This window comes from Primulina tabacum, chromosome 18 (genome assembly GCF_025594145.1).
Source record: "Primulina tabacum isolate GXHZ01 chromosome 18, ASM2559414v2, whole genome shotgun sequence".
In the NCBI taxonomy this organism is placed as follows: Eukaryota; Viridiplantae; Streptophyta; class Magnoliopsida; order Lamiales; family Gesneriaceae; genus Primulina; species Primulina tabacum.
Genome location: NC_134567.1, coordinates 20868973 through 20941061, shown reverse-complemented (window position 1 = coordinate 20941061; position 72089 = coordinate 20868973). Strand labels below are relative to the sequence as shown.

General features: G+C 36.0%; 3 protein-coding genes across 3 annotated transcripts; 2 read left to right on the top strand and 1 right to left on the bottom strand.

Annotated features, from left to right (window-relative positions):
- The first annotated feature begins 12168 nt into the window (after positions 1-12168).
- Positions 12169-15681, top strand: LOC142532878 (4-coumarate--CoA ligase 2-like). The gene is made up of 4 exons (XM_075639404.1): positions 12169-13477; positions 14676-14874; positions 14997-15210; positions 15308-15681. Exons 1-4 carry the CDS (start codon positions 12395-12397, stop codon positions 15522-15524), a joined length of 1713 nt encoding a protein of 570 aa, XP_075495519.1. The 5' UTR covers positions 12169-12394; the 3' UTR covers positions 15525-15681.
- A 3071-nt stretch (positions 15682-18752) lies between these two features.
- LOC142532877 (uncharacterized) lies at positions 18753-24631 on the top strand. The gene is made up of 8 exons (XM_075639403.1): positions 18753-19211; positions 19637-19732; positions 20323-20433; positions 20504-20813; positions 21246-21336; positions 22417-22750; positions 23262-23410; positions 23938-24631. The coding sequence occupies exons 1-8, from the start codon at positions 18912-18914 to the stop codon at positions 24437-24439; spliced, it is 1893 nt and encodes a 630-aa protein (XP_075495518.1). The 5' UTR covers positions 18753-18911; the 3' UTR covers positions 24440-24631.
- An 87-nt stretch (positions 24632-24718) lies between these two features.
- Positions 24719-27036, bottom strand: LOC142532879 (NADH dehydrogenase [ubiquinone] iron-sulfur protein 6, mitochondrial). The gene is made up of 3 exons (XM_075639405.1): positions 26815-27036; positions 25386-25470; positions 24719-25100 (listed from the first exon to the last, which is right to left on the bottom strand). The coding sequence occupies exons 1-3, from the start codon at positions 26953-26955 to the stop codon at positions 24991-24993; spliced, it is 336 nt and encodes a 111-aa protein (XP_075495520.1). The 5' UTR covers positions 26956-27036; the 3' UTR covers positions 24719-24990.
- Positions 27037-72089: the final 45053 nt, after the last annotated feature.

Here is a 72089-nt window from a genome sequence, read left to right as displayed (position 1 = left end):
CCTTGGAGCCTGTACTGAAATAACTGATAAAATTTTCTGTTGAGATTATGTGTTTTACGCCTGTGGCCCCTGCACTAAGCTGAACTGATCGGTAACTGGCTACGGGGAGGCTGAAACTGAACTGAGCTGGCCGGTCACTGGCGACCGGGTGGTACCATACTGAACTGATCGGTCACTGACGACCGTATAAAATAACACTTCCACATAGTGAATGAACCACAAGCCATATCGCATAAATCTCAAAAATAATCATTTCTGTTTTAATGCACGTAAAATAATTAACTGGCATAATGAACATGTCCCGTAATTTTACCAACTGGATTGGATTGGATCGTCCCCAGGCTCGCTGCAACCTAACTGTGCTATGAAAATATGCAATAGCTTAAACTTGACCAACTATGCAATTTACGTTCAAAAGATGCGACTATGACGCCTAATGACTTCGTATTTAGTCATGACTCCGAACCAACCTGAACCGACACCGAACCGACGTATAGTCATGATTAAAATACGCTGAAAAATCATAAATAATGCTCCAAAATGATAGGGTCGAAATCTAGGTGGAATGGAGGCCAAAACACGAAACGCTCTTTCGAGAGTCAATTTGGCACATCGCACCGTAAATTCTCGTACGACCTCAAAAATGATCCGAATGACGAACGGTCGAAAGCATGACCTTCCTAACTCAATGAGCATTGTCCAGTCCAAGGTCATGGGCTAAAAGCCAACCAAGAACTCGAACGAGCCACCGAACCGACACAGCAACTTGTTGTAATTTTCCAGCAACTGTACAATCGTGTAACTTGTGTTGTTTTTCGAGACTACCGGCCATTGGGGCGTGAAACACTGACCAGACACTCTTACCAACATCCCAAGGAATGATTCGAACCATGGCTAAGGGCCTTAGGCCAGCCACAATCCGCATCACACCATAACTCAACCGAAACTCCAACCGAGAACCAACGTGCATGCGTGTGTAGTGTTTTACTTAGATCAATGTCTTGCGTCGTTCCAATGGCCATTTGATTGATCATGGCGCGATCTAGACATATAGGGGCATGGTATGAACCGTGGCTAAGGGCCATAGGCCAACCAAGATCCATACCAAGCAACCAAAAACCGAAACCATATGCTGAACCAATGAAGAAGCCGAATGGGGAAAGGGGCTGTTCTTGTTGATTTGATTAAAACCGATGCACCATGGACCAAGCCACCAAAAGGGAGACTTAGTCACGTCTTAGACATGCTATGGGAGTGATCTAACCATGGCTAAGAGCCCTTAGGGCAGCCAAGATCAGATTAAACCCTCATGACAGGAAACTGAAATTTTCGAACTCAAAAAGGGACACAAATGGTGTTGCTGTCATTTCTTTTGCTTTCCAGCGAGCATGGGGTGAAACCGATGGACAAATGTTGTTCTAATTCATCCTATTACATGTATATAAGTCGCCTTGGGAGCCTGGAGTCGAACCAATCACCTGAAACTCACAAACCAAGAAAAACGTGAAGCTTGCCAAGGAAAATCGAAAATTCTGCATGTGTTGTTTCAAAATGTTTTGACATGTATCTCGGTTTTTGCTTGATAAAACATGATCATATACTGAAAAATAATTGATAATATGACTTGATTGAGGTTTGAAAGAAATCTAGACATGCCTGGTTTCGTTTCGAAAGAACAAGAATGAACGACGACGACGCGGCACGGAGGAGGTGGAGCGCTTCTCTTGTTTTCTTTACTCTCGATTTTCCTCCCTTGCTTCCTACTGAATTCCCACGGTTTTTCTACTGAAATATTCTCTGAATTTCGTGAATGAGGGAGGGGGAATGATGGTTAGGAGAGTGAGGGGGAGATCCAATAATAAAGGGGTTCAATGTATGACCAAGTCTCCCTCTTTTTTTTTGAATTTTGAATGGTTGTTTGATATCAAGTCTATGTTGGGTGTTTCTAGAATGGTGATGGCCGATTTTTACATGCTAGACTAGGATAGGATAATGCTAATTAGATCATTAAATGGTGCTAGAAAGATCAAAGAATTATCTTCCTAATTAAATACAAGAAAGGGTCAAAAGGTTGATGAGTTGGCAATTAAATTGTCTTAGCAACAATGGGGGCCGAAAATTGCAATAAAATGAAGGGGAAATATTGTTATCTAGTCAACTAATAATCCTTGAAAGCCTACTAATCCTTTAAATAATTTAGTGAGCTAACCCCTTAATTAAGTAACTTAATGAGTTCATTTCTTAATCACCTCAAATAATTAAATTAAATCCTCAAACCTCCCTTTCTAACTTAAATGAACTTAGTTGCTAGCTAAATTAATTCTGGAAATATTTCTCGAATCTTAAACTCTATCTCAAAACTCCAACTCCAGTCCGGCCTCACTGAAATAACTGAAATGCTAAAAATCAAACTACTGAACTGAAATAATGAATAATTAACTTCAAATAAATGCATTTAAAATAATCATGCAATGAAGTCAATTAAATTTAAAAAATCTAGAATTATGCATGGCTTATACGTAAACTGATTTACGGGTTTCTACATTGGCTCTCTAGGGGTAAATAAATCAGGGTAGGCTCAAAAAGAACGGCACTGATGATGCGGAAAAAAAACGGTTTGAACCTAATGCCATTTACTTGTTTATGCACCTAATCCATCACAAGGTATCAACAAAGACATGTATAACAATGCAAGTTCTAGAAAAATCAACAATGTATGACTAACACACAATCAAGAAAAAGAATGGAGCATGATATGATGATTGCTCATAGGCCCAAAGCTCACAAAAAAAATGGTATGTGTGTTAGACCCCATACACTTATCATTTCAACACATCATCCAGAGCAACTACCCATAAATGTAGCAGTAAGAATGCAAATCAGTTGCACCCAAAGAAAACATCAGTTTTTTGTTTTTTCATAGACTCGCATCAGAGGCATTCAAGATTCAAATGAGAGAGATAACGGATAAACACTAAATGCTTTATGGATCAAACAAATTCACTCTACCATACACATTTTTTTTTCATAATTTTTTTCGAATAAATATGCAAAAAAATAGAAAAAATAGAAATTGAAACTAGAAATAAGGATATGTACCCCCTCCCACACCTATATGTGGCAATGTCCTAATGACACATAAATTAAATGCACAACGTAGACAGTAAAACGCAAAAGAAGTTAGAAAACTCCCCTGAAAATTGTTGGGCATCGTGGAGCAAAGCTTTCTATTGCTGTGGCGGTGTTGACGAAGCATGCGACAGAAGATGTGAAAGGGGGTGAGAACAAATAGGGTTAGATAAAACAAACAAAAATTATGTTTTTTTTTTCTCAAAATCAGAAGATGTTTTCTCACAAGGCTTGATCACGCCTTGCAGAAAACATCTACTGCGTGTAAGACATTTTTTTTTCAGAAGATATTTTCGTACAAGGCGTGATCACGCCTTGTCAAAAGACATCTACTGTGTTGGGAAATTTTTTTTTTTTTTTTTGTGCAAAAGTGATATTCTTGTAAGGCGTGGTCACGCCTTATTAGAAGACATCTTCTGGACAAAGGTAATAACAATTGTACTATGTGAAAAAAATAAAAATAAAAGAAATTAAAAATAAAAAAAAATTGGGTTGCCTCCCAAAAGCGCTTGATTTTTAGTCGTCGGCTTGACCCTCCAAAGCACTCATTCAAAGAGTGGCTGACGCCCAAAGTACGTGTCATATGACACCATATATGGGTCTTGGTTCCATGTGCCCTCAAGTTTGGCTTGATGTATGCAATGTAAACTCGTCTCCTCAACAAAACGTGACTTTAAATAATAGGCATGAGATGAGAGTATCATCGTTGGCTCTTGAAGAACAAAATCTGTTGAAATCTGGCAATGGAGAAAGACAAGGATCTCCTAGATGTATGTATGATAATATTATCGACGAGCTCGAATTGATAGTCTGAGGAGCTTGTTCATCTCTCAACTTCATTGGTGCCTCATCTTCGTGTGATATTTCTTCCAAAACTTCTTCAGACTGAGGCTCAAAGTTTCCCCATTCAATGCCACGCGCTTGTTTACCATGTCATTCAATCGACCTATGATTATTTCAAGACTATATCCCCCATCTTCTTGATGCTCGAAAGGTTGGTCTGTAAAATCAGATTGGCGAATTTGTGGAATGTATTGGTGGCTCCAACTCTGCAGCGAAGGATCCCAATACTGATGGTAGTCAAAGTCGGCCATATCTTTTAACAAATATATCACACTCTCTTCACGTCGACTAAGTAATGGATTACCAGTTGTTAGTGCTCCATTAAATACCCATCTTCATGTAACTGCATCCAAACCTTTTAAGAAAAATTCGAATAAGAACATAGTTAGAAAATCATGATTCCTGAATGTTGTTGTTAAATAATTGAATCTCTCTCATGCTGCATAGAATGCTCTTCGTTTTGTTGGGCAAAACTTGTGAATACTTGGCGATGAAACATCTCGAAGTATTTCACAACAAAAAATTCTCAAATTCTTCTTTTCTTGATGAATAACCTGTACAAGAAGAATGTGACATAAAAAAAAATAATAATAGCAAAACTCGAAAAAAACTAACCTTGCACCGTTCCCCGGTAACGGCGCCAAAATTTGGTGTGTTGTCGTTGTGCCACCAAACTTAAATTCCTACTCTTTAAATAAAACTGGTGTAATGGTGAGCATGGTCGAATTCACAGGGAACGGGGGATAATTCCTTCGAATAAAATGTAAATAAAGGGGGGATTTTGGATATGAATTAAATAAAATATTAAAACTAAAATTAGAAAGCAATAAAAAATAATAAATCTAAACGGGAATTAAATTACTAAACTGATTCAAGGGAATTTTCACTATTCAATCGTGTCACTGTTCATCGGCTAACATATTATTATTCATGCATTTACAAGTAATTAACCTTAGAATTATAGGGATAACCGCTAAATCCTTGTGTTTTTCTAATTTAATTGACCAAACCCAGCATCCAGTCAAAACTTATCAATAATTAACTGGGCACGATAGCGTTCCATATTAATTAAAAATAGCATTTTTGTTTTGTGAAAACAGTTAATCCTAAATCTAACAACCGAGATAGCTGCAATTGATAGATTGAGTTTCGTTGATTTATTTAGATTAAATATGCTATGATAGCACAACACACCTAATCTATTGCTACTCATGTACCAATCGTTCATGACAATTACGGATCACTGAATTCATGGATAGCAGTAGAAAATTATATATCGAATTAAATTGTCAGATTAATCAACACACAACTTTCATATAAATAAATCATAAATCAACAAATACTTGAACAAAACAAGAATATTAAATTAAATCACAAAAGCCTCACAGTGATAAATTGAAATAGTAAAAATATCCCCTGAATAGAAATAAAACTTAGCCTTGCGCCCTTTTTTTCTTCTCTTGTGCGTGAGTTGTGGAGGAAGAAATTGGAGAGAATTCTCTTTGTTGCCGCCTCCTCTTCTCGTTAGATTGGTGTAAGGAAATTGTGAGTTGAATAAAAAAAATCTGCAGCCTCCTTTCTTACGTGAATAGTGTAGGTCATCAAAAAAATAAAAGATTAATGGGCCCAAAAAAAATAAAAGACTAATAACCTAAAATAAAACATAATCCCTAAAAATTAAAATATACTTAGAAAATATCCTCCAATAATATAGAGTTTTTTATGGAAAAAACTCTATATTGTATTTATTCCTTGATATAATAATTCCTTATCTCACTAGGCAGCCAAGGAAACGTCACAAGGCGTGGTCACGCCTTATCCAAAAACCATTTCTGAATTTTTTCTGTTTAAGTTTTCCACTAAGATCATATCGGCAACTTTAATTGTGATATAAAATCATCCTTTTTAGCCCAAATTTATCGCATGAACAGAAAACTTCATCCTACAATAAAATCACACAAAAATGTGTCAATTAAACACGTTGAAAGTGGTAACAATGAGAGATATGATAATAAAAATACAAACTATTAAGAGCCTATCAGATATACTGATTTTCACTTGTAATACTTAAATGAAATTTAAAATTTTTTGTATTTTTTTTTACTACAATCTAATAAATAAATTTTTTATTATTGTAACAAAAAATAATAATAATATTAGCTTAAATGTAATAATAATAACAAAATAAAATTTGTTTTAGTATTAATTTATTATTCGTTAAATAAATTTTTTGAAGATTATTATCATATAAATATTATATATTACTATTATTTAGTAAAGACAATATAATCATTTACAGTAATTATTATATTTACGTATTATGAATTATTATTTATTTTTTAAAAAATATAATCACATTTACCAATTCATCATCAGCATATACGTTTTATTTTTTACAGCCGAAAATTGCAAATAAATTTTGTTTAATATAAAATACGTACTTACATGTTGTTGATAAAAAATATAATATTTGTTAAATAATGATTTTTTGTTTGCAAGATGGCTGAAAATACGGATAATGTGTTGTATTTGCGGGGTAAACACATATCAAATAATATCAACGCTGAAAACATGGATGCCTTAATGTGTTGTATATTGTCATCCAAAGTCCTCCGTGTCCGCCTATGTCTAGCACGCATGGGTTTCTATGGTGTCATTCAGTGTGGTCCTATTAAAAATTATGATAATTATTTGCTTACGGCCATCGTTGAGAGATGGCTGTCGTGAGACACACACATTTCACCTTACAGTCGGCGAGGCAATAATCACCCTATAGGACGTTGCCCTTATTTGGGGGTTGAATATTGATGGCATGTCTATCACTGGTGTAGATACCGCGTACAACAAACATACTTTGACCACATATCAAATTTAGAGTATGCTTAGTCAGTCCATGGTTGATTTTTTTTCCAGCATCTTATCACTTCGTGCTCGCCGTTGAATGAAATAGTGCACGCATCGCTGTAAGGTCAGCTCCACTATTTCAGTTATTGGAAGACGTCTAACCCCTTTCAATACACCATTAATACACTCAGACATATCGTCGTCATTATCCCTCGTCTCCATCCACCATCACGAGCCAATGACCATTTTTCTTTTGGAATGTTTGACAAATACGTGAAAGCTGCTGCATTATTTGTTCTAATTGCCTCCATTGTCACATTAAATTTTGCTACTTGGTGTTGTATCCATGCTTCCCAACATAAGTCTTTCAAATAAATGTTTTTGAACTTACTGTTGAAATTAGAGCAAACAAGCCTCAAACAAAAGGATGAACACCACGAGGAGGCTTGAAGTCAGGGAGATCTTGCACTGCACTTGTCATACCTGCATGTCTATCAGATATAAGGCACACACCACTACACTCTCTGGTAACATGTCGTGCAACATTACTGAGGAACCAATGCCAATACTCATAATTTTCTTCATCAACGAGCGCAAATGCTAGCGGCAAAACCTGGTTACTGGCATCCAAAGTTACTGCTATGAGTAATTTGTGCTTATATTTGGTGTACATATGGGTACCATCTACGCTGATTATGTTGCGACAATGTCGAAAATCATCTATACATGGTTTGAAAGCCCAAAATACAAAGTTCAAAATTTTATGTGGATGGTCATACGGTCGAAGATGCTTCCATTCTACAATAGTTCCTGGATTGTACTTCGACAAAGCTCCCATATATTTAGGAAGCAAAGATACAGAGTTTTCCCATGTGCCATAGATTACCTCCACCGCGCATTTCAACTCTGCCATGCCTTAGCATACGATATATCATACCCATATTTTCCTTTAATACTTTCTTGCACATATTTGATCTCGTATGCAGGATCGCAACGCACAATTCCCAAAAGTGTACTGACTATCATGTTTACGTCAAGGTTGTGGTGATCTATACCGACTTGGGTAGACGTGCATGTGTGATCATCACCATATTTTGTGATCATGAAGTAGCCTAAACTTTTTTCATCGATGCTCGAAGTCCCCACCCACAGTTGCCACCTTCGGACCAGTTTTGCATTTGACCTTCCAAATTGTCGGAGAACTTTGGATAACAATATATTCGCGTCTCAAACCCGAACAGAAAAATCCTTCACTGAAGCTATTAAATCTTTTTTGCTCTTAAAAACCATTTTACACCGAGCTCTGGCCTTTCAGGATTGTAAAAGTTTGTTCGTGATGCAGAATGAATACCAAATGAATCTGGAATTTGTTCATCATAGACTTCATTGAAAAATTGGGGAATTTCACGTAAATGTTGCTCCGGTGCAATAGGAATGTTCTCTGTCAATGTTGCTCCAGACATTAACACACGCGCCGATGTCCCTTCATTTGCATTGTCAACGTAATGATCATCTTCTCCGTCACTTGATGTAGCATACAAATCATCATCGCTATTCATGACTATGATGCGAACTGTCCCCAAATAAATCATCTTGCTCAGGCATGTGTTCTGTAATTGGGACGGGAATATTTGCATCCACAGTAGAACTATCAAAATGTCTAACATTTGTGGTATTTTCTTCATCACCCCATGAATTTAAATCCAATTGATGTGCTCTACTAGAACCCCATGCAACATCAACTCTTGATGGAATCGTGATATGATTATCCCAACCCCCTGAAGTAAAATCCAATTCTCGTGTTCTATTCATCCCCCATGCATAGTCTTCTTCAGTGTGAGCCGTGATATGGTGATCCCAAGGACCAGTGTCGATCCCAGAATATGTCTGAATTGACTGTTCATCGACGTGATACATAGAAGGTCCCGCTTCATTTAAACCTACTGTTCCCAAACCTTGCGTTATTACCGGCATGACTGCATCAAAATCGTAATCACTTACGTTCTGTAACACTGGCGATGAATCAACATACAAGTACATGCAATCCAGTGTCGGCAACTCAAACATAAATTGTAGACTATCATCATATGTGATATAGACATGATCTTCAAGTAACGAGACAACAAGCTATAACAATATTTTGTTTACAATTTGATTCAGAATTTTGATGGGTCGATCTCCAGTTTGCGATGCACATAATTCACCAGTTGGGAAAATGTAGTAGACCGAGGGATTTTAATGGGTCTGGTCGCGGGAATACTATATCCAACCATACCATCTTCAATAATGATATAGCCACCTACGTAGAGTAAGGCCTTCACAGTATCTATGTCTGCACCGAAAACAAAGACAATGTATAGAATCATAAAAAAATTCCATTACGAGTTTCTTACACATATATTAAAAATATATTTTATATTGGATTAATTTTAAAGAATCACTTACAAAATTATTATTATTATTATTAAAATTTATATTGTCAAATCAATTTAATTAAAAATTACATTTAATAATACCAATGTATGTTTTTATAATAATTTTTTTTATGACTTATATTAAAAAATTAAAATTTTAAACATGTGTAATTATAATTTTTACATATATTTTCTTATATTAACAATTAAGAGTATCAATACACAACTAAGAGTATCAATACACAGGTTTAACAATTCAAAATATATCATAAAATAAATATTATTATTATTATTATTATTATTATTATTATTATTTAATACATGTATTATCTAGGCGTGCAACTTTGAAATAATTATAGCGAGACCTTTGTATTATTATTTTTTTTTTAAAAAAAAAGGTAAATGGTAGGCGTGACTTTGCATTGTGTACAAGGCCAGCCAGTAGGTTGCAGATTCACATGAAAACAAATTTTTCATTAATAACTTTTTTTTTCCAAATATCAAAGCGTCGTCAGCCTAAAAGACACTAAACAGTGAAAAAACCCTTAAAATTAACCTATTCTCATATTTAAATAATATAATTACATTTAAAATACAAACTTTGAAATTTTTTTAGTATTCCTATTAGTAATTTTATACTATGATTAATATTCAAAATAAAAAATATAACAAAATTATACTTAATAGTATAATGCAACCGAACAGAATTATAATTACATTAACACAATCTAATTAATACAATTAAAGTATAAAAAGTATTGAAATTACCTTATCAAATGTAGTTGTACGGAATTTGTAATTGAAGCAACGAACGATGTTTAATATCTGCACTAAATTACAAACATTATCAAATATATTTTAAAAAAAACAATATTGAAAGAAAAAATAAGGATTCGATTGAGACTCGGCACAATTCTACCAAATTCTGATACTAAGCACAATTCTCCAAAATCAAATTCTGAATTACTGATACTCGGCGCAATTCTCTCGAATTCTGAACAAATAAAGCCATGAATCGTTGTGCTTGAATAAGAAGAAATGCGGAAGATGAATTCTCGGTAATGAATAAGAAGAAATATTGAAATGTTCGAAAAAAAAGCTCGGTGTTTGTGTTCGAAAGGCTCGGGAAAGTTTAAATAGATGGAAGTCACGGATTATAAGAATCCGTGACCAACTGGCACGGATTCTAAGAATCCGTGACTCACTTTTTCTTTTTTTCCTTTTTTAAATGTTGAATACGTAAAAAAATTCTGCTGATTGTTATATTTTTGCATATTAAAAGTATAATAATCTGCGACAGTGTGTCACGGATTCTTAAAATAACCCCGTAGTTTGTAAGTGTGGAAGTTAATTATGTATATAAACAATTAATTATTCAAAATATCAAACTACGATGTGATATTACTATTGGAATGAATGATATTTTAGGAAATAAAAATATATAGTAGAAATAAAGGTGTTATTAGCGATGACAGCATGATGGAGGGGTAGGTTTGTCATTATCGTCTTTATCTCCGAATTTCATCTTCATCTCTATACCCCTCTCTAACTTGAAAAAATCGAGGATCGCCATCTTTGTTTAGATTTTTCTCTCGGGAAAATTGACATCTTTAGACGCTATCAAAATAAAATTTTAGTATTTTGTAACATTATTAGATAGATACAAGTTTATTGAATAAAAAATGTTGGAAAAATATGAAGATATTTCCTTCACCAAGTATATTATGAGAAAATAATATTTCAACGAAAGAGATAAAGTAAATTGCAAAAGAACTTTCTTCATTAAAACTTGGAAGTAGATTAAGTGAGTATGTTTTAAAATAACAATACTAATAAATTACTTCTGAAATCAAAAACTCCACTCGTCAAACAGGCTGGAGGGGTCGGTTTGCCTGATGGTGAACCTAACCTCAAAATAGTTGAGAATCCTTGGATATATTCGATAGAGAGAGAAACTCCACATGTTTTACTCATAATCATAACTAACCGTCTAAGAAGAACAAAAAATTTCTTCTTAAATGTCACTTTTTTAAGACAATCAATGCAATATTATTCCCTTGTTCTCTATACTCTGTGTCTCCTCAATCAAATTTCTTGTGAATCTCGATATCCATGAGTGAACTAACCTAGTTGGTTCCATGCCGGTAATATACCTACCAAACAAGTTGAACTTGTCATATTATGTCATTGGTACAATAATTTAATGATATATTTATATGATTTTTCACGTGTTTCAATATATAAATTCATTTGAAAAACTATACGAGACTCATCTTTTAGTACCGATCAATTTTTAAGAATACGATCAATAAAATTTCAAGTATATTTATGTATTGAATCATTTTTCAAAAAACATTATAATATGAGTAGGTCTCTTGTGAGACAATGTCACGAATCTTTACATGTGTTTATCTATGTGTTTTTATTAAATGGCTAAAATGGAAAAATCAGATCGAATTGTAAATTTTGTTTTACATGATTCAATTTAAATGTTTTTTTTTTCTCGACTTTTATTTTAGTTTCGCTGATTCCGGGTTGTCTGATTGGTTTTCGCTTTCTGAAATAAGAAAGCCATGGAAGTCGAACTATGCAGTATATGTTAAAATAGCCAATAGGGTAACTAATCCTAAAGATTTTCCTTGGAAGAGTTGATTGATTGAGAAATATGTGTATTCTGATACGATCTTACAAATCTTTATTTGTGAAACATGTCAATCATACCTATATTTACAATAAAAAGTAATACTCTTAGTATAAAAAATAATATTTTTTATGGATGATCCAAATAAAATATATGTATCACAAAATACGATCCGTGACATTGTCATACACAAATTTTTTACAATATAATGCATATGAGATGGATGTGACCAAAAGAAAGTTTGGTGAGGGATACAATGGTAATCTTCTCTCATAATATTTTCATTATGGATCGCTTCCACAGGTCAAACCTACTCCCCTGGTAGTCTTTCCTCCTCCACTCCTCCCACCTAACTCAGCGTCTCCATTGATCCCATCGGTATTTATTCAACAAATTATTACTCTAAACTCTGCAACTAATTCAGACCAACCCTCTTTTCTTTTCTTTTTCCTTACAGTAACACTTGTACTCATCGTATCAATTCGGAAAAAAGTGCCAAGAAAAGCTTGAATAACCACAGCGCATGCCGTCAATGGCTTCTGTTCAAACCCAGAATCCAGAGATCCCTTCTGATCTTGTTTCATCCCAGAAACAATCGGCATCGGATCAACAAGACCATATTTTCGTATCCAAACTGCCACCGATCCCGATTCCCAATCACATTCCTCTTCACAGTTTCTGTTTCCAAAATCTCTCGCAGAAATCCGACAGGACCTGTCTCTTAGTCGGAAACACCGGAAGAAGCTACACCTACACCGAGGTTCATCTCATCTGCCGGAGAACCGCCGCCGGTCTGTCCAAAATTGGGGTCAAGAAAGGCGATGTCATAATGCTGCTGCTCCAGAACTGCGCCGAGTTCGCGTTCTGTTTCATGGGTGCTTCGATGATCGGCGGGGTTACTACTACAGCTAATCCTTTTCTCACCAGGGCTGAGATTTTCAAGCAATTCAACGCATCGAATTCGAAGTTGATCGTCACGCAGTCGCTGTACGTGGACAAGCTCCGCGATCCAGTCGATAGTGGTAATGATTCCCCGAAGCTCGGCCGGGATTTCGCTGTAGTCACCATCGACGATCCTCCAGAGGGTTGCTTGCCTTTCTCTGTATTATGTGAAGCAGACGAAAACGATGTTCCGGATGTGGAAATAGACCCGGACGACGCCGTCGCGCTGCCGTTCTCCTCCGGCACCACCGGGCTACCCAAGGGCGTGATTCTAACCCACAAGAGTTTGATCACCAGCATAGCTCAGCAAGTGGACGGCGAGAACCCCAATTGGCATGTCAAAGAAGACGACGTGGTCCTCTGCGTTCTGCCATTGTTTCACATATTCGCATTGAATGCGGCGCTGCTGTGTTCGTTGAGGGTGGGCGCCGGGATCCTGATGGTGCAGAAATTCGAGATGGGTTTGCTTCTGCAGCTCATACAGAGGCACCGAGTGTCGGTCGCGGCGGTGGTGCCGCCGCTTGTGCTTGCCCTAGCTAAGAATCCGGTGGTGGATAATTTCGACCTGACCTCGATTCGGCTGGTGCAGTCCGGGGCTGCGCCGCTTGGGAAGGATCTGGAGGAAGCGCTTCTCCGACGTTTGCCGCAGGCGGTTTTCGGACAGGTACGTCACGCTACTAACTCAACAACCACCGCAACTAAATTTCATGTTATTCGAGTGGGGATATATAATTAATTTATATTCTTTATCAAAATATAAAATTCATCTAGATTATTTTTAATATGATTTTTCGATTGAAACTCTGGTTTTTAGTAATAACTTTTAGAGTCATTTAAATTATGTTAGTATTTGGATAGATAGATTTGAAAAACCATTTATTTAAATTATGTTAATGTTTGGATTGATCGATTTAAAAAATTCACATATAAATTGATCTCGGATGTCTTCATGTTGCGTTGCACGACTTGTCACTAAAGTTTAGAAATGTCATGTTTTTCACAAAAGTTAATCTTATCTAAGAACAGGGAAAATGGTCCACCCAAATTTCCCATTTTTGTTTTAAAAATGGAGAAACACTACATTTTTAGTTGGTTTGATTTACATCTTTTATTATCAGCATTACATAAATCCTTTTCATGGCCTGATCTTTTTTTCCCAAATATCTTTTTCTGTATGAAATAAATAAATTAGTACTTTTTTTTTTTAAATCATTTTTTATATCGATACGAAGCGTGGACCATTTAAATAATTCATTATCACTAATTGTTGATGAAGATAATGATAAGAATAACAATAGTAATTCGAGCCGTGTCCGAGTAGTATTTTTCGAGGATAAATTTGGAATCCACTTTAATTTTTTTAACAAAATTTTAAAATAATGAAGGGGGAATTCGAAATACCCCAAAAATTAAATTCATCCAAAAATGTATACTTAAGGATGTATTTCAACGACTTGCTGTTGTTGAATAAACGAGTAAAATAAAAATTTGAATTTATGGGAAGGATATGCTCGTGTATGGATTCATTTAATTGGTCATGATTATTGGTGGAAGTTGCAACCAACTTTTTTGTTATTTGTCAAACTTAATTAAAAGTCTAATTAATTGTTTACATATGTATTTTTATAAAACGGTTGGTCCGATCTATATCAAAAATATATTTTCAATGTTTGGTCCGTCACCTAAATTTCAAGCTTCTTTGTTGACCGTCAATAAACATATTATATACGGTGTCACCGATAAAATACAAAATATATACTATTTTATTCAATATTATACATATTTCGAGAGAAGATTTTAAGGTGTCTTTATTATATAATAATATTGAATTTAAATAAATTGTTCAATAATTTGAGTTATAGGGGTACGGTATGACCGAGGCTGGTCCGGTGCTATGTTTATCCCCATTGTTTGCAAAGCAACCATTTCCAACTAAATCTGGCTCGTGTGGCAACGTAGTTCGGAATGCCGAGCTTAAGGTGGTCAGCCCCGAAACCGGCCATTCCCTCCCCCGCAATCAACCCGGTGAAATATGCATCCGCGGATCGCAGATCATGAAAGGTATACCATCTGCTTGTTTATATAATTGTAGGATCGAGTGTTATATCCGTGGGGTTAAACCATGCCAATCAAGCTAGTTTATGCATGTATGCATATCACTTGTTTGTTTATTTAAATTGTAGGGTACTTGAATGATGCTGAGGCAACAGCCAGAACCATTGACGTAGATGGTTGGCTTCATACCGGGGACATAGGCTACGTAGACGAAGACGACGATGTTTTCATCATAGACAGACTCAAAGAACTCATTAAATTCAAAGGCTTCCAAGTGCCACCCGCTGAGCTCGAGTCTCTTCTCCTTAGCCACCCCAACATCACCGATGCTGCCGTCGTACCGTAAGTACATTAACATAATATATATATATATATATATAGTCATGATAGTGACTTACTACAGAGTTGGTTTATACATAAAAATGATTTGGATTCACAGGCAAAACGATGAAGCAGCTGGTGAAGTTCCAGTGGCATTTGTTGTTGCGGCAAGTGAGTGCCAAGTGACGGAAGAAGAAGTGAAAGAATTCGTCGCGAAACAGGTGGTTTTCTACAAGAGGTTGCATAAAGTGCACTTTGTAAATGCGATTCCCAAGTCTCCTGCGGGCAAAATTTTGAGAAAAGAGCTCAGGGCCAAGCTGCACAATGCATCATGAATTGTTTGTGTTTGTTTACCAAGATTATTTTACGAATAAAAAGGAGTTAATTACGATTAATATCTAGTAAATTTGTTGAGGACTAATTGTATGAAACTGAAATGATCAGATACAACATGCCTCGATCAACAATTAATTATTTCATTTGTGGACGTAAGTATTTATTTTCTCTGTAAATTATTTTTTGGTCGAAGAGAGTAATTTTAGAGCTTCTTTACTTTTGAAAAAAAATATATATAGTTCCCATGATTCGAGCTTGGGCTGTATGCTCCTTTGGTAAGTTCACCATTCCCCTTTGTAATAGGTCCCACGATCGAGACCTCCCCTCCCCTACCCTACCCTAGAATAGGAAATAAAATAATAAAAAAAAAAGGATTTGATTCGTTTCTTGCACATTAATAAGAAATTGGATGGAAAAAGAGGACTTTGCCACTTGGTCCAAATGTTTAGTAGTTCAGTTTCTACATTCCTGGCTACTCTTCTTCCATGTCTACGTGATATGAGATTGATCATCTAGATTCGAGTTGGGTGGGAGTGGTAACGTGGACGTCTTTGTCTATGTCGACTATTTGCTATTGGGATATCAGTGTTTAGATATTTTCGAAATCATCATCTATGATTACAATTATGATAATAAATTAAAATACAAAGGATAATTTAATTTTTCAATTCTAATTATCGTAAAATTTGAGAGAAAAATGTGAGATGATACGAATATTTTGAGTCTCATTATTTTACCAAACAATGCAAATGTGATCCAAAAATTTTCATCAAATAATACGGTAACTGATACTCATTATAAATATAGGGCTCGATTTCGATAGTTGATAGTAGCTCAAATCACAAAGGAGACCGATAGAAGGGGGCCGAAAAGGTGTTCCGGCGTAGTCCCTCCCGGCGTAGCCCCTCCGTTGCTATGAATCAATAATGAATGCCTAACTAGACTTTTAAACTTGGTATTTATAGGTGAATACATGAGATCCATCATGAGACTTCTATCTTGGCTAGGGATGAGCCGGGGGTCCAAAATCCGGTTTGGACCTTATCTTGATGGCCCAGTCATGGAGTATCACCAGTATCCCCTCCCAAATCGAACTGAACCGCAAATTCAAAGTTCAATTAATTGCGCTGCCCTTGGCTTACTAAATGTGACCGTGCATTCTTCCCCCTCCCATAGACATGCTTCCTCCTCGCATCGCCTCGCCTACTCCACAGCCTCACCTCCTCCTCGCGGCCAGCCTCTCGCCCTTGCCCTTGCCCTCGCCCTTCGCCCACCTCGCCAACAGCCCCTCCCTCGCAGCCTCGCACCCACGCCCTCGTAGCCTCACCCCTTGCCTCGGCCATGCCTGCCCCTACTTGTTCGACACCACATCCAATCTCGCAACTCCTCCCTCGCCCACTGCGCGCCTCGTCTCTCGCCCATCTCGCCCTCCCGCTCTCTTGTCTTGCACTCCCGCTCTCCAACCTCGCCCACAACCTCACCTCTCGCCTCGCCCTTCTGCTTCTCCTCCCTCCAATCCGCACCTCGCCCTCGCCTTCAGTCCACTCTCGTCCGAGACCACGCGTAGCCTGCCTTGCCTCGCCTCGCCTCGCCTCCGCTCACAACCTCCCCCTTGACCTAGCACCCTCGCCTTAGCCTTGCCCCTCGCTCCAACACACCACAACCTCACCTCCTCGCCCCTCTCTCAGTGCTTCGCCTTCTCCCTCGTAGCCTCTCCCTCTCCCTCGCCTAGCCTCTGCCAGCCCCTCGTCCTCGCCTTGCCTTCACCCATCTCTCTCTCGTCTTCAAGGTCCTTTACTAGGATTTAGGTAGGAGAAACGAGTACTTCACTCACCCTCGCAAAGTCTTCGTCTCTTGTTTCTTCATAACGAACAGGCTTGAGTAACTCTTATGGTACCTATTGCTGCTAACAAATCGATGCAAGAAAGCTCTAGAAAAACCCTCAAAATAATGTATGGAGTTGGGTTACAACTTATTAAACCACTGTCGGGCTGATCTCATCAACGTGCCCAGAAACACCCTGCACCTAACGCCATCCAAATACCGATGCAACAGAGCCTGCATTTCAAATCTCCTCAAGTGTTCTTCTGGGTCAGTACTGCAGTCGTACTCTTCCACTGCTTGATTATCGAAAACTTGGGGGAAGCCCTTCTTCTAAAATGGCGAGGGAAAAATGACTCTCTCTCATGGGCGCTGGATGCTCTGTTTCCCAACTGTTGCCTAAACATTATTATCTCCTTCCACATCTCTTCCTATCTCAATTCTTCACTAGGGAGGGGCTGCATCTCTTCAACCCCGCTATGGTGTCCCTCAGCATTCTCCTCTTATTCCTGGTGAAGAGCTTGTTCTTCGGCAAATATAGATGCTTGGTTCTTGTTCATGGATTTGTCTTCTGTCCTGTTAATGAATTGACCTAACTGTTCCAGGGTCAAGTTCCACACACTCTCATTGGGATGAGGTTGCTCAAGTCTCGTCTCAGGACGAGGTTGTTCGGGTCTCGTCTGAGGACGTGACGATATTGAGTTAGTTCTTCTGCTCCCTCTCCGGCCTACCATCTCTACGTCTCAGCTCAAGTTTCCCACAGATGGCACCAAGTGATACTCACTAGAAATACATGGTTCGGTTCCAGTAGGTGATAGTAGCCCGAATACAAACCTCGAATTTAATATATGCCTGAAATCATAAAGGAGACCATTAGAATGAGACAGGGAAGGTGTCCCGGCGAAACTCCTCCGACACTCAAGTCGGGTATTGAGAATAAAATGAGAGATCAGCTAAGGACGCTGTTAGAAATCAATATATTGAATATTTAATTAGACTCTCAAACATGATATTTATAGGAGAATACATGAGATCCATCCATAGGCCTTCAACTTTGGTTAGGGATGGGCCGGGGATCCAAAATCCGATTTGAACCTGATTTTGATGGGCCCATTCATGAGGTATCGGTAACAAATTCGAGAGTTGAGACCGCTGCTCTCGTGAGAAAATATATCCTTGGATTGTCTGTTACAAAACAATGAACTTGGAAGATAGGGCACAAATTGAATAGGAGTTGCAGACATTAGCGATTGGATAAATGAAACGTAACTAATTGGGGGGAAAACAAGAATCTTATTTGGGCCCAAAAATAAAACGTACAAAACCCAGAACATCCATTTTGGCCCATCACATAAATAATAATAATAATAATAATAATAATAATAATAAAAAAAAGTGAAAACCTCAACAAACCCTACATAAACCCTCCTCCGAATTCTTCTTCCTCTTTCTTCTCCCTCAAGCCAACATTGTTGGCCTTCCAATTCTCGTGTTTTTGAATTGTTAAACCCTATAATCTGTATCACTATCTGTCAATTGGGGTTTACTTGATTTACATTGCTAATATGGCTAAGAGTGGTGCCTCCGGGGCTTTAGCGGCCTTAGCTTATGCAGCTTTTGGTGCACAACATTCTTATGCCGATGGACCCTTCAAATTTTCACCATTTGATAGCTCTTCTTCAGCTGCTCCCAAGGCTCCTGAACCAGTTAATTCGCCAACTCAGTCGCCTGCTCCTGCTCCGGCCGATGCTCCGCGGGTTCGGAATGATAATCCGAGGACGACCTCAGCGGGGTTCGACCCTGAGGCATTGGAGAGGGGTGCTAAGGCTTTGAGAGAGTTTAATAGCTCTCCCCATGCTAAGAAGGTTTGGATTTTGGGGGACTGTTATTGATTATGGTATTGTAATGACCCATTTCGGGACACATGCTGATTTTTTTTTGTCTTTTCGATCTGTTTTTACTCGATCTGTAGTAGCTGTGTTGAAACTTACGTTTTTGTTGTTTTTCAATGACCTTCATTTTCATGCGGGAGAAAGTTTGCGGAGAGATTTAAGCTTGAGATGTTTTTTGTTGGGCTTTTTTCCATTCTGCCTATTTTGATCTGTGTAGGTACGTTTTGGACAATATGGATGGTTAGACCAAGAAAGTTTACGTCTTGGTGGTGTTGGATAATCATATATGAATGAATTTTATGACATTATTTCAAGTAATATATTGTGTTGTCGTATGTATCCAAGTATCTGCACGAGACTGGTTGGAATTTTCTGTAGCTAAAATATTATTGGTGCAGGCTTTTGAAGTGATGAAAAAGCAGGAAGAAACAAGGCAGCAGGAATTGAATGTAAAAGCGACAGAATTTAAGGCATTGCAAGCTCAAGCTGAAACTGTAAGATGGAGTTTCTTCTTAAAGAGTACAGTATCTTGCAGTCTAAATACAGCTATTTCTGTCAACATTGTTATAAGTTGTATGTTTTTGGTGAGAATCATCGTGTTACATCTGTGGATTGATTGGAATAAATTTTTTCCTGGCTATTTTATTCTCACCTTTAATCCAAGAATGTGGTATCTCACTCATTTATTTAGACGTCTTAGATTCTAAGTTGCAGTCCCATAATTTATGGACCAAACAACTGAATTCAATCGTATGCATTATGAGAATTTGAAATGAGACTTTTCTTGGTATTGAAACCTTAAACAGTTATGTTTTGAAGTTCCTGTTGACTGTAGTTGTAGCGTGCTTCCTCTGGTATCTTGAAGCATTTGGTTTGTGGTGTTAGTTTCTCATTTTTGTTCAGAAAATCATTTTAATGCTTAAAACAGTTGTTGAGTTGGGACAGGGCGTGGTATGTTGTATCAATAACATGTGCTATTAGGATAAAGATTGATGATTGTATGGAAAGTGACATTTTTATTAGATTCTTAGAAAAAATAATGTAAATCTATGCTTGAAAATCAACAAGTTTCTTGTTACTGTAGGAGAGACAAAAGGTGGTATATGAAGAACAGAAAAAGCTGGCTCAGCAACAAGCACAAATTAAATCCCAGATGGCTCGTTATGAGGATGAATTGGCAAGAAAAAGGATGCAGGTATGTAATCCTTTGGTGCATATTAAATGTAGCAATGATATTTCCAGTGAATAAAGTACCTAGTTGGCAGGCAGAAAATGAACATCAAAGAGCAAGAAATCAAGAGCTTGTTAAAATGCAAGAGGAATCAGCTATGAGGCAAGAAGCGGCTAGACGAGCTACTGAGGAGCAAATTCAAGCACAACGCCGTCAGACTGAAAGAGAGAAAGCTGAAATAGAGCGTGAGACTATCAAGGTGAGGGCTTTGGCAGAGGCGGAGGGAAGAGCCCATGAAGCAAAGCTTGCAGAAGATGTTAATAGAAGAATTTTAGTTGATCGTGCAAATGCAGAGCGAGAGAAATGGGTCGCTGCTATTAATACGACTTTTGATCACATTGGAGGTTTTCTTTTTCTAATGATAGTTTAATGTTGAAATTCAACATATTTTGTTGCATTGGTGTATGTAAAAGCTGACTGTGATTTCCAATATGACATCCTGATACTCTGCTGGTGTGTGTTTTCTTGCAGATATGCATTATATGTAATTTTATAAATTGTCTGTGTTGAAAGTATTCAAATTTATCCTTCTGAATTTATCCAATAACCCATATCTTTCTTTCAAATTATAGACTTGGGGTTTAGTTGATAGCTTATTTTAATATACCGTTGCTTGCCCATCAAATGGATATAGGCAATGTTCGATTGTTTTGTTTAGCTCTTAACTGAATATTTAAATAGAGGATGGTGGCTTAATCTCTCAACCATGGCTCTCGCACCTTCATTTAAATTCTTGGCTCCACCTAGTCGCCTTCTGACTTATCCATCTAATGCAGGTGGTTTGAGAGCAATTCTAACCGACCAAAATAAGCTGGTTGTTGCTGTAGGAGGCATAACAGCTCTTGCTGCAGGTGTATACACTACTAGGTACAGTTTCATTTTTGGCAAGTTTATTAATTTTTTACATGTTAATATTCCATTTTCTAAATCATGCGTGATGGATATTATACTCAATCTGATACCGTAGAATCAGGCATTTTCACAACAATTTAATATATTAGTGTGCTGTCAACCATTGTCAGATCTCAATGACCGTAGAGTTCAGTGTTTACAGTGGCTGGGGCGGGGCAAGTGAAATAGAATATAAACTGAGGCATAAACATGATTTTGAATAATTGGAATGGGTCAGACCAAAAGGCCATCAGTCAAACTTGAGACTTGAATTTTTTTAGATTTACAATTAGGGAAATGACCTCGGACCTCTCTCTTAAAAATAGAGGATGTGCTATTTCTGTGCATTCCCGGGAGGGTGTTGAACCATAATGGCTTTCATGTCATATGCAAAATTCGACATGTGGCTAATTGTTCTTTACTTTCAGATTTAAAAGTAAATGGGAAGTAGAAACAAATGATAAACATGGAGAGGATTTTACTTATTCTTGTTTTGTCGATACTGCAGAAGTTTTTTGGTAGAATTTTTGTGGTAAAAACTTCAAAAAAAACTTTTTTCTTTCAGTTGTGGTGATGGAAAACATTCTTGTGTAAGGCAACATTGAAAAGGTGTATTTAAAAGGCTGAAGTGTTAAATATCCAACGGAGTGATGGGAGAATGTTTTCCATGGGTATAGGATGCATCGGTATTCATCCATTTGCAATTTCATGTGCTATCTGTTTTTTTCGTCGCCTTTCATATCTATAATGTTTTTTCCTCTCACGCTTCAATTGCTTTAGGGGGCAACAAATTTGTTTATTGGGCACACATGATAATGTCTCAAGTTGTTTATTTGATGGGTTCCCTTTTAGCGTTTGACACTTTGATTTTTTATAGTCATATCTGAACTATGTGGCTATCGACCTTCATTAATATGAACATTGCCTTTTATATCATTGTGTGGTTATGTGTGTGCTGTTATTTGATCCACAAGTCTCTGATTTATCTCTCGTCATACCTAGTTATTTTGTGTACTTCTTTCAGCACTTGAAGCAAATTTACCTTTCCAATTTCAGAGAAGGTGCTAGGGTGATATGGAGTTATGTGGACCGAATATTAGGACAACCATCTCTCATCAGAGAATCTTCCAGAGGGAAATACCCATGGTCTGGCTTGTTTTCAAGTTCCATGAGAACCCTCTCTCGTGGTGCCACCGAAAGTTCTGGCTCCAAAAACGGAAATGGGTTTGGCGATGTTATTTTACACCCTTCTCTTCAGAAAAGGATTGAGCAGTTGGCGAATGCAACTGCAAATACAAAAGCTCATCAGGCTCCATTTAGAAACATGCTTTTTTATGGGCCACCAGGAACAGGGAAAACAATGGCTGCTAGGGAGCTCGCCCGTAAATCTGTATGAATCTAGCTCTTGCTCATCATGGAACTATTATTTCTGATTTGGAGTTAAATTTTTTTCTTTTATCCGTTTCTTCAGTAAGTAGCCAGCAAGATGTCCTTACTAACAGTAATCATACCTTTTCTCACAGTGGAATGATCTTGAATGGTTAAGGTGCTAGGACTTGACAGAAGAGCTGGTTATATAGGTGGTGGCTACTTTAGGTTCAACGGATAGGATGTTAAATTAGATAACTCTGTTCTCCTTCCCCTTCTTGATTGCTTCGCAGTTTTCACTGTCAATTGATGAGAAGCTTCTCCTTCCCAACGATTAGACATTAATATTTTTGGCAACACCTTGGCGTTCCCTTTGTAACTTCTTGAGTTTCAGCTTTTAAAGTAATGACCCTGAAAATCGAAAATAATCACATCAATATTAATCGTATGCTTGGAGTGGCTTTATTTTATGCTTACAGGGAATTTAATACATGATTCTCTAATATCATTTTATGACACATTATGTTTATTAGGGCCTTGACTATGCGTTGATGACTGGAGGAGATGTTGCTCCCCTGGGCTCTCAGGCTGTTACAAAGATCCACCAATTGTTTGACTGGTCCAAGAAGTCCAAAAAGGGTTTGTTACTTTTCATTGATGAAGCTGATGCATTTTTGTGCGAGTAAGTAAAATTACCTTGATTACACTTCCGTATCTTTCTAGCACCATGGATTGCTGATGTTGATGTTTTTGTGAGTCATTGCTGCGTCCCTAGGTGTTGAAATCAAGTAAGAGGAAATGACTGTTTTTGGTTCATTAGGATATGGTCATAAATTCAAGTTTTTATTACCTGATGGAGCGCATAGCACTTGAACGCCTCCGAGTATGCTTCTTTTTGGCAGTGTTAATGAAATTGTTTTCTTAAAAAATGGAGTGTACAGGCGGATATTGAGTTTTCTCTAAAATCAAATATGGATTTTCATCTCTGAAAAAACACACTTCCTTCGATCCATCCAAATTATATAGCGTCATAGATGGGGTGGGGAGGGGTGGTTGATGGCTTACTAAAGAAAACATGGCAAAGTATGAAATCCACATTGGTGTTTCTATTGTTTGCTTTCAAAACTTTGTAGCCAGTTTAGTGCGTACACTGTTGATGGAGATCTTATTTAAATAAAAATGGCATCTAACGGTAATATGTTAATTCAGGCGGAATAAAACATATATGAGTGAAGCTCAAAGAAGTGCCCTCAATGCACTCCTATTTCGAACTGGTGACCAGTCCAAGGATATAGTTCTTGCCCTTGCTACAAACCGACCTGGCGATCTTGATTCAGCTGTAGCGGACCGTATTGATGAAGTCTTAGAATTTCCTTTACCCGGTGAAGATGAGCGGTTCAAGCTGATTAAACTCTATCTTGACAAGTATATTGTGCAAGCTGGGGCAAGAAAACCTGGCTTATTCTCACATTTGTTTCAGAAACAGCAGCAGAAAATAGAGGTAAAGGGCGTGAATGACGATATTTTAAAGGAAGCAGCTGCAAAGACTCATGGATTTTCGGGTAGAGAGATAGCTAAGCTTATGGCCAGTGTTCAAGCGGCAGTGTATGGTAGTGATGACTGTGTATTGGATCCTAACCTGTTTCGCGAAGTTGTAGATTATAAAGTTGCAGAGCATCAACAGAGAAGGAAACTTGCGGCAAGTGAGTGAAAATGTTTGAGCGAATAATAAGTTTATTGATTGTTCTTTTGGGAGAAGTTCAAATGTGCTTTTGTAGGAAGATCTTCTAATTTTACATTTATGGCCCAGATTTTTTCTTTCTGGGGATGCGTAATTATTTTCCCTCTTGGAAGTGGGAGAACAATTTTGATCGATTGTGCTAGACCAAATAATTTCATATTATCTCTCTCTGTATTTTGTAACCCTAAATTATAAGTTGATAAATTGTAGCAACAGATACTCGTGGTTAACTTAACCCCCATATACCATTTGAGGAACTGGTCCCAGAAAGTATGATTCATTGCAAAGTAACATGATTGTATGGTTAGACAAAAAAAGGCAGCGACATCGTTACATGTGATCGAAAAAAAAAGCAGCGACATCGTTACATGTGATCGAATATTTGACATTATTCTTATTGTTGACCTTGAGAATGAGCATGGCAGCAAACAACACGCCGTAATACCATATCTTATCTGAATTGAATCTTGAGACCAACAGTATGATCCGTCCTAAAAACATGACAGGATATGAGCTATCATCTAGTGGTGATGGTCTTGCTGATAGCGCAGTCCACAATATTTGCACACGGTGGGCTCGTCCTTATCAAGGCAGATGAACTCAATTGGATGCCCAAGAGCTGGATTATCGTCTGCAACCAAAGGGGACGATGATATAAACAAAGTGAAAACAGACGCCACGACCAATAGGGTACCTCAAGATTCAAGGAATTGAATCTTGAGACCAACAGTATGATCCGTCCTAAAAACATGACAGGATATAAACAAAGTGAAAACAGACGCCAAAGGGGAACAATCTCTGTACTGGTGTTTATTGTAGTTGGTCGCAGAAGTGGATAATTACAAAGTTCTGCCATGGGGAAAAATGGTTTCAACTCAATGGGAACTTTGGGGGCCAAGATCTTGTTCAAACTAACCTCCTTCACATGCAACAATTCGGTCTTCTACTTTGATAGGTGGAACTTCGTTGATCAACTCCATCGGGGACTTCTTACTTGTGTCCTATATTAGTGGGAATGGAACAGTAATTAGGATAAGAACATACATGTGTCTCACTATGAGAAAGATACGACTGTTGAGCCTAGCCACAACAAAGTAAAACAAATAATAGTTGGTTTGGCAGATGGAAAAGTACCTACATCGAGTATAAACAGTACACGAGTCGAAGTAGCTCTTGAGACTTGGAAGATTATTTTAAACTTTAAAGATAATTTCATTTTGTGTTGCTATAATTTGACACTAAACAATTTTCATCTCAATAATTTGAAGTGAAACAAATACCGTTCTCTTAGGTTTCACCACTGACCAATAGGGTACCCTCAAGGAATGAATATCTAACACGTATAATCCTTGATGTTTGTCACCCATCAAAAACCATCGGTGGGAGTAATTGAAGGAAGAATTAGGTCCATTTGAGTACCAAAATCAGCTATATTATAACATTTAAGCTTTGGCCCTTGGTCGCAAATCTCAATTATATACTACTTTAAAATGAGAAGATTACAACTTTCAAAGTAAAAAAAAAAAAAATTATCAAGTTAATGAACATTTTCAAAATGATCTCAAATTCATATTAACAGAATATCTTTTCATGCTTTATGAAGTTAAGAATGCACAGTCAAACACCATTCCTGATGTTGAGAAAAAATATCAGGCATTGGACACCCGAAAGAAAGTGAAGGGATGAAAAAGAATGCACTACAAATGAGAGATTAAAAAGAATAAAATTTATTAAATCACCAATTAAAAAACAAGTACGAAAAAACATTATGATTACTTTAGTATCACTAGAATCCTTTTGACGATATAATTAAAAGAGTCAGCTACAATCTTCTGTGATACTTGTTCTTCTGATTTGACTGTCACAACTACTGAATCCCAAGACCAAAAAAATATCATGGAGATATTCGGTAAGGGTGCCAAGAGAAAACAGCAGTAACAAATAATAATCTCAACAAATTTGATCACTTGTAAATTGTAAAGGTACTGATAGTAAATTATAGTGTACTTATTTTCACCAGACTTATGGAAGTTTAAGCTTTCGACCTCTCCCCAACTTCATAATCCTAGCTCCTCCATTGAATCATGAGAGGATAGCAAAGTTAACCACCAAATATTTTATGCCATGTGATACAAATAGATGAATCGATTAAGAGAAGCAGATAACATCATCTTTACTGCTTTCTCCAATAATTCACAGACTCGATCCCCAAAATAAAAACTGGGGGCTTCGAATACAGATAAAAATAATAATAAAAAGTATATCGACATAGATGTAGATAGTCTCGTCTGCGAATTCTACTAGAAATAATTTGATTTTTTGTAATCGAAAAATTCATCGGATACCTGCATCCATTTTGCGGTGTGAGAGGTGATAACCTCCCTGTCAACGATTCCACTGAGACTCCGAGAATTGGAGGATCCGGTTAGGGTTTTCAAGAGCTGCGTCGCCGCCGTAAACCCATTTTTTCTCCCGAAGGCCGCCATTGATCCAAATTCCAGCTCTCAATTTCTTCGCGAAAGAGAGATTACAGGCTGATTGTTTATTAATGATATGCTGAATTGGAATTCAGTTTAATTTTTTGGAAATGATAAAATATAAAATTTACACTTATGAACCAAAAAATTGACTAATTATATATCGACCCCAGAAATGCTCATTAATCATTATGTGCATTTAGTATAAAATCAATTTAAAACCACAACTAAATTCTTATATTTTAGTGTTAACAAAAAAAATTTAATCAAGAAAAATGACTTAATTTTTTTAAATATAATTTAATGATATAATCAAGAAAATTATAAAAAAGGTATTTTACGAGTTGTTTGTGTGACTGATCGATCCAATTCATATTTACAATAAAAAGTAATATTTTTGACATAAAAAATAATATTTTTTTATGATTCATATCAGATCAAATATTTGTCTCATAAAATTAACTTGCGAAATCGTCTCACCGATTTTTTTTTTTTGTTTTATATATGTGTATATAGCGAGTTAAATTTTTTTTTTAAATATTCCACTTAATTAACATCTTCTTGCGAAATTTTTGTTTTTTTTAATGAACAACATGAATTCAAGTCATACAATTTTTTTTAACATATATAAGTCAAAAATTTTGATGTTGTAATTATTAGGATTTTGGGATATTTAATATTTTTATTTGATTTTTTAGTTATTTTACTAAATTTTAACTAGGGGTTCAAAAATTGCTCAATCCAAACCCGAGCCAACCCGATTTTGAAATTTTTTTAAAAAGAAAATTAAGTAAAATTCAAAAAAAAAATTAATTTAAACAAATAATAACAAAATCTCATTCATATATATAATTTAAATTTGAAAGTCTTTATGTAGAAAAAAAATATTTACTAAATCAAATAATCAATTTTAAAAATAAAAAATATTCAAAATAAATATTAAATTATGAAAAATTTATGATATGAATATACAATAAATATTTTTTCAGGCATACAATATATAAGAATAGAGGTAATATTTTTTAATTATATTTTAAAAAAAATTAAAATTTTCAGGTCAACCAAATCCAACCCGATCATTTTTTCGGGTCACCTATCGTGTCACGCCCCGAGATGCATGGCATGAACATCGGCAATGTTCTTGAAAATTCAATAATTAAATAGACCAAGAACACTAAGACTAAACAACAGTTTTATTCCAAAGAAAAATTTATTTAACAAATTCATTGTCTTACAAACCAATGACAAAAAGAACAAATCCAATGTTTAACTTATTCAAATAAATGTCAACACTAAACAAAGAATTATAAATTTTCTAGCCAAATCACCATCCCCAAAATTCAGCCGATTCCTGCTCTTATATCTCATTCTCATCTGAAATGAAATATAAGAGATGAGTGATATGGTCGTCACTCAGTAATTGGAGAAAGCATATTTTCAAGTTTTAAAAAGAAACATTATAATATTTTTCTTATCATTAGATCATATCTTTAAAACTTATTCACGAGTAGATCTAAAATAGAAAATAATCAATGTCAAATATCTGGCTTAACTTCCCAGATTGGATCATAAGATCTGGCTTAACTCCACAGATTGGATCATGAATGTCTGGCTTAACTCCACAGATTGGATCATGAATGTCTGGCTTAACTCCCCAGGGCCCAGACTGGATCATAAGTCTCTAGTTTTACTCTACTAGACAAGGTCACAAACAAGATCAAGACATCATAAAAATATATTTGTTGAAAATGATCGTCATGCAATACATCATACGTTCAAACTTAAAGTGCCATGAATATAAATATTATAACATATCAAGAAAATATACGTTCCACTTACAATCTTTTGCTAGTATTGAAATTAAGGTTGACTCAAAGAGAACTTGAGAGAGAGTGTTTTATTATTTTTTCCAACGTAGTGTAGAATGAGAAAATTGGAAGGTTATAAGTTTTATATACCTATGACAAAGTTGGGTCAATGTTGTAATTGGGCTCAAGGGCTTGGGCCTCACATCCCTCCCTTCTTATAAGAAGTTTCGTCCTCGAAACTTGGTTCCGAGAAATCTGCAAAGAGGTATGGGTAGAGTTGGTGCATCCTCTCCTCTAGCTCCCACGTGGCTTCTCGAGCGATATGGTTTGACCATTGGACCTTGACATAAGGGATGGTTCTTCGCCTCAAGACTTGATCTTTCGTGTTCACGATTCGGATTGGGACTTATTCATAGACTAGATTTTCATTTAGGTTCCCTTCATTCAATAAGGGTTCTTCCTCCGGAATGTGGGATGTGTTTGATATATATTTTCTTAATTGATTAAATAATTAAAAGAATTTCGTTCTAAATATTTTTAATTAATCCTTCTTCCCATAGTTTAATGTTTTTCAATCTAGTTCAAACAATCTCCAGAATTTGATTAGATTCGATTTATTGACATCCATTTTAATTTATATTTATCTTTTAGTTAATATATATTTATACATTTCTCTCCTAAATCGGGCATGATTAATCCAACTTTGAAATATGAATAATGATAACACTTTATCTTCAAATATTTGATTTGATTTTAAATTTAAATTACTCTTGATAAATTGGATGGATTCGGTGAGATTTGGTGAAAATTCGATTCTATCCTAAACTACTAAAATCTCATATCCTACTAAACAGTTAAAAATCTTATCCTACAATAAAAATTGTAAGTCGTGATTTACTATATTTATTTTCATTATTATTATCATTAATTTTATTCGTTATCGTCAAATCTTTAATGATTTTTGTTGGGATATTCTTATCTAAATAGTAAATCTTATGCCACTGCTCTTCTCTTATTCCCTTCGAATTACGACAATTTGATATCCAGCCAGAAATTTAATAATTCAGTTTGTTATTTTAAATTCATGGATAATGTCAAGGTTACATTTAAGACTAAAAGAAAATAAGAGATTATTATCCTAACTCCCAAAGATATCTACCTAGTGCCACGAGTACATTTCTCCTGCTTATGTTCTCAACTGAATTTGATACAATAAGGGGACACGTCCGACTCCCTAAATTCCAAAGATATTAACCACCGAATCCTAGGCTCGGTTATCCTATTACCATCTAATCAAATTTTGATTTTTCTTATCCTTACTAGTTACAAATTTAAATTAATAAAATTTTAATCCCGATCTTAGTTCGAATTACGGAATCAAAATTCAATCTTCTTAATGTAAACTTAAATTTCCCATCAAGATCATGAACCTTGAGCTCTGATACCACTTAAATGTCACGCCCCGAGATGCATGGCATGAACATCGGCAATGTTCTTGAAAATTCAATAATTAAATAGACCAAGAACACTAAGCCTAAACAACAGTTTTATTCCAAAGAAAAATTTATTCAACAAATTCATTGTCTTACAAACCAATGACAAAAAAACAAATCCACTGTTCAACTCATTCAAATAAATGTCAACACTAAAAAAAGAATTATAAATTTTCTAGCCAAATCACCATCCCCAAAATTCAGCTATCTCATTCTCATCTGAAATGAAATGTAAGCGGTGAGTGAGATGGTCGTCACTCAGTAATTGGAGAGAGCATATCTTCAAGTTTTAAAAAGAAACATTATAATATTTTTCTTATCATTAGATCATATCTTTAAAACTTATTCACGAGTAGATCTAAAACAGAAAACAATCAATGTCAAATATCTGGCTTAACTCCCCAGATTGGATCATAAGATCTGGCTTAACTCCCCAAACATGATCATATTTATCTGGCCTAACTCCCCAGATTGGATCATGAATGTCTGGCTTAAATCCCCAGACTGGATCATAAGTGTCTAGTTTTACCCTACTAGGTCACAAACAAGATCAAGACTATCATAAAAAAATATTTGTTGTAAACGATCGTCATGCAATACATTATACGTTCAAACTTACAGTACCATGAAGATAAATATTATAATATATCAAGAAAATATACGTTCCACTTACAATCTTTTGCTAGTATATAAATTAAGTTTGACTCCAAGAGAACTTGAGAGAGAGTTTTTTTTTTTTTTTTAAACGTTGTGTAGAATGAGAAAAGTGGGGGGTTATAAATTTTATATATCTAGGACAAAGTTGGGCCAATGTTATAATTGTGCTCAAGGGCTTGGGCCTCACATATCGGGTCCAACTCGATCTGACCCAGAACCCGAAAATCCTAAACCCAAACATATTTTTTTTGGGTTGAACTGTATTAGATTAATGGGTCGTATCTGATTTTGACATCTCTATTTTTAACTGATACACTAAATATCATCCTTTGCCAATAAATAATAAAATAATAATAATAATAATAAACTTAAATAGCTAATATATTATAACACATTATGTTTTTTCAAAATTTTTATCGTCCATATACGCAAGTGTGTGTAACAAACTACATTATATTTTATAATTAATCAATATTCTGAATTTGAAAATGAAAGGTAATTAGAATAAAACTTTATTGATGCTGCTTGTGCTAATAAAAGATACAAAAGTTATAATTTCAAAAAATTATAACTATAATGTTGGTAATATATATATAATTTAAAAGTATGTCTTAGAATTTAGTATTTTATATAATATGAAATATTATTTTAAGATTGAAAAATATATTATGTGAATATATAATGTAATGTTAGTGTCGAGGCCAAATTAAAATAATTTTTGACCAAAATATGTTATTTTTTAGTAACCCAATTCGTTATTTCAATGGGCTAAAAATCCCTTGTGGATAGGGATGATCAAATTTTCTGAGAAACTGTCCTAACGACCTAATCAAATCATATGATTATATCTAATTTTTTTTAAAATAAACCGTGATTCCAAAAAATATATATATAAGTTATTAAAAAAATCACTTTCACGTTATTATAATTCTTTTGTTACTCGATCGTCTTGTATTTCATACTCTCAAAATTCTCTTAGCTTCTCATCTTTCCCAAAACTTGTTTAGGACCTTAACTGCTCTTCTGATGGGATGAAAAGACGTGGTTTCTTTGATATACGTATACAATCACCGTAAATTAACTTCAATATACAAACTAATTTAAAATATATCTTCTTTATAAATATGATGAGAACTTCTAATTCACTCGGAACGAAAATGAACTTTTATTTTATTTTAAAAATATTTAAATGTATATCTATTTTCACTTAAGTATATCATTTTTCTTATTATATTTTTTTATTTTTACTTTGAAAAAAATCGTCAATCATCAATTCCAATAAGATATAACTATCGATCTGCCGCCAAGTCTCACCGATTCAAGACAATTGTCTTACCACACATCAAGGTGTCGTGATAATCTTCTAACATACAGTAACTTCATCTCACGATAATAACAATATAAATAACAATTTCCACGATAAAAAATATCGCTAATTCTCAAATTAATAGAAAGATGAAATTTCAATGAGGATATGAGGGCTTTTTAACAGTTTGTTGTACTTATTTTAATGATTTAATAAAATGAAGTTGAAATGGAGGTGTTATGAAACTAACGTATCATAGCTGTTGGGTGCAATAATTGTCCCTACTTGGTAGAGCGATCGAACCGTGGTGCTTGAGCTGCTGTGCGGTTTAAAAGATTTGAGTTGCACCATTACTACTAGCTATAGCTTTTGATAAAACAGAAAGCGCTCGGTCCTACACATACCAATTGAATTGATTTGATAAAATAGTGCTAATTTTTTTTAAAAAAAGGCAAGTCACACTTACCACTTAAAAAATAATGCAATATCGGCTAAGTGTGACTTGCTTTAATTACAATAGAAAAGAAAAGAAAAAAAAATCTCCACGCTTTGGTCACTCTGACCGTGGAACGTGGAACATGTGTCAAAGGCTACAAAATTAATGGGTCGAACGCTGCAAAACTACAGCCTAAATAATTATTCAATGACATTATTATACACATGTACTGCTATTTTTCTTCCTCTATAAATTGAATAGCTGTGCGTGGAATTTTTTTCATCATTTTCTCTTCATTTATCCTTTCATTCGTAAATTCTAGTAAATTTTTTATTTTTTTGTTCAACAATTTCACATAAATTTTTAATTAACTTGAAGTTTTTTGTGTTTTTGCAGGTAAATTTTTGTTCCACCTTCGATATAATATATGTATATTAATATAAATTATTTATGTTAAATTTATAAATGAAATTAGTAATTATGCTATAGTATTATTTATGTTTTAGGTTATTTTAAAAAAATTAATTATTACGTATCTTTTAGTTATTGTTGTTTTTTGTAATGATGTTGTAAAATTATTTATTATTATTACTATTTTTTTTAGAAAATGATAAAAAATAAATGTTATATGTTAATTTTTTATTATTATTATTGTTATAAAATAATTGTGTAACTATATATTATGATAATAATAATGTTAGATTTAATGTATTTTTGTATGCATATTTTTGTTCCAAATTCAATTTAAAATGTATTTTTTAAAAAAAATGCAAGTCACGTAGTTTTAAAAAAATTATAATAAAGAGTTGCGTTTTTTAACTTGATTCTTAAATATTTTTGAAAAAATACACTTACTGCCTTCCTTGTTCATTGTATAATTATGAGCTACAATAATGTTATATATATATATTGTTGTTATTATTAATTTTTATAATTTTGGTATAATTATATATTACGATAATAATAATTTTAAGTATAATATGATTTTGTATGTATATTTTTGTTAAGTTATCTTTTCTTCAAAAAAAGTGTGTTAGGATCGGAAAGAGTTTAGAGGGGAGGGGTGAATGAACTCTTTTAAAATTTTCTCGTGTAACAGTGATTTCAACCGTTTTTAGGCGGTTGAAAACGTCTTCTCAAATGGTTGAGAATGTGAACCACTATTAAGTGCAGAAAACGTTTCACAATCTTTGATGCAACTTAAAACACAATATCAGGCTAAAAAACAATGAGTAGAGACTAGACAGATAAATGATTGCTGAAAGTAAAGTGACACAGGTTTGTTATGGATGTTCGGAGAATGAATACTCCTACGTCACCCCTTCTTCCTCCTTAGGAAGGATTCCACTAAAAGACTTTGGCTTTACAAACTTCTTGCAACAGCCCGGTCCAATCAGGACTTATCACACTGCCTGTATTGAAACTCTTAGTGATCACTTTACACTTCTGGATATTTAAGAACACTTAGTTCACCAGATAACAAAGCTGAATCAAATAACCAAAGGGTTAATGATATGAATAAATAGGTTTTGATTTAGTAGCACGAAAATGATCCTTTAGATGATCAGATAAATTTCTCTTGAGTGCGTGCTGATTGAGCGATGGAGTATCTGAACTTTTAAGAGCGCTCTGAGATCTTTTTGAATAGCAAGCGAGTTGTAATATTGCAGCTGAGAATCTCTGACCCTTCTGCTTGCATATTCTTCCGTTAATATACACGATTTCTTTAACGGTCGGAAAGGACTTCTATACAGACGTGTTGCTATCGATATGTTGAGCATTAAATGATCTTTGATAGACGCATTTAATGTTCCTTTTGCACAACATCGTTCTGAATCACTTTTCTTGAGGAGTTTCTTTTAAGGAAACTGTTTTGGGCAACATAACTTTAGGTCTATGCTTGGTCTTCCTTTGTCTGGCAAAGATAATTAAATGTAGATCAATCTTGGAACTAGATGTAAGAATTTGTTGTCTTTAAAGCGGTGTCAATACTTGAATGTATTTAAGCCGGTCAGAGAATGTCTTTGAGTAATAACTAGTTCTCTTTAATGACCGGTTCTGATAACAATCTGAAGTGAGCGGTTGAGACTAGCTAAGCGGTTGAACTGCTTTGAGTTTTGATCAGTTAGCTGAGCGGTTGAACTGCTGCATATCTGATATACGAACCACAACTGAAAACTTGTTTTTGTCAAACACCAAAATTCTTGTGAATAATATTTTCTTAAAAATTTTCCCCTTTATGGTGATGACAAAACTTAGCTGTATGGCTCAGGAAACATTAAGATATAGACCACGATATATAAGAGCGAGAAAGATTGTATTTCATTAAGTGAATGAAATTACAATTAACAGAGTAACCGGCTGTAATTCGTAAATATGCGAGAAAATTTACTATGGACCTTTTACTTCGTTCCACTGCTTTTCGCCTCATCTCCCTTATCTTCTAACTTGTGCAATTCCTTCATGACCGATATTTCAGCAGCTTGAATGGCTGTTTGTCGCTCTCTTTCCCCGTTTTTGACATCACCATGTACGAGGAAAGTCATAATTTCCGCAAGCTGAGCACCTTGGTCATCGAGGCGCTGTTCCAAATTTGTCTGAAGACTGGTCATTTGCTCTGAGAGGCCAAGGCACATGTTAATATGTTTAGCATTGTGTTGAGCTTGCTTGATCGAGAAACCGGTTTCCATAGTGGAGATATCTTTTCGGAGAGCCAACTTGACTGATCGAAGGTCTTTCTGAAGATCAAGTTGCTTTCGAGTGAGAGCCAAAATTGATTGATCCATAGTACTCAACTTGGTCAAAATTAGTTGTTGACGACTTGTTTCTAGGTCATCGTCTACTTCAAGTTGACCTTCTTCTGATAATGATTTGTCTTTAAGAAGAATCAGTTCAGAGGAAGAGCGTTTCTCAAGAATATTTGATTGTTCAGGCTCATGAAATTCAGCAGTGATGTCCTCAATGATTTTATCAATATCAGCAGTGACAGTCGAGGTTTTAGTGCTGGTTACTATTTGTTGATCAGGTTTTGTTGATGAGGGACCGGATGGAGGAGATTGAGCAGGTAGTGGAGATGTGATCAGCTCGGTGTCCTATACTTCTTTTGGAGAGGTCAACAATTGTTCTTGAAGAATTGTTATCGTCTTTGGTGGGAGAGCTTGATGGAAAAACTATTTGATCCTGAAAATTGACAACTTGATCAAAATTGAATAAAAACTTTTCTGCCTCATCAGTAGAGTCAATTTGAGCGGCTGAAAAATCAGGCTGAGACAGTTGGGTAGACATCTCCATGACAGAGACAGTTGGAGACTTAGATGGAATATCAGAGTCACTCAGATGGCTCTGTAATTCAGGGCTCAATAAGTCTTCAGACGTGGGTTTTTCAGAAGGAGGTGCAGTGGTTTCTTCATCACCCGGTGGAGCTGAATTTGTAAGTACTGGTGAAGAGGGTTTTGAACCGGAAGACTTAGATGAAGAACTCTTTTTGGAAGGGATGGTTTGAAACTGTTCAGAACTCAATTCTTCATTAATTTGCATTATAGAATCAAACTTGCCCTGTTCTGCAGTAGTTGGAAGTTTGAGGTCCTGACGCATCTGAGCGACTCTCATAGCAAGTCCCAAAGAATCCATCTCAAGTTGAGATATTACTGCAGAATCATCCATGGCAGTAGGGCTAACATGATCAAAATTTTGCCTTTTCAGCTGAATAATGATTCGGAGAGTGCTTTCCTTCATTTGAAGTTTCAGAAAGTCTTGTCGATGAAGGGCGGTTTGAATATCAGCCGTTTCTGCCCATTCCAAAATGGACCTCTCAAGTTTAGCGGCTGCTTTTATTTTACCAGACTTAAGTAGCGAATCAAAAGTTACATCCGTCCGGTACTGAACCCATGTATCAAACATCTTGATCTTTTTCTGAACAGCCTCATTTACACGCTCGCTTGCGAGTACAATGGCTGTATGAACTGCATTGTTTTGTGGTGGATTTTCAATCAAGACCTGCTTGCCCTTATCTGAGGATAGAATGATTGGAATACCAGAATAAGATTATTGAATTTCTGGTTCTGCAATATGAATTCCCTTCAGCTTAGTGATTGCGATTGCAGGAATTAGAGCAGGAACCAATGGCGCCGAAAGATGCTTGACCAGCTTGATCTTAGCTGGTTGTTTAGTTCTATTTTTCTTAAAGACCTGAGCAACTGGAACGGTATCTGTGGACTCTTCATCAGAGCTGATCTTTAGAACCAGCTTCCTTTTAGTTGCCTTGGCGGTCGAATCGATCTTTGATGATTTCTTTTGTTTCACAAACTCTTCCCCGGCTTCCGTCTTGATGGAGACCAACACTTCATCTGTCGACTGGTTCTTTTTGATAAATTTTTCAACCGATACCCAGGTGAAGAGCTTAGTTTTGCCAACTTCAATCATGTCAACCGGTTGTACCCCAGCATCAATCAGCATATGGCAAATTTGTACCGCAAAACCTTGCGATTGATTTTCTTTGTTGATCATGGCCACTAAAATTCTGAAGAGAACATCAGACCAGTTTACTCGTAATTCGGATGAGATAGTGGCCATTACAAAGAATTTCTCCAAGGTGATTTTATCAAAAGCCCCAGCCTTGGCAAGAAGTCCTTTTGCCACAATGTCAGCCAACAAGCGAAATTCGATCTTTAAATCGCGCTTTGGGCATGTTGGGTGAGAGATAGGAGACTTTGTGAGTGAGAAATTTCTTCGCCAAAGATCAATATTCCCTACGGGTAGTGTAGAGAAGTCAGTGATGCCATCAGTGGGTAGGCTAAAGAATTCAACTAAAAATTTTCTGTGTGAAGGTGAGTTTTTTGTTTTGAATAGAACAAATGATTTCTCCATTCTTCATGTGGGCAGAGTCAAAGAATTCTTTTAATAATGCATCGGAGTAATTGTGTCTGCAACCCAGAAATGCTCGAAGCCCAGATTGTTCGAATGTTCGGAACATAGCTTTCATGGGCTTGTTGGGCATGGCAAAGATGGATGCGAAGTTAACCGCGACAGTGTTCTGAACAATAGAGACAGCCATTGTCTTGATTTTTTGAGAGAGTTTGAATTCAACACCTGGAAGTTAGATGAGAGTGCGATCGATTTGCAAAAAAAGGTAAGCTTTAGCGCGATTGCAAATGTAGAGTATGTATGTGCGGTTCAATTTCTTACCAATCAGTCCATGTGGAAGACTGTTAGTGAAGGGTTTTAAAATTTTTGAAAAAAATATGGACGGCGGCAAAATGAGTATTTTCGAATTTCAAAGAGATATCCATCACGTCAGACTGAAGCAGTCGAAAAGTTAGAGTAATGTTTACGAAAATGACGTGGAGGTATTGTGTCCACAGATTTTTTGAACCGGATAAGTAATATGATTAGGAAGGAGCCGGTTAAAGAATATATTAATCATTCTTAACCACTGTTCCCCCTAAATAAATGCATAAATAATAATTTTTGAAAATGAATCGTCGGTTGCTTAACACAGAACGCTTCACATTCCCCGCTACAGTCATGATTACATGTACTTCGGCATTTGGTTCTTTATCTATAAATACAGGCAGAAGGTTAGCGATATAGTCACTTTGAAGCATAAGAGCAAATCAGATAAAAAGAATGAAGAGAGGTATCAGTCCAGACTTAGCGGAGGAATTCATGAAGGCAGCAGTGGCTTCCCGCAAATCTGAGATGGAGGACAAGGTGTTGAAGAAGACGCTGGCCGTGTGGACTGAAGGTCCAAAAACTCCAGTCCGTATTTGAGGGCGGACTAGGGGCTACCTCCCGCGAGATGGCAGCTCTGGGAAGATATCGGCAACGTCTTCGCGTTGCCGATAATGCTGATATCTTTTCTGATGACGGCATTTATCTCCTCATGCTCTATAAGGAGCAGAGCACTCTGAGGAGGATTGCCATCTCAGAGGAGTTTTTACGTACCTCCACCGGAGGGCTGACCAGCTGGTTGGCACTCTGGAGTGGGTACGTTGATAAGAAAATTAAGAATGTACTCCCCCGCCTTGTTTAAAAATTTTAATGAAATTAAGTATTTTGTATTTCCAACCGTCTCTTACCTTTATCTTTTATTACTTGCAAAGTAAAATTGAGCATACACAAGAAATATTCTTATCACGATAAGTCAATCAAACCAAGCATATTACGAAAATGAGAGAACTTAGCCTCAGGTAGTGGTTTTATGAAAATATCGGCCGTCTGTTGATCCGTATGAACATATTCCAGCCGTATTTCCTTTTTTAAGACATGTTCTCGGATGAAATGATGTCTGATATCAATGTGTTTGGTCCTAGAGTGCATGACTGGGTTGTACGTGATAGCTATTGCGCTAGTGTTATCGCAGAATATAGGAGATTCAGTAGCTTGAATTCCATAATCTTTTAATTGCTGCTGTATCCATAGCATCTGAGCACAACAATTTTCAGCCGCTAAGTATTCAACTTCAGCAGTTGATGTAGCGATTGACGTTTGTTTCTTGCTAGCCCATGATATCAACCGTTTGCCTAAAAATTGACATAAACCGCTTGTATTCTTTCTGTTAACTTTGCACCCTGCATAATCTGCATCCGAGTACCCTACAAGATTAAGACTTGAATCTTTGGGATACCAAAGACCCACATTAGCAGTTCCTTTAAGATATTTAAGAATGCGTTTAGTGGCTATGAGATTGCATAGGGTTAGCTTGAAATCGTGCACATAAACAAACCGCAAACATAATGTTCGGTCGACTGGCAGTTAGGTATAGCAGTGAACCAATCAATCCTCTGTACATTTTTGTGTCAACAGAGATTCCCCCTTCGTCTTTATCCAGCTTAATTGATGAACTCATTGGGGTGGAAGCTGGAGAGAAATTTTCCATGCCAAATTTCTTTAGCATATCTCGAGTATATTTGGCTTGATTGATAAATATACCATCTTTGGACTGCTTGACTTGCAGGCCTAAAAAGTAATTTAGTTCGCCCATCATGCTCATCTCAAATTGCTCCTGCATTATCTTGGAGAATCTTTCACACAGCTTAGGGTTAGTTGATACAAAAATAATGTCATCCACATATATCTGTACAAACAGCGAATGATCATTTTTTGAGAATTTAAACAACGTTTTATCAACCGTTCCGATTGTGAAACCATGATTAAGCAAGAAATTAGTTAATGTGTCATACCATGCTCTCGGGGCCTGTTTTAGTCCATATAGAGCTTTGTCAAGTTTATAAACATACTCCGGGAAGGTGTGATTGATAAAGCCAGGTGGTTGTTCTACATGAACTTCCTCATTCAACAAACGACTCAAGAAAGCAGATTTAACATCCATTTGATATACTTTGAAATCTTTAAATGCTGCAAATGCTAAAAATATTCTAATGGCCTCTAGCCTGGCCGCAGGGGCAAAGGATTCGTCAAAATCTATACCTTCTTCTTGTCTATAACCCTGAGCTACTAGTCTAGCCTTGTTTCTAATAATTAAGCCACTTTCATCCATCTTGTTTCTGAATACCCATTTAGTTCCAATTATATGAGTGTTATTTGGCTGAGGAACTAGATGCCAGACCTTACTTCTTTCAAACTGATTAAGTTCCTCCTGCATGGCTTCTATCCAATTTATGTCAAGTAGTGCATCATCGATTTTCTTAGGTTCTATCTGAGAGACAAACACATCATGCATAAATTCATTTATCATTTGGTTTCTTGTTCTAAGAGGAGCTGAAACGTCTTGCTCTTTTTATTGCTTTAAAGGTACTAGAAATTTTTTTTTAACACTCAATTTTCGGCCATATACATTTTCCACATGAAAATATTTTATAAAATATTTTACCCTTTTAAAATAAAATACCAACCATCTAGCATTTTAAAAATCAAGTGCAATAGCCATAAAATGAAATCGTCAACTGTTGTACCAAATCTAAAAAGCAATAATTTGAAAAGTAAAGCCCATACTAAACCTCTCAAAAATCTCTCAAAAGCATAAATAAATAGTCTTAAAAATCTTTATCTTAAATCAGTAATCATAAAACATAATGCGGAAAATAGTAGCGCTGGTCCTCGGGTTGGGTGCACCGACAGTCCAGTAGGATCATCCGTTAAGGCCTCCCTCAACCTCACCTGCATCCATCACACCTAGTGAGTCTAAAGACTCAACACACATCATCTTTATAACAAATAATACGTAATACAGTCAACATATAACAATGAAAAATACTTGTACTTAAAATATCGTTTCGTGAAGTTGCATAACATAAACATTTTCATGACATGAATAAACTTTAATCTTTTTCCTTTTTCCTCAACATGACATGACATAAAACATTTTCATGATCATAAACATTTTTCCTTTTCCTTTTCTTTTTCCTTTGTTGAATTCAGATCGTTAATTGTGATTTTCCTGATCATGATCATAAATCGATTGATCCATCTACATGTAACCACAGTATTGGACGGCGGGGGACACCAGCAATACTCTCACCGGTCAACTGGGCGCTGGCCTATCATTTTTCGAATAGAAATACGATGGTCGGGGCTCCCTCTAGGGCCTTTTCCCATAAATGGGCTCCCTCTAGGGCCTTTTTTCCTCACGATATTTCCATTCTTACCATTACCACAAAACCGTTATCACATAACCGTTACCACATATTCGTAATGATGTAAACACGATCGTCGGGCTCCCACTGGGATCATAATTCTCCCGACGTCGCCAACATTAACGAATTAGTCACAATCACTTCACTTCTTTCAACATTTACATTCTCATCACTTTATAAAAATCATGCATAACATAACATTTTGTTTTTGAAACCAAGCATGCAACATGTCTTTTAAATGTCTTCCTTAAATCATAAAAATCTCTTAGACATTTAAAAATCATAATTTAATCATGAACATTTCATAAACATTTAAAAATAACCATAATATCATAAAAATAGCATTTAGGGCATTGCCATGACATTTACTAATTTTAGGTGTAAAAAGACCGTTTTACCCCTGGACGTAAAATTCCCAGTTTTTGACATTTTCTTATATTCATTGACTCTAACATGTCCCAAATAATTATTTAAGCATACATGAATTTTCCCATATTTTTATTTAGCCTAAATCGAGGATCTTTAAATTAATCTTTAAATAAGACGTATTAATGCGTTTTAATCTCGAATTAAACCAAAACTTAATATAAAATTCCCAAATTAAAAATTTAGACTTATAATAATTATTTAAGATTAAACCTAATTTTTCATAATTTTATAAAGCTTAAACTAGGCGTTTCAATTAACTCGTTAATTAGCGTTTTGTGCGGCGATTAAATCCCGAATAAATCCAAAACACGTTATTTTGATCCCAAATTTTAAAAATAACATTTTTAGGATTTATTCTACCCTTCCAAGTCATGAGACACCCCCGTGGACCCATTGATCAATTTTTCCTTCTTAAATTTTTGTTTTTGACCCTTAATCGAACGCACCGAGCCATCTCCTAATTTACTCGGGCCATGCCCGAGCCACCTTGAGCCAAAACCTAGCCAACCCATCTAAGGACCCTACTGACCAACCCTAGCCCAAATAACATGACCCTAACCCGCTCAAAAACTTGCTGAAAGTCGACCCAAAATCTGTATGTGTGCGTGCGTGAGACTCCATGTGCTTCTAGGACTCCTAGCCAACTTAGGACACCTCCAGCCGAGCCACCACCGATAAAATTTACGTCTTGACGTATAAAATCATCTCAAAAACCCCTTATTTTCAAAAATACTAAAAAGCATCAACCATATTTTAAATAATTAAAAATAATTATTTAATAAGAACATTTTATGTTTTTCAGCCCTCGGTCCCCGTTCCTCGATCGCAACTCGAATATCCTTTAAAAATACATTTTAATGCAACCATATAAAAAAATATATTTTAAACAAGTAAGTATGCACAACATAATTAATTAATGCAATTAAAGCATTTAATTAAAATACATGAGCATTTAATAATTCAAATACATGTGGTTCGTGTGGCCCTTTAAATTTTCGGGGCGTTATAGGAGCAGTAGGGTTACCGATGACCAGCTCAAGTGGATGATCTTTTCTCCATTGGAGACATGGTCCATATGGATTTAGCTCGGTTGGTTGAGTGATTTCTTCTTCTTGTTCCAAAGCTCCTTCTTCATTTTGTACATTTTGCGGTTGCTGGTTGTCTTCCGGTTCGTTCACTTGTTGAGTTTGTTCTTGAGCGGTTGGATTTTCTTTTGATATGCTTCCATCTGTTTTTCTCAGATCTACCTAATCCTCACTGCTTGCTTCAAGGTTAGTAGCATCAAAATTATTTATCAAATCATGTATGCTGCTATTGCTATTATCATGACATATAGATGATTCATCAAAGACAATATGCATGGATTCTTCAACAGTGAGAGTTCTTTGGTTGTAAGCTCTATATGCTTCGCTCACTGCTGAATAGCCTAAGAATATACCATTATCAACTTTTACATCAAAGGCAGTAAGATGTGTTTTACCATTAATATGAATGAAACACTTACAACCGAATATGCGAAAGTACCTAACATCAGGCTGTTTACCGGTCCATATTTCATATGGAGTCTTCTCATGATTTTTATTAATCATGGACCGGTTTTGAGTGTAACAGGCTGTTGATGGCTTCGGCCCAAAACTTTTGTGAGATACCAGATTCAGCTAGCATGGTTCTAGCTGCCTCCTTCAAAGTGCGGTTTCTCCTTTCAGCTACTCCATTCTATTGTGGAGATCTTGCTGCTGACAGTTCATGTTTTATGCCATGATCTTCAAGATAGGATGATAGGAAATGGTTTAGAAATTCAGTTCCTCTGTCACTCCTGATTCTGTCAATTGCCTTGCTTTTCTCATTCTGAATCCTTTTAAGCAGCTTGATTAGTTGATCAGCGGTTTGATCTTTGGAGCTCAAGAATATCACCCATGTGAATCTGGAGAAGTCATCAATTACGACAAGAGTATATTTCTTTCCCCCTAAGCTTATCACCGGTACTGGTCTGAACAAGTCCATATGAAGGAGTTCTAAGCATCTAGTTGATGAATTTCTTCCTCTATTTTTGAATGTTGAACGGACTTGTTTTCCTAATTGACATGCATTGCAAACTCTATCTTTGGCAAAATCAATGTTAGGCAAGCCAGATACAAGATTAAGTTTACTGATAGTAGCAATGGATTTAAGATTGAGATGATTAAGACGCTTATGCCAAAGCCAATTTTTATTTCCATTTAAAGCAACAAAACAAGTAGGTACGCTAAGACAATCATCATTCCATTTGACTTTATATGTATTTTGCTCCCTATGTCCAGTTATTATGATATTACCAGTTGTGGTTCTCAAATTGCATAAGAGTTTTTGAAATTCTACGATGTAACCACTGTCACATAGTTGGCTTATACTTATCAGCTTTTAACAAAGATTTTCTACTAGAAGTACATCTCTAATGATAATTTTGCCATGGATAATCTTACCCTTACCCACAGCTTTACCTTTAGAATTGTCACCGAAGGTGATTGTTGGACCTTTGCAGTTAACTACTTCTGATAAGAGATCTTTGTTTCCAGTCATGTGTCTAGAACATCCACTGTCCAAGAACCAGATGGATTCTTCCAGGTTCCTTTTCTTTGACACCTGACATTATTGAAAATAGAAATTGGTACCCTTTTCTATTTGGGTCCTGAATTTATCAGTCCTTTAGGGATCCACACTTGAATTATCCTGAAGGATTTTTCATGATGTGTCCTAAAATAGTTGCTGTTGTGTGCGTAATCAAGTGATGTATGCAGTGCTTGTGCAGTATGCTGTTTCAACCGTTTGTCATTGTCACTCAATCGATACCTCTTTTGAACATGTCGGCTGTTGTGGTAATGGTTAGGTCTAGTTTTTGAATGATTTCCAGTTGACCCTAGCTTTCTGCTGGCCCAAATTGAACCGTTGTGAGCGGTTGTAATAGGCCTGCGTCTGAGCCATGATCTGTTGGTTTTAGCATTCTCAATTTCTACGTATCCTAAGCCACATCGCCTTCTTTTATTTTCAAGATTTGTATTTTGAGTGCCTTGATATTCAGTCTTATCATGTTCATATACCGTGCTAGATCTGACAAATTTAATTGGTTTTAAACTGTCTTCCTCTAGTAGCGGTTGAGTTGATACTCCGGAAGTACTGCATTCATTAATCCTATAACCTATTCTGGTTTTGTCTCCGGCTGGTTTCTGCATTTCATGCATCTTGTTAAGAGAAACAGAGGACTTGTTCCAAATGTTGATTGTATTAATCAACCGTTTGTTTTCTTTCAAAGTAGCATGGAACAATCTTCGTAGATCATCGTTCTAAGCCGTTAGCATACTTAACTTAACTTTCAAACCGTTAACCTCTTTTTGCTGCGAACAGCTAGAGAAAGTTAACTTGTTTTCCAAGTTTTGTTTTTCTGTTGGGGCTTCATTGAACTGCTGTGATAACCTCTTAAACTCATTTACCATGTCATGAAGTGCGGTGACAAGATCTTCTCGTGTGAATTCATCAGAGTCAAAATCAAATACCACTTCATCAGTAGATTCTTGATCTTCTTTTGCCATGAGACACTCTACTTTCTCATCTATGCTTTCACTTGAAGATTCTTCAGAAATAGATTTTTCTGATTCTGAATCAGCCCATTTGCCTTTATCTTCTTCTACAACTAGGACTCGCTGATTCTTCTTTTTGATGAATCTTTTGTTGTCTTTAAACCGTCTTCTATCACTTGACTTCTTTTCATCTTTCTTTGGCCTGTTGCATTCTGCTATAAAGTGTCCTTTCTTTTCACAGTTAAAACAAGTTTGACCATCATCAGTATGGTCCTTGTTGAAGTGAGGTTTATTCATCTGTGAATGATTTTTACGCATAAATTTACTGAATTTTTTAACGAATAAAGACATGGCTTCATTGCTTAATTGCTCGGCCGATTTCTTACTTGAGGACTCTTCGACCGGAAGAGTCACTATAGTAGCTGGCAGTGCCTTCGTCTGCTGAGACGTTGATGGATCTTCTTCAGTTCGTATACCAAGCTCGAACTCATATGCTTTCAGGTCAGCAAAGAGATAGTGAAGTTCCAGTTTGTTAAAATCTTTGGATTCTCGCATTGCAATAGTCTTCACGTCCCATTCTCTGGGAAGAGCTCGCATAACCTTTAGAGCAATTTCTCGGTTAGAATAATCTTTACCTAATGAAGTGAGGTCGATAATGATGCCACTGAACCGTTCGTCGAATTCTGCTAGAGTTTCTCATGGCTTCATTTTTGCATTGTCAAACTTTTGAATAGCTACCATCAACTTGTTTTCTTTCGTTTGATCATTGCCTTCACATAGTTGAGTAAGCTTCTCCCATATTTCCTTGGCAGTAGTGCACGTCTTGATCTTGGAAAACATATTTTTGTCCAAGGTTTTGTATAGGGTATCTTTTGCAACGTTATCCAGATTTGCTTTCTTCTTATCCTCAGCTGTCCATTCTGATCTGTGCTTTTCTACCATCTGAGGAGCACCTTCGATTGTAGCAGCAGCTGTGTTTACTTTCAGGATTTTCATCGGCCCATCAGTGATAATGTACCACATATCATCATCTTGGGCTGCTAGATGTGCCTGCATACGAATCTTCCAATCATCATAATCTTCTTTAGAGAACATAGGAATTTTATTGAAAGTTCAAAAGATATTAGTGTTTGAGAGAAACCCCGATCTGATACCAATTGTTAGGATCGAGAAAGAGTTCAGGGGGGGGGGGGGGTGAATGAACTCTTTTAAAATTTTCTCGTGTAACAGTGATTTCAACCGTTTTTAGGTGGTTGAAAACGTCTTCTCAAACGGTTGAGAATGTGAACCACTATTAAGTGCGGAAAACAGTTCACAATCTACGATGCAACTTAAAACACAATATCAGGCTAAAAAACAATGAGTAGAGACTAGACAGATAAATGATTGCTGAAAGTAAAGTGACACATGTTTGTTATGGATGTTCGGAGAATGAATACTCCTACGTCACCCATTCTTCCTCCTTAGGAAGGATTCCACTAAAAGACTTTGGCTTTACAAACTTCTTGCAACAGCTCGGTCCAATCAGGACTTATCACACTACCTGTATTGGAACTATTAGTGATCACTTTACACTTCTGGATATTTAAGAACACTTAGTTCACTAGATAACAAAGCTGAATGAAATAACCAAAGGGTTAATGATATGAATAAATGGTTTTGATTTAGTAGCACGAAAATGATCCTTTAGATGATCAGATAAATTTCTCTTGAGTGCGTGCTGATTGAGCGATGGAGTATCTGAACTTTTAAGAGCGCTCTGAGATCTTTTTGAATAGCAGGCGAGTTGTAATATTGCAGCTGAGAATCTCTGACCCTTCTGCTTGCATATTCTTCCGTTAATATACACGATTTCTTTAACGATCGGAAATGACATAACAACGTTAACCTGATCCTCTGTACAGACGTGTTGCTATCGATATGTTGAGCATTAAATGATCTTTGATAGACGCATTTAATGTTCTTTTTGCACAGCATCGTTCTGAATCACTTTTCTTGAGGAGTTTCTTTTAAGGAAACTGTTTTGGGCAACAGAACTTTAGGTCTATGCTTGGTCTTCCTTTTTCTGGCAAAGATAATTAAATGTAGATCAATCTTGGAACTGATGTAAGAATTTGTTGTCTTTAAAGCGGTGTAAATACTTGAATGTATTTAAGCCGGTCAATGAATGTTTTTTAGTAATAACTAGTTCTCTTTAATGACCGGTTCTGATAACAATCTGAAGTGAGCGGTTGAGACTAGCTGAGCGGTTGAACTGCTTTGAGTTTTGATCAGTTAGCTGAGCGGTTGAACTGCTGTATATCTGATATACGAACCGCAACTGAAAACTTGTTTTTGTGAAACACCAAAATTCTTGGGAATAATATTTTCTTAACAAAGTGTGACTTGTTTTACTTTTTAAAAAATAAAAAATCACATATTAAATATTTTAGAAAACAGCATTCTCCGAGTTATTCAAGTTTCTATAGATATTAACTACAATAATTTTAGACTAATTTAATTGTTTAAGGTAAATTCAGAAATTTAGTACTGTTAAATCAAGTGACGCCCTCTTAAAAGGGTGACTTGATTAATTTTTTTTTAAAAAAAACACTAATATAAAGTCATGCTCTTTGAGAGAACGTGCCACCAATATTTATTAAAAAAAATATTTTGGTTATGACACGGTCAAATATTTATTAGTATGTGTATATCTTAAAATTATTATGTATTTGTTGTTATTATTATTTGTGTAGATCTTCAAATTATTATTTATATTAATAGATATAATAATTACTTTATTCAATTTTATTTTTATTGTTAAGCTAACTCAAGTTAATTTTTTCATTTGGTTTTTTTTATATTGTCAATACTTGTTTTTGATTTTTTCATGCAAGTAAAATTTCATTATAAAAATTTCAATTGAAGTATGTATCTAAATTTTTATTATTAAAATAATTTTATATTTCCAAAACTCGTAGATTGTGAATATTTTATTTTTAACAATTTTATTATTTTTGATTTTTTTAGTAATTGGTTTACTTATAGTTAATATTTTTATATTATAATTGTTTTGATAATTGATGTTATAGTTGTTTTTTAGACAATATTGTGCTAAATAATATATTATTCTTGTTATTGATCATATGATGTCATTAGATGTTGATACTATTGTTCTTTATCAGCAACAAACACATATATCTAGTTTTATTATATTAAAAAACTTGGATAACACCCTAATAATGTGTCTATCAGATAATTTAATTTGAGAATTGTGGAAAATTGGTATACTACACCATTGTGTTCGGTCGTGTCTACATGAAATGGGCTTTTACGGAAATCTCTGTTGTGATGATTGTGTTTACGATAATCATTTGATAAATGCTCTAGTGAAAATATGATGCCGAAAGACTCATACTAATTTACACCTTCGAGTTGGAGAGACAATTGTCACGGTACAAGATGTTGTGTTAATTTGGGGGCTTAATGTTGACGTTGACTCTATTATTGGGACTGATGTATACCGCAAGTTTACTGTATGACATGTTTATTGTTATGATTTGTTATGTTTTGTGTCACTTCAGATAGACTTCATATCCATTAGTTTAAAATTGACTACTATTTACTTGCACTATATAACAAACAGTAATTGATGAAAACAATACAAAAGATAGAAGTGACAACAACAATAATAATAAAATGAATTAATTGTACGACTTCTTTGTATTTAACAAGTTAACAACAAAAATAACAATACTTATAATTTTTTATTATTATTATTATTATTATTATGTGTAAAATAAATTAATTGTAGTACTAATTTTTTAATGTACTACTTATATAAAACAACAATAACAACAACAAAAATAATAATAACTATTCTAAATTAAAAATTTTTACTTCTTATTTTTATCTTATAAGTTAATAATATAAATAAAAAAATTATAATAATAAATTTTGATACTACACAAGATAAAATAAAAATAAAATAAATTAATTGTATTTAATAACTTAAGAACAAACATAACAATATTTTATATTATTTGTGTAAAACAAATTAATTGTAATATTAATTTTTTATATACTACCTGTATAAAATAAGGGCAACTTGTTTAAAAATCCCCATCTTCCTTTTCAAATTTCTTTATTCTCCAACTCTTCAAAACTTAGTTTTAACTTCCCCATTTTTTAAAATTGCCAAGAATACCCTTACTTTCCTGTGGCGCCCCAAACCTCGCCATGTAGTCATACAACAAATGACGTTATATACATAAAAATTTTCTTTTCAACGACGTAATAATAATATAATGCATATACGACAAAATAGTGCAATCAGCACACTATCTACATCAGTGTAGTAGAAACAGTATGATAAATATACACGTACGACTCAAATAAGACAATAAGCTATACTGTCTCTATCTCTTATCAACTACAGGATTTTTGACTAGACACATCTAATCCTTCACCACTATCCTATTTCACGGCAAAATCATGTAACCTGTCCAACAGAAGCAGCCCCCAAAGGGTGAGCATAAACAACAATCATCTTCACAATACATAACAGTTATATTAACAACAACATAAGATATAACTGAAATGATATTTCTGGACAATCAGCCATCAACAACCTCAACAACATCACACTGCAACAATAACATCGACGATACGTCGCACCCCAACTCCGGCAACAACAATATCGTCGAACGAACAACAACATCGACGATACATCGCACCCCAACACCGGCGACAGCAATATCGTCGAACGAATAACATCAACGATACGTCGCACCGCAACTCCGGCGACAACAATATCGTTGAATGAACAACATCAACGTGACGTCTCCCAACAACGACAGCTAACAACATCAACAATGATAAACAACAGCAAATATAATATCAAGATATGCTCGTACGTCAACACGTACCTGATAATCGAGTATATATAAAATCTGGCTATTTCTTTGATCCCGAGGCTTGTGATGTATCTAAATAATTCAACAGCAATATCATATCATTGTCACCATATCAACACAATCATAACAGCCTCAACATATAACATCAAATAGCCCAACAACAATTAATTCAACAAAATATAAAACTCGATTATAAATTCATATTGTTCAACAATTAATATTTCGGTGTATTTAATTCACAATACTACCATCAAATACACCCTAATTAATTAACTATAAATAATAGGTTATTTTACAACATCCGTCAAATTACGAAAACTTTATATCAACGTGTAGCCTATATTTCGTTGACTCCGAATATATAATCAGAATTAATAACAAATGACATACTACTCTCCAATCTCAATCCAACAATTAAAAACCCCTAATTATAATAAATTGAGAATAATTCAAAATAACACCACTATAATCTTCTTTACTTTGTTAACATCATATACTATTCAACAATCTTCAATTTTTCAGTATGATTTAACAATTTATCAAATTTATTCCAGAAATCTACGAATTTCAAACATCACCAAAACTATAAAATTTATACCTCAAATCAAAGACCTCGTGTCAACTATCCCAAAACTGAAGTCGGTTTGTCGATTGGATAAACCGATAAGTCAGCAAGATCGAAAAGAATCTGAAACCTATTTTCTCTCATCTGCTGTGTCGTTCATTTCTATCCTCTGCTCATTTGAGTTTGGTGGAATTCATATTTGAATTCCACCGATTCAAATCAAATTTATTTTTTTAATATTATATTAATAATATTAATAATATAATATAAAATATTTAAAATTTTCAACGCCGATATATTTGTTTGGACCAGTCAAACGATTAAATTTTTCAAAACTCATAACATAAAACTTCTATATCTTTGAGTTTTTTATGTTATTCCAAATTTCAAATCATTTGGACTTAATATGACCAAAATATGTCATATTTTTCTCTTTAAAAATCATTATTTATTTAGTAATCTCACATTACTAAATCAATAACTTGTGATATTTAATTCAGGCATTACATTTCCAAATATGGTACGCGACATTGTTAAACCTATCAAACCTTGAAGGTATATAGCCCCAAAAAATCCAGTTTCGCAATGTTTCCAGTCTATATATCATGCTCAAATGATCGATTTTTTTTATGGTCCATCATGCTTCCGTATAATAAATTGAAATATTTACCTCTTTGACCAAAATTCCGTCGGGTTATATCCACCGGGTTTTACAGACTGCTCCTTACAGCCTAACCACGCAGTCGCAACAGATGGTTCCAGACACAGATTCCTTCAGCAGCACTTAGCACAACCCTGTTTCGTTTCCTACCTCATGGTGTATAGTAAAGTAGTTCAGTTTGAAACTAATACTTGATAGGGGCAAAAGCCTTGGTTTTTATTCAAACATACAAAATATTATTACATACAATCTCTATAGAGGAGAAACTTGTTTAGCTACTAATAGTAGCCGAAGACAAAACACACATAAACTTGTAAGAGAAAATATTACAACTTATTTGAAAGAAAATGAAGAGGTTGAGTGATGCCTTCATCTTCCTTTTGTCTTCTTATTTATAGAAGCCCTTTGCGGATTTGTTTTTGGATTTCAAACTCTTGCCATAACTTTTCAATGCCTTCCAGCTGTGGTTGACACTATCTCTTGAGTGGGACGAGTGGGTGGTTGAGTGGTCCCTCCACTTTTCTTGAGTTGTCTTTTTTCTAGATTATTAATCTAGAAACCGCTTGTTCATCCAGTTTTATCTCTTGGCATAAATAGTAGATATGAGTCCAGATCGTATCAGCTGAGATTTCATTACCCTCTTCTTTCAAAAGATTGTATAGATTTTTGAAGATCACCAGCTGCTTTCTTGTTGCCTTAATTCTTCTTTTGGAAAATTTTAGATATGTATAATATATTTTCTTTGTTTCCAACTTTTGTTTTGTGTGAATTTCTTGTTCCCATTTACGTTTTATTTATAGGTGTATTTTGGTCCAAGTCTTTCAGTAGTGGGAAATTCACATGCCCACTTTCTTTTGTCATGAATCTTTGTCTTTTGCTATTCCCGAGGAAAAGTGTATGTGGTCAAATGTCTCTTTATTTTTGTCAGGAAATCTTAAACTTTTGGTGTCCCCGAGGAAAACTGAAACGTCAACTACTAATTTTTTATATAAATCAGAAACTCGAAAATTACTAACTTAAAATAACTTAATGTTTCCACAAATCATAATAATTTAACATTGAAATCTCAAGTGCATTAAAATCTCTAAATCGTCACCAACCAAAAATCTTATGTCGACCTTTAAAAATATCAACTAACAATAAATCATAAAATGTCTCTAATAAAATCATTAACAATAATCTTTTAAATATTTTATCTAGCAAGTTAATGCGGAAAATAAATGTCCCTCGGGTGTGTACTGTCGCACTCGATCCAATCAAGCGTCAGCGCCTCCTCATATCATCAAATCCTGAAACATTCAAACCTAGAGAATCTAACGACTCAGCACGTTCTAAACATGAATAGCAAATAATACATATACAATCACATGCATTAAAAAAATTATACTTTTATTTAAAATAACTTTTATGTATAAATAAATCGTAAAACCATTTAATCGTAAAACTTTGCATCATTTATCATTTTGGGTGAAGTTTGATCTTCGAAAGTGACTAGCATTTATCCTCTAGTCGACTGATCAGTCTTCAGCTCCACATGGCCCATGGGGACGGGCATTAGGCACCGCCATGAAAATACGATTGTCGGGATCCATTTGGGGCTTTTTCCCGTAAACAGGCTCCCGCTGGGGCCTTTCCCTCACGACATTCCCATAAAATTGTAAGTTCACCGTCCTTTCTTAAAACGGATTGTGGGGACCCGGACGCTAATTCATTTCTTAATCATTTTTGGGAATAATTAAATCAATTAAATACACAGGGTCTAATTTTTTTTTTTTTACAATACAACAGCGGAAACATAATGAAATCAGTCTGATATACATGTAAATATAAAAGTACAAGTCTTGTACTACATGTCTTCTTCTCAAACTAGGGTTCAACCACTATACATCAAGTGCTGAATCATATTCTACTTCTGAGCCTGGATCTCCACGCTAAACTGTAATCTCTCATCTTCATCTTGACCCTAAACCTGTCCCACCTGTTGTCATGCACACATACAAACAAGACAACAGCCGGATGACTTCCAGTGAGAAATACATTCCCAGTATAAATCATGTATACATGCAATCATATAAACAAATACAAAGGCATGAAATAGATATCAATAACATGTATTCAATCTGAAAAACATAAAACGATAGGAAACTGTAAATCAACTCTGATTCACAATTTCTGACTCATAAACTCTGACTCGACTCTTTTCTAATCTAGGGATCCCGATCTGAATAAGAACGCAAAAATCTCCCACCTACTCTCCCGATCGTGGTGGCGGTACGTTCTTATTACGGACTTTGGTCCTGTCTCTATATCGAATATCTGCAATAGGAGTTGCTCTACTCTTATGCCACATCAATATGACCAAACGTCCGGTGTCTTGGCAGGGCTGCCAGACTTGGCATATTCTGCCAACCTATCAGACACATCATTCAAAGACTCTAATCATAATATATGCTTAAGTATAATTCAATAAAATAAGCATAACAATATCAAACATTGCAACATATCGAGGCAATGACAGTTCAGTATGTGATTTTGGGAAACTCAAGTCGAATCTAACTCGAGTTGTGCAATCTCGCATCAACATCAATTTATACCTTTCTCTTCTCGGTCTGACGAAGTCGAAGTCTCGAATTCAAATCTGTCCATATCAATCTGGTAATGACAATATCGAATATACTGTGTCAATATACAACTCAATTCAAGACCTGTTCTGATCAATACTCAAATCAAGACATAATCTAATCAATGTCAACTATGTAACGATACAATCTCAATAAATAGCGAATCTGATTAATATCGATCTACTGATGTTTTGATGGCATACAATACAATCTCAATAACCCCGTCAATGCAATATCAGTATATACAAATCAACAAATCATCTGATCCAAATCTGAATAATATCAATATACCCAGCAATACAGTATCAATCAGATATCAATCCCAACACCTTATAATCGATAACAACACAATTCTGATATCAATTCGGTCTGATCCCAATCAAATCAACTCTGAAAATTCATAACAATTTCATACGGTATCTGTTCTTCGATCCGGTTTCAATTATACGATGTCTGATATCGTATGAACAACATATATCAATCATATCCGATTCTGACATTATCATAATTTCAAATCATATCAAAACGTAATAAAACTTACGTCCAGTTGAAGTTCTCGTCGCTAGGAACACAGTACTGTACTCAGATTCAAATTCTGATAGTCGGATTGTATCAAATCGAATTTCTAAGCCTTGAAAAAAACTCGAAGCTTTAAAGAATTTCGTTCAGTTCTTTCTCTCTCCTTTTTGCCGATGAACAAAGGATTTGCATATGTATATACATATCAAATAAGCATGGCATGACAAGTGCTGTTATTTCGTTCTGCATGCCGCGCGCATATGCGCACCCAAGCCCCGCGCATATGCGCTGGAAGTTCTATCCGGAAAATTAGCTACTGGACTGCTCGCGCATATGCGCGCACACAAGCCGCGCATATGCGCGAGACCTTCTGGTCACGCACAATTCTTACCACACAACTCGCGCATATGCGCGCCCACTCTTCGCGCATATGCGCGAGGTGCTCTTCCCATCTCGCGCATATGCGCACATATGTGTCGCGCATATGCGCGAGGTATACTGTCCTCGTACAAACTCCGTGTTTTCGTACGTCTTTTCCGTTCTAATCATTTCCGTCTATAATCACATCAATTTTCATCAAATCATTTCAGATTAACAGAATAGAAATCTCGGGCCTTACATTTCTCCCCCCCTTAGATGTGATTTCGTCCTCGAAATCACGGGCAATCAGATCATATCATAGGTAATCATATCATACCAGGAAGAAATGTATAACGGAAGTTAATCATAAACTCACCGCAATAAAACAATTCTGAAATCTTTATCTTATATTAGATTTTGTTTCTCAGATAATTTCTTCGATACCATAATAAATTCACTGAACCTTCATAAACGAACTAGTCTTCGTTTTGAACATCTTTTTTTTTACAATCGGGGCTTGAGATCGGTTTCTCGAGTTAACTCAGTATTTCATCTAACTTGGCCTCGTCTGGCTGAATAATATACGAGGCATCGGAGATATATTCCTACAATAAAGATACATGAAACACATCATGTAGACAGATAAAGAAGGCGATAATGCAGGTCAATAGGTACAATCTTTTATCTTCTCATAATAATTCAGTGTCTTGTCTAGTACTGTCTTGTCTGATTTCTGGAGAATCTTATATGGATCGATATATAAGTTGGAGACAACTTCCTTTTCTTGTCAAATCTGACCACACTTCTGAAAATAGAAATCTTCAAGAATATTCATTTTCCTGCCTCAAACACCACTAGTCGTCATCTGACGTTGGCATATTTGGCCTATCTGTCTTGAGCTGTCTTCATTCTCTTCTGAATCAGCTTTACTTTTTCTGTCATACCTCTGATCATATCAGATCTAATCTCAGAAATCTCAGAGATATCATCTCAATACAGAGGAAATCTGCATTTCTTACTGCACAACGCTTCAAACGGTATTATTTCTATACTCGTTTGATAGCTGTTGTGGTACGAAAACTCACAATATGGCAATGAACCCTGCCAACTAGTGCTAAAATCAATTACTATCGCTCTAAGCATATCCTCTAGTGTCTGGATAGTCCGCTCTGACTGTCCATCGGTCCATGGATGATATGCGGTACTCAGGTATAACCTCATACCTAGAGCTTGCTGCAACTCTGCCCCAAAGTGCGAAGTAACCAAAGATCACGGTCTGAAACAATCGACTTCGGCACTCTATACAATCTGACTACTGTCTGACATAAATCTCTGCCATCTGGTCATATCTATACATCATCTTGTACACATAAAAACATGCAGATTCGGTCAATCTGTCCATCACGACCGAATCACATCACTACCTCGGGAAGATTTCGGTAGCTTCATCACGACATTCGGGGAATTGTGATCCCCTTTCCATTCAGGAATCAACAAGCTCTATAATAATTCCTTGGGTTTCTATCTTTCTGTCTTTACATGCTGGCACTTCAGACACTTCGATACAAATTCTATAATATCTGATTTCATCTGTTTTTCTCAAAAACTGTCTTTTCAAATCACTGTACGTTTTTCTGCCATCAGGACAATTATGGAATCGACTACTGTACACTTCTGACACTATCTGTCGTTTCAAATCTGAAATATTTAACACAATAAGACGGTTACTCCCATATAACACACTGTTAGAAACCTGATATTCTGATCAGTACCCTGCTCTGATAATTGAAATCGAGTTCTGAACATTCTGATCAATTTTCTGAACCGTTTTAATTTTCAAAATCAGTTCTGATTCAGTCAGCACAATATAAATTCTTCACTGTCTACTATCTGTTTCAAACACGAATTCAGAATAACAACAATATTCAATCAGATTCGAAACATCACTCATCGATACTGATCTGCTAAACTCATAAAACTGTAATTTTTGACAATGTTATCGGTCTCATCCAACTGATCACGACTTCAACTGTGCTAAGATTAACCGATATACTATCTTCGGATCTAACATGTTTCGAATACAATCTGTCTCGGCCAAGATTCACATCTCAACAGTTTCTGTATACAACATTTCAATTCTCAGAATATTCAATATAATTTTCAAATGTTCGATCTGATCAGTCATATGCTTCAAATATCTCAAGATATCATAGATGAAATAATCATAGATAAAACAAGCATAAAATCATCAGAATACTTCTAAACACAGGGTTCATCAACCAACAAACATAGCTGGAGCATCCCAAATAGAAACACTCAATCAAATGTAACTCTCGGCTAGAAATCTTCTAACTGGTCTTTTAAGTCTTTCAATTCAATCAGTGTCATTCTGTACAGAGTTCTAGAAATAAGAACAGTACCTGACATTCATTCAATGCTGGAATCTATCTTTCTGATTGGAATTAATTCTAACATCTCATATAAGCACACATCAACAATGTCATATACCACGGGCAAATCAGCCAATTATAGGATCGATTTTAGTAAATCAACTGAAAACATAAGGAATTTCTCCGTTCTTTTCTGTAATAATCAAGTCATTAACATCATCGATATCAAAGGAATTCTAGATCTAGAATCCCTACCGTAAAATTTCCATTCATCAGCCATATCTGGTCTGAATCTTACAATCTGCTGGAAATAATCAACGGTAGCTCTGTACTTGGTCAGCATATCAATATCAATAGGGCAGTCAAAATCAGACAGCTCAAGTACAATGCAATCTAACTCAATCTCATCTTTGTCCTACTGTAGCATACAATGTCTAACAGATGTTACTGATACAAAACCTCTCCCCAACGAAAAAGAGAGCAATACTACAACAGATAATAACTCAATAAACAAAGCATATATCCATGCAATTCATTCAAAAATAATCGTATGGAATGCATTCGTATCTATCAATACATATGCAAAATAACCATACCGAAAGTCATAACCTGCAACAATATCATCAATTGCGCTCTAGCCTACTGTCGAGGAGGCTGGCCACCCGTCTGGCTTACTCCTAGCCCTGGTTGTGACTGAGGAGTCGTCGGTGATGTCTTGAAGGAGTGAACAGTAAATACTCGTCTATCTGTCTGAGCCACTGCCCCAGATGACTCTGCTTCTTGAGATCTTCGGGAACCTCTCTGTGGACAAACTCTAGCAAAATGTCCTTGCTGTCGGCAGATACGGAAACTACCAATCACACCTCGACATTGCTCTGTGAGATGTCTTCCACCACAAGTTCTGCAATAGACTCCGGTATAAGTCTAGCTAGAACCACTGGAGCTAGATGAACCGCTCCCTAACTTCTTAAACTGTTTCTTTCGAGTTTTCAGAGGATCATTCTTTCCACCACTAGTACAGCCGCTATCAAATATGAGAGGAAATTGCGTTTTCTGTGGTTGAACAGCATACGACTTTCCTCGTTGTTGGATCAAACTTGCCTCAGCTTCTTTTGTTCTGTTCAAAGCATCAACAAAACTATGGGGTCGCTCCACTTTTACCAATGCAGATATCTCAGTATTCAATCCCTTGATGAACTGATCAGTTACAGCTTCATCATTCCCAACCATATGAGGCGCAAAACGTAGTAAGGTAAAGAATTTTGCTACATATTCTTCAATATTCAGTTGGCCCTGTCTCAAATTGGTAAAATTTGTACCCTGATCATGTCGGTACGATCCTGAGAAAAATATTTTATAAAACTCAGCTTTGAAGATTTTCCACGTAATCACTGTACCATGTTGTTCTAAGGCTTCCTTGGTTGCGATCCACCAACTCTTGGCGACCTCGTGTAACTGATGCTTAATCAGTTTAATTCTACATTCATCTGGATAATCAAGCGAATTAAACAGCATTCCTATCTCATCTAGCCAACTCTCACAATCATCTGATGTCTCAGTGCCCTTCAAAATCGACGGTTGGAATGACTGAAATCTCTTCAACATTGCTTCCATCGGAGTTTCTGACACATCCATCTGATAACTCGAAGTACTACCTGGTTCTCGAATTCTTCGAGGATGTATATCTGATTACCAAAAGAATTAGTAACCAAATACAACAAACATGTTTCAATCCTCCTCTAATCATCTTACTGCTGATCCAGAATCGGTTCTGATTCATTCTTTACAGGTACACATTGCACTTACTAAATAAATCAAGTAAACATGTACTTTCAAAGCAATAAAACATGCTTTCATGCTAGCATAGAACATAAGTATAATAACAATACAATATTCTCATGCTAGTATCAATAAGTAAGCAAGGAAAAAGGACTCAATCTACCCCGCTCACCCTTTTCTATCTCATGCTAAGGAACCTAATGCTCTGATACCACATGTTGTGGGGACCCGGACGCTAATTCATTTCTTAATCATTTTTGGGAATAATTAAATCAATTAAATACACATGGTCTAAATTTTTTTTTTTACAATACAACAGCGGAAACATAATGAAATCAGTCTGATATACATGCAAATATAAAAGTACAAGTCTTGTACTACATGTCTTCTTCTCAAACTAGGGTTCAACCACTATACATCAAGTGCTGAATCCTATTCTACTTCTGAGCCCGGATCTCCACGCTAAACTGTAATCTCTCATCTTCATCTTGACCCTAAACCTGTCCCACCTGTTGTCATGCACACATACAAACAAGACAACAGCCGGATGACTCCAGTGAGAAATACATTCCCAGTATAAATCATGTATACATGCAATCATATAAACAAATACAAAGGCATGAAATAGATATCAATAACATGTATTCAATCTGAAAAACATAAAACGATAGGAAACTGTAAATCAACTCTGATTCACAATTTCTGACTCATAAACTCTGACTCGACTCTTTTCTAATCTAGGGATCCCGATCTGAATAAGAACGCAAAAAGCTCCCACCTACTCTCCCGATCGTGGTGGCGGTACGTTCTTATTACGGACTTTGGTCCTGTCTCTATATCGAATATCTGCAATAGGAGTTGCTCTACTCTTATGCCACATCAATATGACCAAACGTCCGGTGTCTTGGCAGGGCTGCCAGACTTGGCATATTCTGCCAACCTATCAGACACATCATTCAAAGACTCTAATCATAATATATGCTTAAGTATAATTCAATAAAATAAGCATAACAATATCAAACATTGCAACATATCGAGGCAATGACAGTTCAGTATGTGATTTTGGGAAACTCAAGTCGAATCTAACTCGAGTTGTGCAATCTCGCATCAACATCAATTTATACCTTTCTCTTCTCGGTCTGACGAAGTCGAAGTCTCGAATTCAAATCTGTCCATATCAATCTGGTAATGACAATATCGAATATACTGTGTCAATATACAACTCAATTCAAGACCTGTTCTGATCAATACTCAAATCAAGACATAATCTAATCAATGTCAACTATGTAACGATACAATCTCAATAAATAGCGAATCTGATTAATATCGATCTACTGATGTTTTGACGGCATACAATACAATCTCAATAACCCCGTCAATGCAATATCAGTATATACAAATCAACAAATCATCTGATCCAAATCTGAATAATATCAATATACCCAGCAATACAGTATCAATCAGATATCAATCCCAACACCTTATAATCGATAACAACACAATTCTGATATCAATTCGGTCTGATCCCAATCAAATCAACTCTGAAAATTCATAACAATTTCATACGGTATCTGTTCTTCGATCCGGTTTCAATTATACGATGTCTGATATCGTAAGAACAACATATATCAATCATATCCGATTCTGACATTATCATAATTTCAAATCATATCAAAACGTAATAAAACTTACGTCCAGTTGAAGTTCTCGTCGCTAGGAACACAGTACTGTACTCAGATTCAAATTCTGATAGTCGGATTGTATCAAATCGAATTTCTAAGCCTTGAAAAAAACTCGAAGCTTTAAAGAATTTCGTTCAGTTCTTTCTCTCTCCTTTTTGCCGATGAACAAAGGATTTGCATATGTATATACATATCAAATAAGCATGGCATGACAAGTGCTGTTATTTCGTTCTGCATGCCGCGCGCATATGCGCACCCAAGCCCCGCGCATATGCGCTGGAAGTTCTATCCGGAAAATTAGCTACTGGACTGCTCGCGCATATGCGCGCACACAAGCCGCGCATATGCGCGAGACCTTCTGGTCACGCACAATTCTTACCACACAACTCGCGCATATGCGCGCCCACTCTTCGCGCATATGCGCAAGGTGCTCTTCCCATCTCGCGCATATGCGCACATATGTGTCGCGCATATGCGCGAGGTATACAGTCCTCGTACAAACTCCGTGTTTTCGTACGTCTTTTCCGTTCTAATCATTTCCGTCTATAATCACATCAATTTTCATCAAATCATTTCAGATTAACAGAATAGAAATCTCGGGCCTTACGTTTCTCCCCCCTTAGATGTGATTTCGTCCTCGAAATCACGGGCAATCAGATCATATCATAGGTAATCATATCATACCAGGAAGAAATGTATAACGGAAGTTAATCATAAACTCACCGCAATAAAACAATTCTGAAATCTTTATCTTATATTAGATTTTGTTTCTCAGATAATTTCTTCGATACCATAATAACTTCACTGAACCTTCATAAACGAACTAGTCTTCGTTTTGAACATCTTTTTTTTTACAATCGGGGCTTGAGATCGGTTTCTCGAGTTAACTCAGTATTTCATCTAACTCGGCCTCGTCTGGCTGAATAATATATGAGGCATCGGAGATATATTCCTACAATAAAGATACATGAAACACATCATGTAGACAGATAAAGAAGGCGATAATGCAGGTCAATAGGTACAATCTTTTATCTTCTCATAATAATTCAGTGTCTTGTCTAGTACTGTCTTGTCTGATTTCTGGAGAATCTTATATGGATCGATATATAAGTTGGAGACAACTTCCTTTTCTTGTCAAATCTGACCACACTTCTGAAAATAGAAATCTTCAAGAATATTCATTTTCCTGCCTCAAACACCACTAGTCGTCATCTGACGTTGGCATATTTGGCCTATCTGTCTTGAGCTGTCTTCATTCTCTTCTGAATCAGCTTTACTTTTTCTGTCATACCTCTGATCATATCAGATCTAATCTCAGAAATCTCAGAGATATCATCTCAATACAGAGGAAATCTGCATTTCTTACTACACAACGCTTCAAACGGTATTATTTCTATACTCGTTTGATAGCTGTTGTGGTACGAAAACTCACAATATGGCAATGAACCCTGCCAACTAGTGCTAAAATCAATTACTATCGCTCTAAGCATATCCTCTAGTGTCTGGATAGTCCGCTCTGACTGTCCATCAGTCTGTGGATGATATGCGGTACTCAGGTATAACCTCATACCTAGAGCTTGCTGCAACTCTGCCCCAAAGTGCGAAGTAACCAAAGATCACGGTCTGAAACAATCGACTTCGGCACTCTATACAATCTGACTACTGTCTGACATAAATCTCTGCCATCTGGTCATATCTATACATCATCTTGTACACATAAAAACATGCAGATTCGGTCAATCTGTCCATCACGACCGAATCACATCACTACCTCGGGAAGATTTCGGTAGCTTTATCACGACATTCGGGGAATTGTGATCCCCTTTCCATTCAGGAATCAACAAGCTCTATAATAATTCCTTGGGTTTCTATCTTTCTGTCTTTACATGCTGGCACTTCAGACACTTCGATACAAATTCTATAATATCTGATTTCATCTGTTTTTCTCAAAAACTGTCTTTTCAAATCACTGTACGTTTTTCTGCCATCAGGACAATTATGGAATCGAATACTGTACACTTCTGACACTATCTGTCGTTTCAAATCTGAAATATTTAACACAATAAGACGGTTACTCCCATATAACACACTGTTAGAAACCTGATATTCTGATCAGTACCCTACTCTGATCATTGAAATCGAGTTCTGAACATTCTGATCAATTTTCTGAACCGTTTTAATTTTCAAAATCAGTTCTGATTCAGTCAGCACAATATAAATTCTTCACTGTCTACTATCTGTTTCAAACACGAATTCAGAATAACAACAATATTCAATCAGATTCGAAACATCACTCATCGATACTGATCTGCTAAACTCATAAAACTGTAATTTTTGACAATGTTATCGGTCTCATCCAACTGATCACGACTTCAACTGTGCTAAGATTAACCGATATACTATCTTCGGATCTAACATGTTTCGAATACAATCTGTCTCGGCCAAGATTCACATCTCAACAGTTTCTGTATACAACATTTCAATTCTCAGAATATTCAATATAATTTTCAAATGTTCGATCTGATCAGTCATATGCTTCAAATATCTCAAGATATCATAGATGAAATAATCATAGATAAAACAAGCATAAAATCATCAGAATACTTCTAAACACAGGGTTCATCAACCAACAAACATAGCTGGAGCATCCCAAATAGAAACACTCAATCAAATGTAACTCTCGGCTAGAAATCTTCTAACTGGTCTTTTAAGTCTTTCAATTCAATCAGTGTCATTCTGTACAGAGTTCTAGAAATAAGAACAGTACCTGACATTCATTCAATGCTGGAATCTATCTTTCTGATTGGAATTAATTCTAACATCTCATATAAGCACACATCAACAATGTCATATACCACGGGCAAATCAGCCAATTATAGGATCGATTTTAGTAAATCAACTGAAAACATAAGGAATTTCTCCGTTCTTTTCTGTAATAATCAAGTCATTAACATCATCGATATCAAAGGAATTCTAGATCTAGAATCCCTACCGTAAAATTTCCATTCATCAGCCATATCTGGTCTGAATCTTACAATCTGCTGGAAATAATCAACGGTAGCTCTGTACTTGGTCAGCATATCAATATCAATAGGGCAGTCAAAATCAGACAGCTCAAGTACAATGCAATCTAACTCAATCTCATCTTTGTCCTACTGTAGCATACAATGTCTAACAGATGTTACTGATACAAAACCTCTCCCCAACGAAAAAGAGAGCAATACTACAACAGATAATAACTCAATAAACAAAGCATATATCCATGCAATTCATTCAAAAATAATCGTATGGAATGCATTCGTATCTATCAATACATATGCAAAATAACCATACCGAAAGTCATAACCTGCAACAATATCATCAATTGCGCTCTAGCCTACTGTCGAGGAGGCTGGCCACCCGTCTGGCTTACTCCTAGCCCTGGTTGTGACTGAGGAGTCGTCGGTGATGTCTTGAAGGAGTGAACAGTAAATACTCGTCTATCTGTCTGAGCCACTGCCCCAGATGACTCTGCTTCTTGAGATCTTCGGGAACCTCTCTGTGGACAAACTCTAGCAAAATGTCCTTGCTGTCGGCAGATACGGAAACTACCAATCACACCTCGACATTGCTCTGTGAGATGTCTTCCACCACAAGTTCTGCAATAGACTCCGGTATAAGTCTAGCTAGAACCACTGGAGCTAGATGAACCGCTCCCTAACTTCTTAAACCTTTTCTTTCGAGTTTTTAGAGGATCATTCTTTCCACCACTAGTACAGCCGCTATCAAATATGAGAGGAAATTGCGTTTTCTGTGGTTGAACAGCATACGACTTTCCTCGTTGTTGGATCAAACTTGCCTCAGCTTCTTTTGTTCTGTTCAAAGCATCAACAAAACTATGGGGTCGCTCCACTTTTACCAATGCAGATATCTCAGTATTCAATCCCTTGATGAACTGATCAGTTACAGCTTCATCATTCCCAACCATATGAGGCGCAAAACGTAGTAAGGTAAAGAATTTTGCTACATATTCTTCAATATTCAGTTGGCCCTGTCTCAAATTGGTAAAATTTGTACCCTGATCATGTCGGTACGATCCTGAGAAAAATATTTTATAAAACTCAGCTTTGAAGATTTTCCACGTAATCACTGTACCATGTTGTTCTAAGGCTTCCTTGGTTGCGATCCACCAACTCTTGGCGACCTCGTGTAACTGATGCCTAATCAGTTTAATTCTACATTCATCTGGATAATCAAGCGAATTAAACAGCATTCCTATCTCATCTAGCCAACTCTCACAATCATCTGATGTCTCAGTGCCCTTCAAAATCGACGGTTGGAATGACTGAAATCTCTTCAACATTGCTGCCATCGGAGTTTCTGACACATCCATCTGATAACTCGAAGTACTACCTGGTTCTCGAATTCTTCGAGGATGTATATCTGATTACCAAAAGAATTAGTAACCAAATACAACAAACCTGTTTCAATCCTCCTCTAATCATCTTACTGCTGATCCAGAATCGGTTCTGATTCATTCTTTACAGGTACACATTGCACTTACTAAATAAATCAAGTAAACATGTACTTTCAAAGCAATAAAACATGCTTTCATGCTAGCATAGAACATAAGTATAATAACAATACAATATTCTCATGCTAGTATCAATAAGTAAGCAAGGAAAAAGGACTCAATCTACCCCGCTCACCCTTTTCTATCTCATGCTAAGGAACCTAATGCTCTGATACCACATGTTGTGGGGACCCGGACGCTAATTCATTTCTTAATCATTTTTGGGAATAATTAAATCAATTAAATACACATGGTCTAAATTTTTTTTTACAATACAACAGCGGAAACATAATGAAATCAGTCTGATATACATGTAAATATAAAAGTACAAGTCTTGTACTACATGTCTTCTTCTCAAACTAGGGTTCAACCACTATACATCAAGTGCTGAATCCTATTCTACTTCTGAGCCCGGATCTCCACGCTAAACTGTAATCTCTCATCTTCATCTTGACCCTAAACCTGTCCCACCTGTTGTCATGCACACATACAAACAAGACAACAGCCGGATGACTCCAGTGAGAAATACATTCCCAGTATAAATCATGTATACATGCAATCATATAAACAAATACAAAGGCATGAAATAGATATCAATAACATGTATTCAATCTGAAAAACATAAAACGATAGGAAACTGTAAATCAACTCTGATTCACAATTTCTGACTCATAAACTCTGACTCGACTCTTTTCTAATCTAGGGATCCCGATCTGAATAAGAACGCAAAAAGCTCCCACCTACTCTCCCGATCGTGGTGGCGGTACGTTCTTATTACGGACTTTGGTCCTGTCTCTATATCGAATATCTGCAATAGGAGTTGCTCTACTCTTATGCCACATCAATATGACCAAACGTCCGGTGTCTTGGCAGGGCTGCCAGACTTGGCATATTCTGCCAACCTATCAGACACATCATTCAAAGACTCTAATCATAATATATGCTTAAGTATAATTCAATAAAATAAGCATAACAATATCAAACATTGCAACATATCGAGGCAATGACAGTTCAGTATGTGATTTTGGGAAACTCAAGTCGAATCTAACTCGAGTTGTGCAATCTCGCATCAACATCAATTTATACCTTTCTCTTCTCGGTCTGACGAAGTCGAAGTCTCGAATTCAAATCTGTCCATATCAATCTGGTAATGACAATATCGAATATACTGTGTCAATATACAACTCAATTCAAGACCTGTTCTGATCAATACTCAAATCAAGACATAATCTAATCAATGTCAACTATGTAACGATACAATCTCAATAAATAGCGAATCTGATTAATATCGATCTACTGATGTTTTGACGGCATACAATACAATCTCAATAACCCCGTCAATGCAATATCAGTATATACAAATCAACAAATCATTTGATCCAAATCTGAATAATATCAATATACCCAGCAATACAGTATCAATCAGATATCAATCCCAACACCTTATAATCGATAACAACACAATTCTGATATCAATTCGGTCTGATCCCAATCAAATCAACTCTGAAAATTCATAACAATTTCATACGGTATCTGTTCTTCGATCCGGTTTCAATTATACGATGTCTGATATCGTAAGAACAACATATATCAATCATATCCGATTCTGACATTATCATAATTTCAAATCATATCAAAACGTAATAAAACTTACGTCCAGTTGAAGTTCTCGTCGCTAGGAACACAGTACTGTACTCAGATTCAAATTCTGATAGTCGGATTGTATCAAATCGAATTTCTAAGCCTTGAAAAAAACTCGAAGCTTTAAAGAATTTCGTTCAGTTCTTTCTCTCTCCTTTTTGCCGATGAACAAAGGATTTGCATATGTATACATATCAAATAAGCATGGCATGACAAGTGCTGTTATTTCGTTCTGCATGCCGCGCGCATATGCGCACCCAAGCCCCGCGCATATGCGCCGGAAGTTCTATCCGGAAAATTAGCTACTGGACTGCTCGCGCATATGCGCGCACACAAGCCGCGCATATGCGCGAGACCTTCTGGTCAAGCACTATTCTTACCGCACAGCTCGCGCATATGCGCGCCCACTCTTCGCGCATATGCGCGAGGTGCTCTGCCCATCTCGCGCATATGTGTCGCGCATATGCGCGAGGTATACTGTCCTCGCACAAACTCCGTGTTTTCGTACGTGTTTTTCGGTCTAATCCTTTCCGTCTATAATCACATCAATTTTCACCAAATCATTTCAGATTAACAGTATAGAAATCTCGGGCCTTACACGGATCCTCCCACATATCGTCTATCCTTTGTCACAATCAATTCACATCCCTCAAAATATTTTTCTTTTTCTTTTTAAAGCAAAAAATATCATGACTTTCAAAAATAATAATTTAACAGTAAAAATTGCACAGCTTTACCATAAATTAGAAAATATCATATTTTTATAAAATCATCATTTTATATCATTTAACATGCGTTATGACCTTTCGGGACGCTGCCAACCTTTTTCATATTACCCAAGTGTAAAATGATCGTTTTGCCCCTACTACGTAATATTCTCAATTTTGACATTTTCTTACTTTTATTGACATGGGCTTATCCCAAATAATTATATAAGTTTAAATATAATTTTTCATAATTTTAATTAGCTTAAATTCATGGGTTTCAATTTAATTTCCTATTTACTAATTCGTAGAGCGTTTTAATCTCGATTTATTTCAAACTTTATTATTTTCTTCCCAAACTTTAAACATAGACTTTTTATTACCTATACTACCATTGTGAGCCATGAACCACCCCCGTAGACCCATGGTTCAAAATTTAACCCCTTAAATTTTAAATTAGACCCTTGCATGAACCTACCGAGACAACTCCTATTTTTATCGAACCACGACCAAGACAACTCGAGCCAAATCCTGACCAACTATCCTAGGAACCCTACTGAGCAGCCCTAACCCAAGGAACCAGCCCCTAACTCACGCACGAACCTTGCACAGAAGTCACGAGTGTTGCGCTAATTGCTTCTTCATGCCTAGGACTCCTACCCGACTAGGACTCATGTAATCACTTAAACCTCAACCCCACGACCCCATGAACTTCCCTGGACCGCGTTCAGACCCAACCAAGGCCAGCCCAAGCCCCTGAACCACCGCAGGAGCCGTACGAACAAGCCCCCACGCATATGTGCATGCACATCAGGCTGTAGGGTTTGCAGCCCCTCCTCCTTCGAGCCAGCCTACCCTTTACCTTCTTAAGACTCACTTAGGACTCTATTGGACCCACTTGGCCAGCCCCAACCTAGCTGCGAGTCACCCTAGCCCTAGCCCTCCATCTGCGTGCTTGGAGAAGAGTCATACCCCTTGTGGACTCTTCTCCAGCTGCTAACCACGAGTCCTATCCTTTCTAGGACTCTTCCTGACCCTGACCCATGTCCAGCACAGGCCCCTAACCGAGCCCTGGCCGAGCCACGAGCCTCCATGCACACTAGCCGAGCCCTTGGAAGAAGCATGCAGCCATGTCCCCATTAGAAACCTTATGCGAGTTGCCCGCTTTCCACCTTTGATTCCAGTATGTATTTTAGCCCTTAACGACTCTTTTCTCGTCCCCAAAACATCTCTTAATGGCAGCGTTCCTTATGAATCATAGCGTTTTTCAAACAAGCGTAAAATCATCATATTTTTTAAAATAATCGTTCTATCGTAAAATATTCGAACACAAGTATTTTTCATGCAAAAATAATAAAAGCATACATAATATGATTTGAATGATGTGTCAAAGGGTTTAGAAAAAGTGTCTTTGTGTTTAAAACGCTCGAATACGTGATCGTCTACGAGGGGCACGAGAAGGGAAGAACCCCTAGCTTTTTCTCCTTGATATTTTTGAATTTAGTGTGTGTAAAGTGTGTGAAAAATGACTGATATGTGTGTTCCAAATCCTAGATATCTTATTTATAGATTTTAATTTGCATGTTATTGGGCTTTGGTTTTGGACCTCCAAGTATGGGAGAAATTAGACCTACTCAATTTAGTTAAATTGGGCTCAATAACTCTTATTTAATTGAAACATAAAAGTTTATAAAAATTTAGATTACAAAAATAATATTATTGATCTTTAAAAACTCATTGTTTGCCCAAAATCGGATTCCGGGGTAAAATCGAGCTTGTCTCGCACAATAATTCGAACTCTACTATTTTTAGAAAAATTAACTCATTTTTAATCATATTAAGAAGCCTTGAAAATATTTAGTGAAAAATAATTATTCTTGTCTTGGTCGTCCCCGGTCACTTTTCCCCAGCCTATTATCGAATATTCGTGTAAAATCCTTCAATTTCATGAAATCATACTATATAATCATTTATTCATGCAATCATACTTTTAATCATATAATATGTATCATTCAAGCATTTAAAATCAATTAAATAAAATAATTAAGAAATTCAAGTAATTTTGTATGCATGTGGTTTATGTAGATTGGTTTTTTGGACGTTACAAAAACGTGATTGAGGTCCTTAACCACTAGGCCCTGTTTCTGCAAGATATTTCTTGTTTGACCTAGGTTTGAAGTCCTTGCCGAATTCTGGCTCCTTTTGATTTGGGCACTATGGGCAGATATTTTCTGACCATCTTCCCACATGAGCCATTACAAAATTTCCGACTAGTTTCTTTACCCCCCGGAAGATTGCTATTCCATAGAAGATTTCTTTTCTTTTCGAATAAATCTTCTGCAAAACTTGTTGTTTTTCTTGTCATAGTATTTAACATGAATTATCCATTTAAAAAATTATGATAAAACTTAAATGGAAACTTGACTTTGTCCATCTCAGTGAGACAGACCCATAAACCCCATGCTCTTCTGGTAGAAATGTCTTCTTCAGTTATTGAAGCAACAAGGGGTGTTTCTTCTGATTGAGGATCATTGATAAATTTCTAGAAATTTGTATCTGGCCTCCTTAGCTTGATGAAATGAAAGGCTTCGCGTGAGCATTTTTCTGCTGGTTCTGGGGCTGTTTTGAAGAATTATAACTACAGAATGTCTCCTCTGGACGAATAGTCGTTGTTTACCCAAGTTTTATGAACAACTTCCTCTATCTATTTGGGTAATCCTGAAATTTCTGGGAATCTAGGTGATGTGGTATAAATTGAGGCAAGAGCCCCGAATTCATACCATGCTTTGACCTCCTTTGGATATGAATTTGGTTTCATCCATATCCTAGGATATTTTCCTGAAACATCAACCCTGATTGTGGATGGGTTAATGCCTACTCTTGTTTTTAATTTCTCCCAATTTTGTTGGTGCACCTGTAATGGAGAAATTGTAGCTTCATTAGTACCATCTTAGATTTACCTTTGTCAGTATTAGGTCTAAGGTTGATCTTTCTATTTCAATCCCCGAGGTGCAGGATTGACTTGAGGACTCGAGATAAAGAACTGTAGTCTCAATTTTAGTTTCAGCCGACTCATCTTGAGATGATCCTGGCTTAACACTTGTGCTAGGGGTATTTGAATCCTCTGCTCCAGGTATAGAGTCTTGTATTCGAAACTCTCCATTTGGGAAACCAGTGGCTTCTCAATGCCTTGGAGGATAGGTTTTTGTATTACAGACCATAACTGAGTATAAGCCTGTAAACATCCCATGATTCGATCAGAGACAATTCTCTTATCAGCTTGTTGGAGCCTTCCCGCAACTTCTGCATTCAAGGCTAGCTTGTTGAACTCGTTTTGAAGCATTTCAAGGTGTTCTTTCAAATGCCTCTGCATTTTTATGATGGCATTGATATCACCGCTGTCCATCTCTTGTTAAAAAATCCGCAAGAATATTTTCATGAGATTTAATAATCATAATATCAAAAATATAATTTTGACATAAAGCCTGACATTTTAATAATCTAGCCTTCTCGGGTTTGGATTCCATCATATTTCTCAAGAAAGCTTTCAACTGTTTGTTATCAACTTTTAAAGTGAATTTATTTGCAAGTAAGAATAATGACCATTTTTCAAAAGCTCTTTTTACTGAATAAAATTCTTTCTCGTTGATATGTCATCTTATGGCTTCTGCGTCTGAGAAAAGACCACTGCAATATCAACATGCTATTCTTCTTTTGGTGTAAGCTTGGTTAAAACTGCCGCCCATCATGATCACTGGCATCTGTATATAATACTTGATCATCTTTATCCTGGGGGATAGCCATTTTTTGGAAGATTTTTACAAATCTCCTTAAGTTGGCTAAGTCGCTGTGTGCGTTCTTCCGTCAATATAAATTTTGCATCTTTTTTCAGTAATGGACTAAAAACTTTTCTGTGTTTTGCTAGGTTTTTAATAAACATCCCAGTAAAATTAACAACTCCTAGAAAACTTTGAAGTTGTTTCTTTTCTTTCAGTTGGTTTAGAAAATTTTGCACCTTTTCTACTATATGATTCTGCAAAATTATTCCAGACTCGTCGATTTCTATTCTGATGAATTCAATCTTTCTTGTAGTAGTGACTACTTTCTTTTCATATAGAACATGTTTTTCTTTTTTACAGACTTTAGAGAAAATCTCTAAATGGTTGATATGTTCCTCCATATTTTTAGACGCAATTAACACATCATCAATATAGACAAACATAAACTTAAAATAATCTTTAAATAGATTATCCATTTTTCTTTGAAATATCTGAGGTGAATTAGCCAATCTCATTGGTAATGCTTCCCAAATATAGTGTTCTTATGGAGTGAAGAAAGCTGTGAATTTCTTGCTTTATTCCTGCATCCGAATTTGATAAAATCCGGACTTACAATCGAATTTAGAGAATATCTTCGCATTGCGTATGCAACTGATTAGATGTTCTCTGCTAGGTATAAAATACCCATCAAACTCCAGAATCTTATTAATTTCTTGGT

What these genes read in the sequence shown, in the direction of transcription:
- LOC142532877 (XM_075639403.1), top strand. Translation starts at nt 18,912, where the DNA reads ATGGCTAAGAGTGGTGCCTCCGGGGCTTTAGCGGCCTTAGCTTATGCA. An exon ending in GCTCTCCCCATGCTAAGAAG is followed by an intron (nt 19,212 to 19,636) that starts GTTTGGATTTTG and finishes TTATTGGTGCAG; the next exon opens with GCTTTTGAAGTGATGAAAAA. An exon ending in TGCAAGCTCAAGCTGAAACT is followed by an intron (nt 19,733 to 20,322) that starts GTAAGATGGAGT and finishes TTGTTACTGTAG; the next exon opens with GAGAGACAAAAGGTGGTATA.
- LOC142532878 (XM_075639404.1), top strand. Translation starts at nt 12,395, where the DNA reads ATGCCGTCAATGGCTTCTGTTCAAACCCAGAATCCAGAGATCCCTTCT. An exon ending in CGCAGGCGGTTTTCGGACAG is followed by an intron (nt 13,478 to 14,675) that starts GTACGTCACGCT and finishes TTTGAGTTATAG; the next exon opens with GGGTACGGTATGACCGAGGC. An exon ending in CGGATCGCAGATCATGAAAG is followed by an intron (nt 14,875 to 14,996) that starts GTATACCATCTG and finishes TTTAAATTGTAG; the next exon opens with GGTACTTGAATGATGCTGAG.
- LOC142532879 (XM_075639405.1), bottom strand. Translation starts at nt 26,955, where the DNA reads ATGGCGGCCTTCGGGAGAAAAAATGGGTTTACGGCGGCGACGCAGCTC. An exon ending in ACACCGCAAAATGGATGCAG is followed by an intron (nt 25,471 to 26,814) that starts GTATCCGATGAA and finishes CCACTAATATAG; the next exon opens with GACACAAGTAAGAAGTCCCC. An exon ending in AATTGTTGCATGTGAAGGAG is followed by an intron (nt 25,101 to 25,385) that starts GTTAGTTTGAAC and finishes CTTTGGTTGCAG; the next exon opens with ACGATAATCCAGCTCTTGGG.